A 60,000-nucleotide genomic window follows, 5' to 3' on the forward strand; every position below is an offset into this window, starting at 1 on the left:
TGCGTAGAAACAGGAGCAACTTTCTGGCGGCAGCCGGCTGGGAAGCTATAAATAGACACTGAGGGTTACGCCGGGAGAAGTGTTTGGGGCGAGAGAGGGGCGAGAGACGGGCGAGAGGCGGGCGAGAGAGGTGCGGCTGGCGTTTAATTTGCCGTCTGTCGGAAGGTACAATTCCCCAGCGCTCATGTGGCGTCGCGCTGCTGAACTGGGTAGCGATCATTCAGTCGTGAACATGAAAACATGTTTTAAAACAGACGGATAGGTACGCGCACGCACACACACACACACACACACAGCACGCACGTGTGCGTGCATGCGTGCAGCGAGATTAATTTGCGGCGTTTGTACAGTTTGCAGCAATCATCATCATCATCACGCATCCCCCATAATCCATCGCTCAGGGTTCACCGTGTGACTGCGTCTCATTAGGCTTAGCGTCGCCATGAAAAGGAAACACACGTCCTACCCTGGTTTCTACCCCCAACCCCATCAGGGGATCTGTACCGGACACGTCTGTGAGGGTTCAGTCTGGTGGAGCAGTGACCGTTAAACACAGATCGGGTCCCCTGCTCGGCCCCACCCCCCTGACCTTTGCCCCGGGCTCAGGCGCTCCGCAGCAACAAACAACAACAGCTCATGGGCTCCGTCTTAACTGGAGCGCTAACAAACACTCCCCTCTCCCTCCCCCATCTCCCCCGCTACCTCGCCCCTCCGCTAACCCCGTCAAGCTAACTCGGTCAGGCTAACTACATCAGGCTAACCCTGTCAGGCTAACTCCGTCAAGCTAACTCTGCGGGCAGACAGACAGACGGCCGCGGTGGATGTTTGTGACAGGCCGCCCCGAGACGTTAACTCTGTCATGCGTCACGCGCTGAGAGAGAGAGAGAGAGAGAGAGAGAGAGAGAGAGAGAGAGAGAGAGAGAGAGAGAGAGAGAGAGAGAGACAGACAGACAGACAGGGAGAGAGACAGACAGAAAGGGAGAGAGACAGACAGAGAGGGAGACATGTCTTGGTGGAGCATGCCGTCATACTTGTCACGCGGCCACACCACACCTGGCCTGAGATGACAAACCCACACGCACACACAATTATAATCACATGGTCACATGGGCCGACACAAAGGTCTGTGAATTGTGTTCTGAAGGTTCCTGCTGGCACACGCACACACACACACACACACACACACACACACACACACACACACACACACACATGCACGCACTCACGCGCACACACACACACACACACACACACACACACACACACACACACACACACACACACACACACATGCACGCACGCACCACACAAATATAAACATATAAACACAAACAGTGGTTCACTTACAACCACAAAGGTGTCAACATACACCATCACTCTTAATGGAAGCGCACAGCAAACCTCCTCAACACCACGTCCATCCGAGAAACTCCAACACACACACACACACACACACACACACACACACGAAGGTCACAGTCTCACACACAGTCTCACACACACACGCAGCTGTTTGGATGCAGTGCTTCTATAGCCGTCACCTCGCATAAGGACCGTGCTGACAGATCGCCCCCCTCCCTTCTGTCATACTCTCCCCCCCCCGTGGTCCTGGAGAATGTACGAGCAGCTCAGGCCCTCCACACCTTGATCTATACACAGAGTGGTTCTCTAGGAAAGGTGGACGGGCATGTCCATTGATAAATATTGTTTGGTTAAAAAGTGATGTGCAGGTTCACTAGGAACACGGAAGAACCGTAACACGACTATATAAACGGTCCAACTCCGATCCATTTAATCCACGTTCTTGTCATACGTGCATGTCATGTCCTGGCACTTAAAAATAGTACATAGCATTGTGTAGCATCTTACCCTAGCTATCTTTGTTGTCTACGGGGAATGGGTTAACCTAGTGATTGTTAGTGCTTGGCCTATGAACATCCTTACTGTACCAGCAACAGCGATATATGGTTGTTTCTCTTTCTTCTGACAAATGTACTTATTGTAAGTCGCTTTAAATAAAGCGTCCGATAAATGCCCTTAATGTAAATGTAAATGTTACGTTATTCTGTGTTGTGTTTCTCCACGTTCCTCTCCTGGGACCCCATGTCCTCTCTCTCTCTCTCTCTCTCTCTGGGGTTCATGGTCTTCTTCCCTGGATCCCCGCGGGTCAGACCCAGCCCTGGTCGTCCCTGTGTGACCGTCCCGGAGTCGGGCAGCACAGAGGGGAACGCTGGCCGGAGACCGAGCCAACTGACCGCCGGGGTGGGGGGGCGGGGGGCTGGGGGGCTGGGGGGGGGGGGGGCCAGCGGTCCTCTGACACATGCTTACATAAATCTGGTGGTTGGAGTGTCCTCGCCCGTCTCTCATTAGACTGACTCCTGCTCACTGCGATGCACTCGTGACGGAGAGCTGTGTGTGTGTGTGTGCTGTTGTTGTTTACCGTAGAGCCAGGTGGGATGACGCGCCGCTCTGAACTGGGTCAGCCTGAACCTCTGCTGAGGAAACCCTGCACATCCGTTGTGAAGCGACTCCTAATGAGGAGGAGTTCCATTCTCGCCGTGAAACACCACGGGAATGTAGGGCAGCTTTGTTTCTCAGATCTAACATGGTGCACGTGTCTTTTTTCATCCTAGTCTAGCAGTCTAGCCTGCTGCCTCTAGTTGTGCGGTCCTATAATAAGGCAGAGGGATAATACATCATGCAGCGTGGCTCCACTGCCGTCAGCAGAGCCCGGGGGTAGGGGGCCGTATAGGGGGGTGGGGGGGGGGTTGGGATGGGTTGGGAGGGGTCAAACAGCACCGGCGGCCAGGGTTTCACGGCTGGATGGAGGGACGAGGCAGCGGGGGCAGACGTTAACATGTGTAAGCGGCAGCTACTCCCTGGTCCGCCATTCAGAGACAAACAAAGACCGCGAACGCACAAGACCAACGGCCTGCCCGGCCGCCGCCGCCACCGCCACCGCCATGGCGACGGGACTGTAAACATGTCTGCGTGCCTCTGAGTTGCCACAACGTATCAACCTAATTAACGTGCAGCCCGAGCGGCCCGCGGGTCATCTCTGCATACAGTGGAGGCGGTTACATCACTAACGCAGTGAGAGCAGGGAGAGAGGAGCAGGGTTATCTGGCGAGGGTTCACGTCTCTGCGTCTGCACGCTCCCCCCCTGCCTTGCTCGTCACGGGCGCAGGCTGGAGTCGTACTGCGACAACACGTCGCTTGGATAAAGTCCACTAGTGCGAGCGTCTGGCGTCATGTGATTTGGTTCCGTTCTGTACGAGAGTAGTAAGAGTCGAAAGCCGTCTGCTCGCTGTACTAATGTGGATCCTTTTGTCCTTTTGATTGGTTACTCCCCGGTGATTAGCTCCTCCTTCCTCCATGATGTCATGTTTTGAGTAGACGTCCTACCCTCATGGCGTCTGGCTCCCAGCCTGCTCTATGCCCTGGTATCTGAGGGTCTGGCAGCACCTGACCTCCAACGCCAGGGGCCGCTCATCCCCATTGGCCCTGCTACCAGCCAGGGGCCCCCAACCAACCCGGAGCCACAACCAGGGGCCCGACACCGACCCAGACTTGTAACTGGAAGGTTGCTAGTTCGATCCACGGCTCCTCCTAGAGTTTCGAGGTGACACCTCACCCTGACTGCTCCCGACAAGCTGGCTGTCGCCTTGCGTGGTTGACACTGAATGTGTGCATGAATGGGTGAATGTTAGGCAATATTTAAACGTGCTTTGAGTGGCCACTGGTTCGAAAAGCGCTGTAGAAATGCAGTCCATTTACCATTACAGACATGCAGCGGGAAAAAGCCTTGGTCTGCTTGGGTTCGCTTCCCCGGCCCCACAGCAGTACACAGAGCTACACATTAGTCCCGGCTGACTGGCCTCTCATGTGTCACCACCACTTACAGGCCTCCTGTTGACGCTAGCCAAGCTCCCCAAACGAGCCTCTGATGCACAAACGCTTGTTTTATCGCTGGCTCTTGTTTCCCTGAGAGACGAGCAGGTTTGGCTCATGGATGAAGATAAATGTCTCAAAGGCTTCACTCCTCTCAGTCTGTTTACCGTGGCAGAGATGGATGATGATGCTGCCTGTGAACCTGGAATATCTACTTAGTTTTCCCGTAATATGAAACAAACTGGGTAAAACGATCCGGGGATCTGGTGAAGACGATGCCTTTCTCCGTTTAGGACGCTAAGAAACACATCCCAGTTAATGTCTGGTCAATGCCTTCAGCTCAAGTTGATGAAGACTCTGACAGCCATTGGACCTGTTAGCGTGAGCGATAGCTACCTACCATGTAGGCTCCTAGCCGACGGTTCCTCAGCAGTGAGGTGGCGTGTCTGAGTTTACCCACTCCGTGATAGAGGCTGGCTCGTAATGAAACTCCACTATGGACGACGGTGGTGATCCGAGCGATGGGCATTGGCAACCTCATCCCTGTTCATCCACGGGTCAGCCAACCATTCCTCGGGAATCATTAAACCTTTATTCGTCTAGCCAGCGCGGACATGACAAAGAGGCCAGGTAGGAGGATAAAACAGCCCCCTTAGCGCCACATCCACCGGGGAGGAATCAGGCAGCAGTCAGGAAGGGGAATGTGGGGAATTAGGAGTTGGATCATCGTGGGCTTTATCGACTGTTTATTCCTTTAGCAGAAACATTTCTCTCCATTCTATCTTTAAAGGGTTTACCCATCAGACTTTTTTGCTCAATGTCTCCAGCCAGGCTGCAGTCGTTGGGGATCAAACCTACAACCTCCCAGCCAGCAGTCCATCACCCTTGCCGCTACACCATGCCGGGTTAGGCGGCCCAGGGGCCACAGGGCCCGTCCTGCCAGCCCAACAGATGTGTGTTGGCATGCGGCCCTCCCCCATCAACCTGCGGGCGATGAGAGTAGTGAGAAGGGAGGGGGCAGAGGGGGGGGGGGGGAGGGCGGGGGAGGAGGGGGGAGGATGAAATGTCACCAGGGAAAAACTCCTGCAGACAAGCGGTGCAGAAAACATGTTCTGTCTGACTCGAGGAACCTTGATATTTTACAAAGTCAAATGAACATGGCAGGCGTAGCTACAGGGGATTATCAGGCTATTTAAAGAGCAGGCCTGAAACGACCCATAAATAAACACACACGCACTCACACACACACACACACACACACACACACACACACACACACACACACAAACACACCGAAACCCAGAGAAGGGCACACACACAGCACTGTTGCATCACCCTGGACGTGCAGCCTATCACAGGCAGGCGTTGCCTTGTGGATGACAGTGTGTGTCTCTGAGCTGCCCGGTCTCAGCGTTCTCCAATCTGAAGACCGATAGCCCCTTGTCACACAGGTGTTACCGGGGGACACAGGGAACACCACAACACAAGTGTTGTTCATAAGAACAGTAATTGTGGATCTGCTACTTGTGTGTAGCAGGGAGCAGGTAGGAGAACTAAACTAAACTAGTAAAACAACACAGATTTACCGTGGAGCCTTTCACCAAAGCTGAAACATTGCCATTGGTTAATGTTGGGGTTCAAAGCACCAGCAATGGTCACGGTGTGATTATGACCCCTAGTTTAGTCTACAGCGTCTTGAGCAACACCTGTGTTTAAGCTACGATGACAACTCTGGGAAACGGTCCTGTCACCAAGACATGAATGGAAACAAAATAGAGAAGAAAGGACGATATAAACATATATCGTATATCGATATTATTATTGTTTTACTTTCTACATCATATTCTCCTCAGTACCTGTGCTGTAGCGACCGGTGGAGTCTGGTGTCTTGACTTCATCATCAACAAAGTGAATCCATTTTAACCCGTTTTTACATTTGAGTACCACCGAATGATGGCATAAGGGTACATCATGCACTATAAAGACGTGACACATTCACGTTCTTTCTATTTTTACATTCCACTCGCGCTTGATTCAGAGCGCACATAACAGCCACGTGTGTGAGGCCGTGCCCGAGTTCTGCTCTCGTTTTGCGTGATTCATCGCTTCATACAAGCGACTGCGACATCAGCAGTGGCGGCTAAACTGCGGCGATCCTCCAGGGCTCATCCTGATGACATCACGGCCCCCGCCGCCGCCACGGTGAGACGCCCCGCAATAAAACACAAGGGCCCTTCCTCCTCCTCCTCTCCCCGGCCCCCCCCGTCGATGAGACGGCCCCCCTGCCAACACATCACCCTACAAGGATGGAGAGGAACATTAACATGGTAAATGGACTGCATTAATACAGCGCATTTCTAACCAGTGGCCACTCAAAGCGCTTTACGATATCGCCGAACATTCACCCATTCATACACACATTCACACACCGACGTTGGTGTCAAGCCAAGCAAGGCGACAGCCGGCTCGTCGGGAGCAGTTAGGGTCTTGCACCTGAACCTAGTTTTGATTGAACTAGCAACCTTCTGGTTACCGGCCAACATGAACAACATGCTCTATCTTTACCTGCCGTGTCTGTCATTAGGGGCCGTGTGGAAATAGGGGGCTTCCGGAACATTCTGTCGTGAAGCCTACACATTCAGCCTGACCCACGCATGGCAGGAGAGAAAGAGGTGGCAGCCATCTTTGAATGTTAATTGGTCTGTCTGCACAGTGGCCTGAACGCACACCCACAAATAGAAGCTAATTACAGTGGGAGTCATCAACTGAAGAAGAGAAAACAGAAACACGTATTTTAGGGCTTCTCTGCGGAATGAGTGCATTGGTCACCGATCACTAACAGGAAGGACAACATGGGGGGGGGGGGGGGGGGGGGTGACTGTGATGGAATGTCACCTTGGCGGCCATGTGCATGCTGCCACCCATCACTGTGACAACGTCAATATTACTGCCTTTTTCTTCACCCCTCCTCTGGTCAACACCCCCTCCTGTCGCTGCAGACAGGGCTGGAGATGCCTACAGACCCACGCCCCACTGCTCCGTTGACCTCCTGTAAGGGCACACAGGACAGCAGGGTAAATACAGCACCTAATGGAGGCCTGTCCGGCCTTCTCCAGGAACCGGGGATCCGGTTTTAACCACAACAACAGCCTGGTGACAGATTAGAAACAACATACCATTTCCAGATGTAGGATCGTTACTGGCCGGTTTGCATCATTGACTGGAGAACTTAAAAACCAAAGGGATCGGAGCTTTGTACTCATCAAGGACAATAGAGGCTCCACACTTCCCTTAAAAAACAACATGGTTAAGTGTGTTCATAGCCTCATTCGTAGCTTTTATGAATGGGAGAAAAACAAGAGGTGTAGTAAGGCGACGGCTCAGAGATGGGTTCACTTCCCACCTCTCAGGTCTGCGTGTAGTCTTCATGTCAACCTGTTTTCATCTCATTGAGATCCAATGTGTGAAGGCCGTGTGGAGTGCATGCATGTGTTCAACGTTACGGTGTCTCTGCTGTATCTATAGCAAGGCAGCATTGATAGACTCCACGACCCACAATAAGCAGATCAAGAAAACGGATGATCTTCAATTTGCAAACTGAATGAATCAATGAAAGACCCGTCAACGCGACACAATTTCCAGCCTATTCAAGCTATTCTTTCGTTGTTTCATTTCTCCAGGGGGCAGAATCCACTGACAAGATGTGATCACATCTCGTGATTTCTCGATTGTTCAGCAAAACCTGACTTAAAACCAGCTTTCACGAGGTGGAGAAGATCATCACAGACATTATATCGTACTGCATTCCCTTCAGGATCTGCAGCCACAGCTCCCAGCTACAGCGTGCGGCGCTTGGATTGATACTATTGGAAACGACCTCGTTTACCTCCACGCCATCCGTTCTGCTATGTCTGTCGAGTCCACCCTCACACAGCCCCGAGGCGGGAGCCCACAGCCACATGCCAGCTCCACAAAACATGTGCAGCCATCAGCATCTTAGCAGATTTAACCCAAACCTGTTGGCGTAATCAGATTAATTCACAAGCTAATTTTCTGCTGTCGACCGTCGACGGCCTTCAGCAGACCAGATCCATCGTTTATCTGAAGCAGCTTAACATTTCAGCCCCCCCGAGGCCCCGAAGGCTTGTGGGAGGGGGGGGGGGATGGTGGTGGTGCAGGGGGGAATTAGCCAAGTCTGAATGACAGAACGGTCAGCCTGCCAGGAGATGCCAGCAGCTTATTGCTGTCGTGTTTTGAGCCGTCCAGGTCTGCACGAATCGCCACTATGAACCTGGGTTCGAGTCCCACTAGACTAGAGATTTTCTTTACTAAATTGACGATTCTTTACGTTACGTTTCCCAGCTTTGTGAGAAAGCTGACGGCCGTGAAACGTGACGCTCGACGGCTCCGGTGGAGCTGAGCAGACGCATTGGACTGAGAAGCTTACTCAAGGCCACCTAAAAGGTGCACTCCGGTAAACTGGGGATCGAACATAGAACCATTCGGCTGGAACAACCGAGCCACTGTCCGCTCCGTTAAGAACTCCTTGACCAAAACTATCCTGAGACATTCCCAGTGTGGAGCAAATTACGGGACGAAAGAAAATCGTCAAAAATGGTCTTGAATGATGCTGATGTCATAGCGACAACTTTCAAGGCTTATTTACCACCCCGCCCCCACCCCCACCCCCCCCATCGCACGTGACCTCGCAACGTCGCTGCCCATACCGTCCGTGGCCTCAGAGTCCTGAAGGCTCCAACGGCTCAGGCAGGGACAGGGAGCAGCAGTGACATGTCCTGCTGTACTCCACGGCACACGGGGAACCGAGGTGGCGTATGTTGGAAGCACACGGAGAACGCATCCATCTTCCACCGCGGGAGGATTCGATTTGAGCACAGCCTTGGTCTCCACAGACTAGGCTGCAAAAGAGAGAGGCTACAAATCTCGCAAGGATTTCACAAAGGATAACAGCACCGTCCAGAGGGCATAAACAACATTAATGTTTTTATCTCATATAGGAGGAATAATAACTGCAGGGGCTTTAAAGTGTCCCTCTTGGATCTAAACCCTTGCCGGATGGGGTGTCTGAACGCGGTCTGTGGTTAGAACGAGATGATATAGTCTTGTTCAAGGCATTTACAATGAGATCCTGATCAAATACAATTTTTGAATGTCATAAAAACGTGTCTGTATTACAAATATGCTTATTTCTGTTTATGTTACCGAATTGTCACGATTAAACATCCAAAATGCATTCCGTCCCCGCCAAACTAAAGAGGTTATAAAAGTACATGTTGTGTTATGCATTGGATTAGAGACTAGGTTGGTTTGTTTGTAAAGTCTGAATTACACATGATTTAAACTCCATTGGTGGAAACCGTATATGACGACGATGTTTTCCCAAATAGCCTAATGACTTCCAGATCTCCCAGAGGCAGCAGGGGGCCTCTCCTGTCCGGCTGCGGCAGGACGCACACATGGAGACTTGGAGACTCAGTGATGCGTCACAAGCCACCACCGCCGTGGCCACGAGCACAACCGCCAGGCTTACATCACCAGTCCGGTGTTACCGTTCTGTCACAACCACTGAATCCACGGGGGGGGGGGGGGGGGTTCAGAGTGAACCTGAAGTGATGGCAGAACAACCGTTGGATTCTTATTAGCTGATATTTTCGAGTAGCTATAAGGAAAACTCTGACTTACTAACAAGTAGAACCACTGCACTCAAAATAGAAAATAAGCAACACAAAAAGCAGCAGAACCTGAAGCTGTGTGACCGATTGCACATTGTGAGTCATGTTGGTTAGCACCGCCCTCCCGGGCGGCTGAGGATCTCTTATAACACGAAGCAGACGAGTGGAGGAGGCTCACACAGCTCTGTCATCTCCACGGCACAACACCTCAGCTATAACGGGGCCTTCATAGCACCTATGCCATCATGGGAGTGAAAATTGCCTGTGAAGTGGCCTATGAATATCTCATTCACACCTCATCGTATTGGGGACATAGATTTCGCAATATGTAGCCCACATTAGAACAGGTACAGGTTTGTACCATTAAATAGACGTACATGAGACAACCTAATTATTCAAGCATAGATCAAGAGTTGAAAACCTGCAGACAGTAAAGTCCTTTCGTCAACCACCCAAATAATCTAGAGACAGATGCTACTGGCTATGTGGTAGATATGAGACCCCTGTCACGTTCTGTGTCCTGATGTAGGCCAATTTCAGTTAAAGCTAGGGTAGGACATTTATTTAACATTTTTTACATCATTTTAATATTTGCTTAAATTCTCTACATTCCGACAGCAATCAATAAATCGCATGTACTGACTACAAAAGCTGGTGATAAGACTGTCCAACCATTTCATTCGGCACAAATGAAATGATTAGCTACCCGGCTAACAGACCTAAACACCAGTTTAGTTCAGTCTATTGTACTAAACCTTCAAGTGTGTGTTTGGACGGTAGGCCTGTGTGGAGTGTGTAGGCCTTACCTCATTTAAGACACACACACACACACACACACAGGATAAGACATCCAGGCTGTTCAGATGGAATGATTTATTCATAATCATGGTAGCATAATAAAACAATGAACATTGAAAGCACTGACATTTGAACCCGAGGCATCCCCCACTCAGCATGCACCACCCCGCCCGGGACGGCCCGGACCCCCCTGCCTCCGGGACCCCCCCCCCCCCCCCTCCCAAGTCCTTCCGATGTCCGTTCTCAGTCAGTTGTTTTTGTTTTTTTCCTTGTTCACTTTGAGTAGTTTTTTTTTTTTTTAATCCTTTAAATATATTTTAATATAAAAAGCCCACATTTATCGACTCGACCACGTTAGTGAACCGTTTCTCCCCGTCCCTCACCCCCCAAAGATCCATCATGGTGGCCGCAGGGACGCCTCTCCCCCGTCTCCCTTTGGATGCTCTCTTTAACGGGGGGAGGGGGGGGGGAGGAGAAGGGGAGAGAGAGGGGGAGGGGGGGAGCTCATCGATAAACTTCCCTGATCAGCCATGACACAACAGAAGAACACAACAACACAATGAAAAAAAGATCCATAAAAAATAATGAAATAAAAAAAAAAGGAACGAGCGATCGTCTGATGGTCGAGCGAGGGAAGTCTGATGCTCTGTGGACTGGAGGCACTTTGGCTCAGCGAGAAGGCCCCCCACCTGGACACACACACCTGGTCACACACAACCGGACGGACACACACACACACACACACACTCACACACCTGGACACACACACACACACACACACCTGGTCACACAACCGGACGGACACACACAACCGGACGGACGGACACACACACACACACACACACACACACACACACACACACACACACACACACACACAACTGGACACATACACACACACACACACACACACACACAACGCAGGGGCTGGTGATGGTGTCTGGACTGAGGGACTGCATGGGGGGGGGGGGGGGGGGTGTAGTAGGGTTCAATTGTAAGCATGCAGCGGCATGTCTTGGCACGTGGGGGGTGTGGGGGAGATGGAGGCGGTGCTAGGGGTGCACCGCTCATGTGGCGGAGGAAGAAAAGGCCAGCCTCCCCTCCTCCTCCTCCTCATCCTCATCCTCATCAACGCCGTGTCCACAAGAGGAGGGAGGAGCGCAGACACAACAAAAAAAACAACAACTTGATCCACTTCCAAAAAGAAGATCAACCTGGAGTGAGTGAAGAAGAGTGATGCAGAAAGAGAGAGAGAAAGAGAGAGGGAGAGAGAGAGAGAGGGAGGGAAAGAGAGTGAGAGGGAGTGAGAGAGAGGGGAGGAGGGCACGGCGGTGACCCCCTTTCTGAGCGCGGGGAACCCGCCTGGCTGAAGCTATACGACACCGACAGGAAAAACAGTCTCTTCGTTTTCTAATGGAAGCAGAGGGGGAGCGGCTAACAGGCAGGGCGTGGCCGGGGGGGAGAGAGGGGAGGGAGGGAGGGAGGGAGGGAGGGAGGGAGGGAGAAAGTCCCCACGGGGCAACAGCGTGGCGTGGTTACAGGTAGTGCTGTGCCGGGCTACGTTCGGTCTCCTCCTCCTGCTCCTCTTCCTCCTCCCTGGGTCTCTCCTCCTCCTCCTCCTCCTCCTCCTCCTCCTCCTCACAGGTACAGCTCCTTGGCCCGGATGTGCTTGAGCTTCTCCCCCAGCATGTGGAAGCTGGGCCGCACGGCCGCGTCCAGGGTCCAGCACTGCTTCATCAGGTCGTACACCACCGGCGAGCAGCCCTCGGGGGCGTCCATCTTGTAGCCCTTCTCCACCCGCGGCACCACGTCCTTCAGCGGCTGAGGGGTGGGGGTGGGGGAGGGAGAGGGAGAGGGAGAGGGAGAGGGAGAGGGAGAGGGAGAGAGAGAGAGAGAGAGATCAAAACAGGGAAAGAGAGGTAGTAGTTATTCAACATTTATTATTTCACTAAATGTATAATTGTGTGCGTTGAATTTTGAGCCTTTTAACTATTCAATCTAAATAATAGATATAGAATAATATATATATATATTTTTATATTGCATTTTGATTTGTGAAATTTGGTCAAAAAATCGGAGCCAGCCAGAGAGGGCAACAGAGAGCCAGATCCAGATGGGGGACGGACTTAAGAGACCCTCCTGGGAACAGCGTGTGAGTCCTCGCTAAAGCATGCCCTCTGCTGGTCCTCAGAGGGTTTGACCTGGCCTGGCCTGGTCCGGCCCGGGAACACTTCTGTGCTTACTGCGCTGACGCTCATGACTGCTCCATAGACACTTCCTCTACTGCTACAGAGGAACGCGGTGGATATTCACCTTAAGTTAACCCACGGCCCACTAGGCAGTATCGCCGCAGTACCACAGTATATTGTAAAAAAACTACCATCTATTTTTTTTTATGCGTACATTGCACTACTGCCTTGTACCTTGTGCTCTTTTCTACTATAGACATGTTTTTTCTTTTTTTTCCATGTACTTTTATGTTGAGTGTGTATACTTGGATGCAGCTACAATTTCGTTCGACACTTTACAACGACAAATAAATTTTGTCGTTGTACAGAATTTACAACGATTCTATTCTATTGTATCATAAATAACCCTATCAGAAATATATGGCCTGTTATGAAAGACTGTTTGATTAAGGGCTATACAGACAGTCGTTGTGTGTGAGCGTGGGGCATCCATGCTGTGTTTAACCTCAATGTACGCAGATAGAAAGAGACACCCCAGCCACATTAATAATACAGTGTATTTATTTATGTATAATAAATGGTCAACAGGTTCTTGGCAGCACAGAGAGCTCCTACTTACAATTCTGGGATAAGGCACGCGCCCAAAGGAGTAGATCTCCCACAGCAGGATCCCATAACTCCAGACGTCCGACTTGGTGGAGAAGCGCTAGAGGGCGAGAGAGAAGGGACAAAGGCTGGCTGTGAATAAAGAGTAGGCAAACTCCTGGAGTCATCGTTCTTCAGCCGGCAGGGTCATCACAGTCAACTTTCAACACGCGGTTAAAGCCATCGAGTTTGTAAAGTATAACTATACAAGTGGAAATTTACATGAAAGAACTGACTTGCGGAATGACCTGTCCTCATGAATGAGAATCTACAATCTCTAAAGTAGAACACTTAATGGTAAATGGACTGTATTTATACAATGCTTTTCTCTGGGGAGCTTGAATTGAATTGAAAATGTCATTATAGCCTCATATTGTGGCTCTGACAATGGGGATGCTGCATAAGGAGGGCCTGTCTGAGACTCTGACAGGCCCGCTAAAGGGGGATCACATCACGCAGAGGCTAAGCACAGCAGGGGGGACCTGAGGACCAGAACCGGTCCCGAGGTGGACGGTGAAGGGGGGGGGGGGGGGGGTGGCGTGGGGCCCACCTTCTCTCGGAGGGCCTCGGGGGAGGTCCACTTGACGGGCAGCTTGGCCGTGTCCTGCGTGGAGGACGCCTCCTTGGTCAGGCCGAAGTCGCTGACCTTGGCGATGTGCTCGTCTGACACCAGCACGTTGCGCGCCGCCAGGTCCCGGTGGACGAAGTTGTTGGCCTCCAGGTACTCCATGGCCTCGCACACGTCACTGGGAGAGGGAGAGAGAGAGAGAGACACAGAGACAGAGACAGAGAGAGAGAGAGAGAGAGAGACGGAGACAGAGACAGAGACAGAGACAGAGACGGAGAGAGAGAGAGACGGAGACAGAGACAGAGACAGAGACAGAGACAGAGACAGACGGAGAGAGAGAGAGACAGAAACAGAGAGAGAAATCAAGACATTGACCATCAACAACTATTTGAGACATGTCTTCAACTCTGAACATAGGTGACAGCGTAGTGATTGTGGAGAACTTTAATGACTGCAAAGAACAAACGACCAAATCCTTTCCTAACAGTTCACAACCTTCCCATGCGTGGTGGGGTTTGTGTCGCTGGTTAAACCGGTCACACAGAGCTGTTGCATTCCTCATGCCGGCTGAAGCTGTGAACCTTCAGGCTGATAATTGCAAAGGACTATTAAAGTCTTTCTTATGGACACGTCAGAAGAACAAGAGCCGGTGAGCCCATGGCTCTAAAGAGCGACCGACGGCCGAGTGGCTGATCAGACACACGCTTTCAGACAGCCTAGCGGCGGAGGGAGGAGAGAACTCACATGGAGAACTTGAGTAGGCAGTCCCCGTCCAGGACTGTCCGACCTCGGGACCGCAGGTAGTCCACTAGACTGCCCTGTGGGGCATCACAGGGAGCACAGGCGGGGTGAGCACATCAACGCTGATACCAGCGGACAACACAACACATACATCTACTGTGTACCACTTTCAACGTTTCTTTAGGGAGGAAAAAATACAATGCAATTTACTGTTTATTCCACTTTAAATGGTTCTTTAGAAAATAACAGGGATTTATTTGAAACAAAGACAATAATAAACAGAATCATTATTCCACCGTTTCGACCTCTGAGGGGCCATGGACTAAGCGGCGGAGTGAAAACGTTGAATGTCAGAATGTCCTAATCTGCTGACAAGTAAAATACGTTTTTTTAAATGAGAGCATGGGAAATGTGGGATGTGACTGGACCATTCAGGTTTTGAGAGCCCTGGGTGTGACTTTAGCAGCAGAACCAACGGCCAGGAGTTGACGATGGGTCTGTTGTTCTGCTGGTTCCAAAGCTCTGAGACGCTACGAACAAACGACCAACTCGTGACGTGGACCGTTTCGAAACTAGACTGAGACTGACTGGGGGGGGGGTGTCTGACCTTGGCCATGTACTCTGTGACGATGTAGAGAGTCCCCCGCTCCTCCACGATCACCCCTAGTAACTGCACCAGGTTGTTGTGCCTCAGTTGTCTGTGGAGGAAGGACCCCGAGGTCAAAGGTCAGCGGTGGAACCAACAACAACAACAACAACAACAACAACAACAAACAGACACTTCAGCTGTTTACCACCTATGTTGATGTGATATCTCATCTCTTTGTGACAAGCAAGAGGCCAGCACGCTATTCCTGTACCGAGAAGTCCTTTCACACTTTTGTGTTTTGCTAGACCAGTCTAGTGGCTAGGGTGTTTGACTTCCAGAGGTTCTAGGTTTGAATCCCAGTGCCCACCCCAGGCCTAACTCCTACCCGCGTCTGAAGGACATTATATCTGAACTCCCTCTAAATTGATTTGGATAAAAGCGAACACTAAAAGACTGAATAGTACACATTTTAAGACAAGTTTAATAACTAAACAGTATATGAGTTAAGACAGTTAAATAACTAAACAGTATACGTGTTAAAACAGAAACATGTTCACTGGAACATACTCGTGTGTGTGTTTTGTGTTTACAGGTTTTATTTAAAGCGGCCCCACAGCACAGCGGGGGGGGGGGTCTTACGTCATGACGGAAGCCTCAGCGATGAAGGCCTGCGCCGTGGCGTCGTTCTTGATGCACTTTACGGCCACCTTGGTCCCCCTGTAGTCACCCACCATGACGTCTGACACACACACACACACACACACACACACACACACACACACACACACACACACACACACACACACACACACACACACACACACACACACACACACACACACACACACACACACACACACACACACACACACACACACACACAAAAGCTCAAAAAAAGGTAAAGGTGCCAACTGATGTCGATTCCCAATCAAGCGCTGCCCATAACCTCGCTGAGTGCGTTTAAAGCAGTGTTAGCCACGCAGGGCTGAGTACAGCTGAGCTCTCCCCAACAGGTAGAGCCGTGACGGGGGAGTCTCTGAGCACGACTCAACTGCCTTACTGATTACACACCTTAATGGTGTTGAGTAAATGTGCGTTCATAACACCAACCTCAGCCCACGCACTATTCTACTTAACAGAGCAGAACGTATTTAGCAGAGCAGTAGGTACCGCCGAACAGCGTCGCGGCTGTCTCACGCCTACAGTAAACCTTACCTTTGGTTGGTTGTATAATGTAATATATGATCATTTATGTATAATTATAGTTACTACAGTGTTTCCCACAGCCCAGGTAGCAATGTGTGGTGCCCCCCTGCAGGGCTGGCAACTTTTGGTTTTTGGCCGGAGTGAGACTCTGTAGAATTTTATAATGCTTACATTATAACAGGGTCCGCGGGTGAAATTGTTGACGGGGGCGGGGGGGGAGTTGGATTGCGGGCGGACGGGATTGCTGTGTTGGATTGCGGGCGGACGGGATTGCTGTGTTGGATTGCGGGCGGACGGGATTGCTGTGTTGGATTGCGGGCAGACGGGATTGTTGAGGGGGGGGGGGGGGGGGGTGACAGCCGCGGCAATTTAGCGCTCGTCCGAAGCAACTAGAGATCTAACGGGTTTTTTTCTTTTTTTGGAGTGATATTTGTTGTGAGAGCGTGAGATATTTTTACTTAAAAATCGCGTTAAAATAAAAAAAGCAGAATCAATTTGTGGCGCTTGTTGTTGAATCTGTGGCGCTGCGCCACACATTGGTCTATGTATGGGAAACACTGTACTATTCATATTTATATACATTTTTGATAGAACTGTGTAACTATAGTCATAGCTTTTTTATTATAAATACTGACACGTTAATAATATAATACTAAATATTCAGGCTAAATTGATCTGTCAAGGGGTTACTTCTTCCTACCCCATTTCGAGCATGTGGCAAGTGTGTTTGTGATTTTGTTTTATTTATTCATCTACTACTATTTTAACTTTGTTTTTATTGCTTACATGTTCAAAATAAAGACAATCAATCAATCAATCAATCAATCAATCAATCAATCAATCGTGCCACTGAGCAGAACTCTCCCCTGAAGCTTGCTCCAGCAGACGCCCTTACCTCCGAACTCTCCTTTCCCGATGGTCTGGATCAACTTCAGCTCCTTCCTGTTTAGAGACCAGCCACCTGGGCACAGAGAGAGACAGAAACCATCAGTCCTGACCCACAAGTCTCTAGAGTTACACCCAGCAGCGACCACACAGAAGGCGGTCGCCCTGTCACGCTGGCCTGGATCTTCCAGACACAGTGTGTAATGTGGCTTTTAATGTAAGGATACCCGAGTGGGGGGAGCAAAGTCATCCCCAGTGGCCCAATGCCCTGCGAGTAGCCCCTCAGAGTTAACGTTCACAGGACTCGCAGGCAAAGCAGGAGAATCCAGTGTAACTGATTCAGTGCAACTGCAGCATCAGCTGTGCTATAATGTGCTGCAGCACGGACAGAGGTTTGAACAGATGGGTGTTGTAGTTTCACTTGGCAGTGGCCGTCAACAGTCAGGCCATTACCGGAGGAAACCGAGCTTGTAGTGAAATGACAGAAAGAAAGAAAGAAAGAAAGAGAGCGAGAGAGAGAGAGAGAGAGAGATGACATTGACAGTCATCTAAGACCCTTCCGTGTCCTGAAGAGGGCGATCACACAGAGGTTAATACTATTGATCGATGCTCTTCAGGCTGGGATCAGGGTAATTCTTACGGGTTGCTCAGGCGCGCCCGGCAAACAACAGTGTGTGTGTGTGACGACAGCAGCGTGCGTGAGCCCGGTGTCTGAGAGAGGTGGGTGCTGCTGCCCTCCAGAACCGTGTGTGTGTGACCATCCGATGCTGGCCCCAGATCAGCGTTTGTGTAAGCCTTGATTACCCAGAGGACTAGTGTTAGTGGGAGCTTAGGAAGGGCACCATCACACCGGCAGCTGTGTGTGTGTGTGTGTGCGTGTGTAGAGCAGTATATGGCTGAGATGTGTGTATTTCGGTGTGTGTGTTCTTTTCAGTAATGTCCTTCTATATGCCCTTACATGCCAACCTCTAAGCCTGACAGAGTGTGTGTGTGTGTGTGTGTGTGTCCAAGTGCCTGTGCATTTTTGCATGCACAAAATCAGTGTGCGTCTGAGGTTAGTTAGTGTGTGTGTGCACTTGTATGCATGCATAAGCGTGCGAGAGGATGTAAGTGAATGTGAAAGTGTGGGTGCACGAGAGGAGTGAATCCGAGGTTAGTGTGTGTCTGCACGAGGAGAGTGTGTGTCGTGTGTATGTGTGTGTTCTTACTCCTGGAGAACTCGTCCTGCGCCGCCACCGTTCCCTCCATCAGCTTGGGTTTGATGAGCTTGGTACACAAGCCGTCGGCATCTTTGGTGTAGTGCTGCGGACACACACACACACACACACACAGTTAGTACACCCGTCCCGGTTGGAGACGTGTTTTCCACCGCGCTGGGACGTCTCTACAGGAGGGGGGGGGGGGGGGGGGGGCAAGGTGGAGTTTGGGTGGAGGTGGCGCCGGTGTGAACTCCTTCGGGACGACGGAGGATAGAGCTGAGGTGATGCGTGGTCAAGACCGATCAGTCCTCAGACCCACGAGGAGCTCGGCAGAACCTCAGCTCCTCTCCACAGGTCTCCAGGAGGCGACTGGGTTTTTCGTGGGCGCAATTCGGAAAAAGTCCCGCCTCAAGCGCAAGGATTGGACGGGCAGCCTGTCGGGCAAACTCGCACGATGACCCCTGACCCTAACTGTAATCCTAACCCTTACCCTATCAGAGGAATGCGTTTGACTAACGTTATTTTAATATACATTACAATTTAAGTTATGTACCCTGCGGTCACGTGACGGATTTCCGCCTTTTTGGATTGGATCAGGGATTTGAACCAACGTGATTGGATAATCTCCGGCCAGCCCCTCTCCATTGATATTCATGATTCTTCCGGATTGCGCCTACGAAAAACACATTTGCCTCCAGGAGATGCCCGTTGAGACCCGGGGAGACACGTCCTCAAGTACGAGACAAGGAATGGAGCCAAATACCACACCAGGACTGCTGGGGTCCTGGCACTCAAAACGTGAGGGGCCTAGTGCAGAGTCACACCACAGTACAGGCCTACATCTCCCATGATGCACTTTGACATAACACACAACAGATGAAGCTGTTGACACTGTGTGCACAATTTATGTTCTGTATGCACTGGCAAACGTATTAACCACAGACAGTTCTTTGCTGTCTGTCTGTGTATTTTGTTGCAGGTATATTGTTCTAAAAAGAAACTAGCGGAGCTCAAGGTCGCAGCGTGCCCACGCGGAGGGGATTAATGCAGCACCCAGCAGCAGAGGGTCGAGGGTTATTGACTGGGATCAGTGGGTGAAAGTTAAGCCCTGGTGGTCTCCCGCCCACCCACCCACCCACTGATCCCAGTCAATATCTGCCCACATCCAGTCCTTGGTCTGAAGAGGGCGTGGGGTGGTGTTGTGAGGCTCGTATTGACGTGAGATCAAAATAGAAGCAGCCCTATTGACCCAGTGACAGACCACCTCTCCTATACTAAACCCCTCCCACCACACTAACCCCCGTCACCTGGAGCGAGGGGGTGGGGAAGGACACTGTCGTGACAATTTCCTTTAAGAAATGTTGCGTCTAGGACAGATGAGGTTTAAAAATGCGAAAAGCACACAACACTTGCATGCATACATTAGACTCCTCTCTAGCAGAGGGAGTCCAGAATACAGTTTGATACAGAGCTATTTATACAGTTTCCCATCCTCCCTACATTGCAGATGTCAATAATAATAAAGAACAAAGCCTATGTGACTAAAAGGTAACAACATATGTATTTTTCCATCACAACACCTGGAGATGGGGGGGGGGGGGGGGGAGACAAAGAGACGAGAAGGTGAGAGAAGAGGAAGAGCAGGAGAGTAATTAAGACTTCCAAAGGGACAAGCTGGAGAAGGATCAATAATAACATAACTGATGAAAGATTCAGATGTGGGAGAAAGCAAGAGACAGAGAGAGCGAGACCAAGAGACAGAGAGACAGAGAGAGAGGGAGAGAGACAGAGAAAGAGAGGGAGAGAGACAGGGAGACAGAGAGGTAGACAGCGACAGAGCGAGCGGATGGTGTAATTCAGAGTGAACAGCCCGGAGATTGATCTTGGCTCTTAAGCAGGCGCTCCAACGGTGTAATATGTTTAATTAATGCAGTAGCATACACCTCCCAGAACCATACGTAGCAGAGCAGTGGAGGCGTCCTGGGAGGGGGGGGGGGGGGGGGGGGGATTACGTTATTCATGCTCCAGGACTTCCTGCTGGGTCCGGTTGAAGCAGGCTTGAGAACGATTCCTCGACACGGCGTCTCCCCGCTGTGTGAAACGGAACGATTGAACGTCTTCGCACAGCAGCAGCAGCGCTGGGTGGCTACGTGTGGCTTTGGTCTTCTTCATAGTCATCCAGCCACCCTAATGAGACGCTCCCGCTCATGTGCGGTGAATCCAAATCTAAAAAATGACATCGTCAACCGAGTCAAACACTAGCCCCAATCGTGGGAAATTCCAGGAAATTATGCTCTACTTTGAAGACTTCAAAGCTCACATTCTGTAGCCGTTAGAAATCTTTCATGCGCCATGAAGATGTCGAGGAAATGCAAATGAAGTCTAATATTAATATATTATTACTTGTGGCGGTGTTAGCCTCTTATTCATTCATGAAGACAAACAGTTGTAATTTTTAAAATACACTTTTATTCTTAAATCCAATATGTATTGATTGGGATTTTACGGAAGATATCTAAATAAACTGGAATTCTTAAATGACTGCTTTAAGTATTTAACAGACGCAGCTAATTAATTGTAATCCCATTGCTGCTATGAGTTAATGGTGTAGCTTGTAGCTTTAACCACCAGTGGGCAGCAGAGTGCCGGAACAGAACTTCCTTCTAGAAAAATACACCAATTACACTTCAAGTCATTAAGCCCAGCACTGCCAAGATTCTGATTATGCAAAGTATCAATAATCACCGTCCAGTTCCTCACATACTGCCAAAGATTTAACTAAATGCAGTCAAATAAATCTGTATTTCACACCGGCTGCCAGCAGAACATCCATGTAGTATTATGATTATTCATAGTAGCAGCATCTTGTTCGGCTCACCCCTAGCTACCCACTCAGGCTTCATGTCCAACGCCTACTTAATGTACAGAGCCGGGCTGACATCAGAGTGCATGAATTAGCCTCGCAGCAGGCTTCACACCGCTCAAATCCCTTCAATGTAGAAAACATGAACGCAATGCGTCGCTACACATCAATGTCTGAATCAGAACCAATTAACTAATCCTTGCAAACAAATGTGCAGTACAACTGTACTGATGCTTGTAAATAATAAGTAACTACTTTTTGGTTTGAATCAGTTTCCCATCCGTCACTTTGTGTTTTTGAAGCGGGTTTACGGATCTGCGACTGCGCTCATAACCCCGACCCCAGAGCAGACTTGAACCTCTCCCTGTAAGAGAGAGGTTGTGCCTCAGTGTGTGTGTGCGTGACCCAGCCCAGCCCTGGACTGGTTCCTCTGCATTGTGTGTGTGGGTGGGGGGGCTGAGCGGCCGGTTAGGCAACAGCAGCGTGGCCCGAGTCGACACAAAGAGGAATGCCAGGAATCCACTCAGAGCCTATTATGGAGCGCAGAGACGGAGATGACAAGGGAGGAGAGAGGGAAGAAAAGACGAAGGAGATGAAAAGGAGGCGGGCGAGGGAAGGACGGCGATAGGTCCGGCAGGAGGCGAGAAACAAAAAAGCTAGAAACAAAAGGGGAAATGAGACGGGGACGGACGACAGACGTCTAGTGAGGGCCCGGCCCCGGGGGCCAACTGTGGAGCCAGTGAACGCCGTCTGCTGCGTAAGGCGGGAAGACCCTTTGATAGCCTGCCTCCGTCACAGCTCTCACAGGGAGAACAGCGACGTGAGCCGATCTCAACTGTATTAAAGAGCCAGTGAGCTCACTGGTTCAGCTGGAATCACCTTAAAGAGCCAGATAAGCCACTGGTTCAGCTGGAATCACCTTGAAGAGCCAGATAAGCCACTGGTTCATCTGGTTTTCCAACACTGAGATTTAAAAAAGTGTTTTGGGAGGAGAGTTTTAGGAAAGAGGGGGGGTATGTTATCTCCGTGGTTCCGACCGATGACAATGACAATCAATTTGAACTACCTTCAACAACATCATTAAGTTAACCGGGTTGTTAGCAGGAACCTGGCCCAGCTGAGGAGACGCAACATGATGTGTAGAGGAGGACGCTGGTCTACATATTAATCTAAAGAAACAACTGCTCCATTTTGGTAATTCTGGTTACACAAATACCAAAATAACCCAATCGTTTTGCCATTGATTAACACAAAAATTCAACGGGGAGTCCGAATCACTCATAACACCAGCCATCCAAAGTGCTGTTTGCCTTAAACTAGTTTCAATATCTGAATCCGGGGTTCATGTAAATGTCATTGGAACTTGTTAAATACTGGAATGGGATTTCTGATTTTTCTTTTTCATGGTGAGAAAAAAATCTAGAACAATTGAAGAAACATTAAGAATGTCAGAAAATAATGAGAGCCCCGGGCCAACACCGGCCCTTTAGTTATAAAGAAATACGTCTGACATTATAAACCTGAGGCAATAAAACGTCGCTTTTTTACACACGTGTAGCATGTTAACATGATGAAGGGTCTCTGGAACATTACGCAGGAGAAGTGGAGAGAATGATTATGATGCTACATGTGTAGCAGAGCGAGGTTTAAAAAAAAAAAAAAAAAAAAAGCAGGTCTGACCCCTCAAAGTCGAGACCCAGCCATCGCTGGGTCAATATTTCTTCACAATAAGGCAGATAACAAAACACCTTGCCCTTTACTGCAGCCTGACTAAAGCGCACTTAACCCAGATACGTCTACGTGTTTTCAAAAAAATCACCCCCTGTGGACACAACGTTAAAATCAGTTTAGAAGTGTATTCCGCTAGCTGTAGAACAGTAAAGACCGGGTAGAAATAAAAGCTCTGGTGTGGGTGTAGCGCAAAGTCAGCATAAAAGACTGCATACAAAAAAAAAACACCAAGAATACCGTAAGCCTGAAAATAAAATCAACGATGCAGACGATGAAAAATAACAAATCACAAACGGGTGAATGAATGAACGAGTGATTGAGTGAATGAATGAATGAATGAATGAGTGAATGGACTGTATCAAGCACCGACAAGAACACAACCAAAAATAAAGCTGGCTTTGGGGGGGCCTGCCCGCCGGGACTGGCGCTCTCAGCCTCTCTCACCTCCACGAGCTGCATGAGGTTGCCAAAGAACTCCTCCTCGTCGATGCTGAGCTTGCCGTTGTGGTAGATGATGCGGTAGTGCTCCACCTTGCTGTCGCAGCTGACGCACAGAGTGTAGTCGCCCGGGTAGTTGGTGCTCTCCCGCACCAGGAACAGCCCCGTCTCCGGGGGGTACAGGAGCCGCTCGGCCTGCTCCCTCGTGATCTTACCATGGAACCACCTGGAGCAGGAGCAGGAGGGTAGGTAGAGGGAGGAGGTAGGAGGTAGGTAGAAGGAGGGAGGAGGAGGTAGGAGGTAGAAGGGGGGGAGGAGAGGGAGGTAGAAGGAGATACAAGAGGAGGAGGAAGTCGAAGGAGGTAGGAGGAGGAGGAAGAAGAAGAGGAGGAGGTAGATGGAGGAAAGAGGTCAAATGAGGAGGAGGTAGAAGGAGTTAGAACGAGGAGGGGGGAGGGAGGGCGAAGGAGGAGGAGGAGGAGGTGGTAGAAGGAGGAGTAGGAGGGAAGAAGGAGGAAGAAGGAGGAGGAGGCAGAAGAGGAAGACGAGGAATAAGTACACAAGTTCAATCCCCAGGTCAGCCCTGGCGTGTCCCTGCCCATGCACCGTTGAGCCAAACACTGCTGACCAACACTGCTAACCCACTTCTCGGTTGCCCTGGATCCGAGGTTTGAGTTTCTGCCAGAAAGGCCACTGAGCACGTGACACGTCTCAGAGAGGAGAAGTGAACCCCCCCCCCCCGTAGTAGCTCGGAAATGGCGATTAACCGGGGGGGAGGGGGGGGGCAGAGTCTAGGAGAAAGTACCTGAGCCCAAACAACAGGAAACACCCTGCTCCCGACACACCGCTAAAAGAGCTGTACTGGCATAACAGGAAGCTGAGGCGAGCGTCTGAGCAGGAGCACGGCGGGCCACCTCGGCAGGACGCTGGGAGCTAGGCTAACCCCACGGTAGTGGCTGGGAGCTAGGCTAACCCCACGGTAGTGGCTGGGAGCTAGGCTAGCCCCACGGTAGTGGCTGGGAGCTAGGCTAGCCCCACGGTAGTGGCTGGGAGCTAGGCTAGCCCCACGGTAGTGGCTGGGAGCTAGGCTAACACCACTGTAGCGGCCGGGAGCTAGGCTAGCCCCACGCTAGCGGCCGGGAGCTAGGCTAGCCCCAGGCTAGCGGCCGGGAGCTAGGCTAATAAACTGCAGCAATTGATGCTTCTTTTGGAAACATAAGAAGAAGACGGGAGAAGAACCCTAGCCAGCTAATCTCATCTGTAAAACACCACTTCCTATTGCTATGATCAGACATAAATAAATAGAAATATATCGAAATATAAACCACACAAAAATGAATATTGCATGATCACACATCAAATCATATGTTCAAATGTCAACAGAAACTTGTTTAAGGATTTCATCCCCGTTTACGATGAAGGTTACCGCTGAATATCCTTTTTTCTCGAGGTTGCTTTGAACGCAGTCTAGACCCACGTCCCCTCTGCAGCAGCAGGGAGACGCCCGGCCCCACATGGACCCCCCGAGTCGGGTCGTCTTTACCCCTGGCGGGACCAGCCACACCGAGTGATTTATGTATTGCAATATCGCCCGAGCGAGACGACTGCAACAGTGCAACGCAGTGCAATCAACAGGGAACATCAGAAGTGTGATCTGGCCTAGGGGGCCAGGGTGTTGCAGCGATCGTTACCAGGGTATTAATGGAAGGGTTTCTGGGAACGTTGACATTACACATCGCGTTACACCTCTCTTCCCCCTGAATTAGACGTTGACCTTTCCCATATTTTTAGCTGCCATTTTGTTCCTTCCCTTATGCATAATATATGTATCCCGAAACGTACTAAATATACATTTCAAACGTTGTCAGCGTTGCAGGTTTTGGCTTAACATCCAATTTGAGGGTCCTCCCCACAGGCAGAAGAGATCAAGGGACCACAGAGAGGAGGAGAGAACGTGTGAACCGGCCCCAGCCGGCCCAAGCCCCAGCCCCCCCCCCCCCCCCCCCCCCAGCAGCAGCAGCGTGGGTCAGACGGTGCCAGACATGCCTACAGGGGGCCGTCAGTCACGCCGGCTGACCAGAGGGCGCTAATCAACTCCCATTATTGATTCTTCCTGGCTTCCTCCTCCTCCACCACCACCACCATCACTGCCTTGTAGAGACGAAGCGGCCCCGAGTGGAGCAGAGCGGGGTGGGGGTGGGGGGCCCTAGAGCTGAGGCCTCAGAATGAGGGCCCCAGAGCAGGGAGGGGCCACAGAGAAGGGGCAGGGCAGCGCTGCTACAAGGTAAACCCTATCCCTGGTCTCCCAGTGGCAGTAGCACCACACCCCACACCAAGCCATCGCTTGTAGCTACTGATGTACGCATGTTTGCCAGCCCTCCGAGTCACCGCTCTGATATGAACTTCCTCTTTTCCAGCCAGCTCCATCCCCCCCCCCCCCCCCCAGCTCACCTTTCCGTCAAAAAACACGGTGCATTTAAATACGTCCCGTTTTAAGTTCCCCCACAGCGGAACACAAACCTGCGACGATGACATAATCATACTACCATTCCTACCCTACCCTACCCCCCCCGCCGCCCCGGACATGTTTCTGCTCACCCTTCGCCGGGCCGACACCCAGCTGGCTCGCGTGGGCTCGCTCACTTTCACATGATCCACTCAAATCCCCACGGATCAAATCAGATACACCGTGTTCACAGCTCAGTACACAGCCCAGTGGGCACCGGACGACGAGGAAACCGTCTGTTCCACCAGAGACCAATCCATACGCCATGGGGGCCGCTGTCATTCTACCCGTTATATCCCCCCCCCTCCATCTCCTAACATCCACCCATAAGTCTGATGTCCCCCGCCACAGGGAGGCGATAGAGAACAGATTAATGAAATAAGAGATATCGGGTGCTGTCATTCTGTCCGTTACACCCGGGGGGGGGGGAATGACAGCACCCGATATCTCTTATTTCATTAATGCGTGAAGTCAGGAGGCAAGCTCCTGACTCACCCCTAACATCCGCTCATAAGTCTGATGTCCCCCGCCACAGGGAGGCGATAGAGAGCAGATTAATGAAATAAGAGATATCCAGGAAGCGGCAGAGAGATGATGGGAGTGTGCATCCGTCCAACGCCTGCACACAGAGCCTCTCTGTTGCCATTATGTAAGGCCGTGTAAAGGGAGAGGTCCTGCCCAGACACATCTGCTAGCAATTCATTAGCCAGTCCGCGGGGCCTTCCCCCGGCGACTAGCACTGACTAGCAGGGCCCGCGACCCCCGCTGACCCCGCTAGCTCCGTGAAACCCCCGGCCGGCTATGTGCTGACGTCAGCTGCGGGGAGTTTGGCGATCGAGAGACGACTCACTTCCTACGCTGGTTCCTGTGCAGGGAGTGAGCTGCCCGTGACGACAAGCTGCGTGTGTCTTGAACGGGGAATCGACCGATCGAATGCCAGATATCTTCTAAGTTCTCCCGGTAGAGTCGGTCAAAGTGGGCGAGAGAGACAGAGAGAGAGAGAGAGATCTAGAGCCCATCAGACTACATGACATTAATGTCCATTACCCCGATAGTCACTAGCAGTCGAGTTGCTAAGACATTTTAACATTTGACACCCTCCCCCTCCCCTCATAGGTCACCTCTTAACGCAGAGGAAGGAGGTTTAGGAGAAGCTTCATGGTAACAGGGTTCCTACAGGTTTCTTCAAGTCAAATTCAAGTATTTTTGAGACCTTTTTAAGACCATTTATATAAAAACTTAATACCTATTTCACAGACCTACCGGCAAAGAAAAACTATTTTTTTTTAATTTGTTCATTTATTTCTCAACAAATGTGAAAATGTGGACTGTGTAAAGCAAGTATTGGGAACGTTACTTCTAAAAAGTAATTAGTTATAGTTACTCACTACTTGTTCCAAAAAGTAACAGAGTTAGTAACTGAATTACTCTATAATAAAAGTAACTAGTTACCAGGGAAAGTAATTATTTGCGTTACTGTAAAAAAAAAAAAAAAAAAAAAAAAAAGTAGCTTTATAGATGCGTGTGTCGTTGTGAGATGCTTCATTAGATGCGTCGACAAAGTCTTCGCTCCTGGACATAATGTACACTTTACATGCACGTTCTTGCCTTTGACCTCAATGAATTAGTGCTTATATCTCCACCTTGAAAATGACAACTTTTCATCGGATTGCTCCGGACTTGCCATTTCTACTGCTTCATCGAATCTGTTTGGTGTTTGTGTGTGCGTGTGCGTGTGGAACTCGTATCCTGGCTTGTGTGTAAAAACACTGGCTCCGATTGGCTACCATGAAACATGACTCTGCCTTAGCCAATCATAATCGCTTATCTTGTTGTTAACCCACCCGGTCTCCTCATTAGCAGTTTATGTATGGAGCCAGGGGTGCGTTCGGATTACACAGTTTATTCAATTAATTCATAGTAACGCACCGCATTTAACGTTCAGTAACGATAACGGCGTTGTAACGATGGAAACAGTAATTAGTTAGATTACCCCGTTACTGAAAAAATAACGGCGTTACCCAACAGCGTACTTTTAAACAGCGTTATTCCAAACACTTACTAAAGCATTATGGAAGAATGATGTAACATTGCAGCATAGTAGTGAGTACTTATGCTACATCACCACAGCACAGACACAGACCACAGACCACAGACTTTCTTGTGTTCTGCTTAGATTTTCTTAGATTTTTCGTGCTTCTGCTTGGCTTGTTGCTTGTGGTCTGTGTTGTAGCGCTGTAACAAAGTGACGTGTTTGGACCCGGGACAGCGTTCTCAATTATTGGTTCCGCCACTCTTTATTTAGGCTACGTTATTTAATCAAAATAATAGTGGTTGACAAATGAAACTTTTGAGGAGAATGCGATACGGAGAAGTTACATACTGCACAAATGTTAAGACCCAGATATCAAAATTCAAGACTTTTTCAAGTCTTTTTAAGGTATTATTTCCAAATTCATAAATTCAATGCTTTTAAGACTTTTTAAGACCCCGCGAGAACCCTGGGTAAACATCTCTGGTGGAGACGTGAAACGAGGGCGAGAGTTTCACAGCTGCCCCACTCAGCCCTCCCACTTCCTGTTTGGTTTCCTTTACTGAAGCCCGTGGTTACAGTTCCCCCTTTCAGAGTCAACCTGCTGCCCAATCAGAGCGGGCAGGGCAACCCCCACCCCCCCCCACCCCCAGCCTCCACGTTCGTTAGAGGACAGAGCCCTGAAGACTAGAGGAGATAACATGGTGGGCATGTCTAGTTCTCAGCTGTGATTGGCTTTGAGAGACCGCCCCCCCACCCAGACCAGGAGCGCGGGGGATAGGGTTCAGGGGAACTCACGGCATGAGGCTGAGCTTGCCTCCTGACTTCACGCCTTCTCTCTTCTGGACATAGTTGGCCGGGATGGTGCCCTCTCTGGCCCCTGTGTTCCTCGCTCGGTACCAGTTAGGATCCTGGGGGGGGGGGGGGAAGAAAGAAAGAAAGAAAGAAAGAAAGAAAGAGACACAAACACAGGCAGGCGCACACACACATACACACACACACACACACACAAACATACATTAGCTCAAACATAGGGTTGCAGCCCGACCATCGAGCAAAAGGTATTGCTTCAATCCCCAGTTTTGCCGTAGGCATCCTCGAGTTAATGCCTCACACCTGCTTGCCCATACTAACTAACTAACTAACTAACCAAATAGCTAACTACTGCATCTGAATTCCCTGGAAGTCACTTTGGAGAACAGTTTTTCGCTGACTAGAGTAAATCAGTAAACAGTTTGCTCGCCAGCTGGCTCCCCGGTCTCTCCAGGGCCCGTGGCAGAGGGTCTGACCAGGGGTCTATGCACGAGCGAAATCTGAGTGTGTGAAATCTGCGTGCGTGAATGGGCCCCGCTCACCCTGGTGACTCCGATGATGGTCAGCACATCTCCTTTGGCGAAGGGGAGGTCCTGTTCGTTGGTGGCCTGGAAGTTGTACTTAGCTACACACTCGGTGCCAGTGGACCACGGCACCTGGAGAGAAAACACCAGACAGACGTCAGCAGACAGACGTCAGCAGACAGACGCACGGCGCTCTGAGAAGCGCCGGGCGTGTGTACTTCTCAAAAAAGGATTCAGGTGGGCAATACATGGATGCATATTGTTTAACTTTGTTTAGAAGCATGTTATACAAATTAACAAATCATGCAAGGACGGTCCATAGTGTAAATTATGATCTAGTAGAATAACACTATTTTTCATATTATATATGATTCTGTTTTGTACTAGCATTACTAGCCTTTACCCACATAGATGAAAAATCAACCTCAGTTGGTTCTAAAGTGTAGCGTTTATGAATTCATAAGAAGACGTTCAGCCATATATATATTAACGCTGTGAGAAATTCCTTTTGAGTACCGCGTGAGATGAATCATTTATTTTGGCCCGGGTCTATTTTAACCCTCTTTCAAAGAACAGATGTGTCAATTTAAAGGCGGGCTCCGGTCTGCGTGGAGCGTCTCTGACCTTGGGAGGCGGTTGCCATTGGTTACCCGTACCGTTGGCCTGATCCGACAGCGGGAGCATGCTCTTTTTGTTGCCGCCGAGTCTTTGAGTGGCCCAGGGGAAGAGCATCAGCTAGGATGCTAATGTGTAATTATGTGTGAAGGTGAGGCGGCGGCAAAGGAGGCTTTGGCTCAGAGACGGTTAAAATGAAGGTACCGCAGGGAGGAAATTAAACCTGCGTGCGTGTGTGTGTGTGTGTGTGTGTGTGTGTGTGTGTGTGTGTGTGTGTGTGTGTGTGTGTGTGTGTGTGTGTGTGTGTGTGTGTGTCTGTGTCTGTGTCTGTGTGTGTGTGTGTGTGTGTCATCGGATTCCGGCGTGTGTATGTTTGGTGTGTATGTTAACCTCCTTTGTTCAACAGAGTGAGGCTGGAGCAGCGCTGTGTGTACACCCAGACTGACACAGTACGCTTCATAAAAGGCTGGTTATGTGTCTAAAGGAGATCATGCAAAGGCAGGCGGCGGTGTGGAGACGGAAGCATGTGGGCTGAGCCTGCCCGCACAATGGCTGCATTCAGCAAGCACAACAACAAACACAGGAGTGTGACTCTAGCCCCCCCCCCCACCCCCCTCCTCTTCTCTCCTCTCTCACCTGGACCCCAGACATGACGCAGGGCGGGGGGGGGGGGGATCCAGCGTCCACAACTCGGGCTCACTGGTCAGCAGGTACCATGGGAGCTGGGGGACACAAGAGGAGGCAGGGGTTAGGGATCCAGTCCGCTCAGGGCCGGAGACACCACAAGCACAGCCTGCATTTAAAGATAGAATCGTTTGTTGTTCTTCAGACACGTCGATTAGCGCTGCAGCAGAGACATTTTCTAATGATGCATTAGAAACACAATCGCTGTGCTTCCCTGGAGTAGGACAACATAATAGCCGAGCATACATGGGCCCACATCTTAGTATGTAGAGTCAGGCATCACAGCGATGGAGCTTAACTCTGCTCTCCGCTAGGAGCCACTCACTGGTGCTCAGCAGCACCGCTCCCCCCCTCCTCCTCCTTATCATCATCTCCCCTCCTCCCCCCTGCCTCTCCACTCTCCACCCCCCTGCCTCTCCGCCCCTCCATTCTCACCTCCCCTTCCCAGTCCTCCTCCTCCTCCTCCTCCTCCTCTTCCCTCCGCTCCCTCCCTCTCCTTTCCTTCCTCCTCTCCCCTATACACTCCTCCTCCCTCCCCTCTCTCCCCCTCTCCTTTCCTTCCTCCTCTCCCCTTTACACTGCTCCTCCCTCCCCTCTCCTCCCTCCCCTCCCCTCTCCTCTAAAACAGCAGGGCGTATTTTGGAGAGGTGACCTTGGAGTGTGTATCTGAATGAAGGGGGAGTTAGTGTAGCCAGGATAGAGACAAGCCTCTCCCTCTCTCCATCTGCACCTCCAGGAGTGTGTGCAGCCTGGAGTTGAACCAGTCCGAGGCTGATCTAGGGTCTGCTGTCGTGTGTATAGTGGTGGGAGAGGCCCAGAGCCGAGCCTCACCTGAAGGAGCTTCAAGTGGGACTATGACGCATGAAGGGATGGAGAGGTATGGAGAGGTAACTATTGGAGAAACATTGTGGACAAATGGCTTAACTATACTTCAGATTTGGAAACCAGATCTGGCATGACAATGCTGGCAAATGAACGGGCTAGGGGTCAAACTAGTAGCCCATAACTAGTCAACATTGTTCACAGATCCTTGTTGTGTACCACTCTTGTACAAACACTGCTTAACGTCACATAACGTCAACCCACGATTGGCCGACCCTGTCACATGACTCCTAGTAGTGTGTCCTTGTCCGAGCAGTTTACTCCTGGTTACTTCCTCGTACTTTTGGATTTCACCGTTAGGTCATTTTATCGCTAAACAAACAGACCACTGAGTGAGCCCTTGGTCATATACTGACCGCATTGTGTCGGCCAGCAGTCAGATATCACAACCTGATGCTCTTATTTTGAAGTATATAGCCCACTGCAAAGGTTTTGCAAGGCAGCAGAGCAAGAAGCCTTTGTGTAGGAGAACATGCTTGTGTTTTGTTGTTTCTCTGCTGGCTGCGGACCAATATTCTCCCCCATCTCCCTTCCCACAGGCACAGAGAACACAAGGCAGCGATAGGGGAAGTGGCTCACACACATTTTCCAATTGTGTGTGTGCAGCATTTCCTGTATTACAATACACGGTGATCCAGTGTGCTCCATCAAGGGGGAGGGGTCCTGCTCTTTAACCGGCTGACGTTCTCGCCAAGGTTACGTTTGGAGGCAGAACACTTCTGCTCACATAAGGACATGAAATGCACACACACAGTTTAGATTCCAGCGTTTCCTTTGGGTCAAAGTGTTCCACACTCATCACAGTGTAAACATGCTTTGATCCGCCTCCCCGATCGTATCACGGCTTCCATGTCGACAGAGTGTTCAGAGACGTGCTCTCGTCCCACTCCAAAGCCACTAGTGTTTTGTAGCAACTAATATCTTCCGGTAAGGGATGTTCGTTTCATTTGTAAGTCGTGTGCCGAGAGCAAACGACATCCATGTGGGGATGCTTGGAAACACAACAACCATGGCTGGTGTTCGCTGAGGCACCGCGGCGGGCTCGCTGGCCTTCCCTCAACGCGTCCACGACCCGGCTCACAGCGCTGCCACATCCTGCACAGGAACAGGAAGGAGCCTAATTGCAGAGTCCGCCACAAACCAAATATAGCCCCAGCTAGGAGCTCTCCGGCGGAGACAAAGGACGCCTCTTTACCAGTCAGAAAACACAAATCTTGCACAAGAAACAGAGATGATGATGATGTCATCTGTGAGTATCAAACACATGTGTGCAACAGCACTGACACCAGTTCTGACTGGAAGTCCCCGAACCCTGTTCCAAACGTGATGTCCAGCTCGTCATCATCAGATTGAACGTGTCACGTCCCGAGTCCTTCTCACCGACCCCGTTGTGATCGCCACAGAACGGGTGAGGACTGGATTGGTGCGATGGTTTGGCACATGGCAAACCCCCTCCTCTCTGGAGGCACCGGCATTGTTCGGGGGGGAGGAGGGGAACAGGGAAGGCTATTCTTATCGCGTCCCACGTCGGCAGGAGAAAACCCCCCCGGGGCGCTCGAGAGCCGCTGCATCACAACGCTCACTTCTCCCCCGCACTTTAAGGCAGTCAGTCAAGTGGCGTTTGGCTCGGGCCCTGAGCGTGTGTGTGCGTATGGGATTGTGTACGTGTGAAAGCTGGTGTGAGTGTGTGCGTATGTGAGGGCGTATGTGATTGTGTGTGTGTGTGTGTATTTGTGAGTATATGAGGATGTGCATGTGTGTGATGTGTGTGAGTGTTCGTATGCGAGTGCGTGCGCGTGCGCTTGTGTGTGCGCTGAAACGCACGGCGATGTGCTCAACGGGCCCGACGTGTTACTACTACAGCTGGCAGGACTGCGGCGCCAGCAGCCCGCTCTCTTTGTTATCATCACCGTCCCCACAACACTGGGGAGACTGCGTGGCCACAGCACCATGGCAACCGCTACAACAGCTGTAGAGAGAGGCCGGCAGGGCTGTGATTTCGCAGGGCCCTGCTCTGAGCCGCGGTACAGCCTCCGCCGTGGCTCTAGATAACGCTCACTATCACCAGGGCTAATAGTTCAGCCTCGGCCGATGTTGGTGGCAGCTCCACTCAAAACAGATCCATTTATCTTTTGCACTGCTTTGGTCTATTATGGTTCAGTCAGAGGAACCCCCGATCAGGAATGAAAATGAGGAAGAACTTAAAAGCATTCCGTTTTACCGTTTAGAACATCTGTATTAATGAGAATACTTTGCTGTTAGTTGTGTAGCTTAGTTTTAAAGAGGAATATTTGACCCCCATAGAAGAGCTTCACCTTCATCCTACTGACATATCAACCAAACACAGATACCCTTTCACATGAGGCGCAAGATGAATCACTTCCCTTATTGCCATGAACAATGATGGATGAATCCATCAACGGGAATAAACAGAAGCAGGACGCCAGTGTCAGTCTGAGCACCCCCTCCCCAACGTTAAAGAGCAGAAGGATACGGTGTTGAGTGTGGCGTCCACCATACAGAAAGGATTGGCTCTTCCTTTCCTAGTCTGGGTGCATCAAATACCGAAAGAAACTTTCAGTAAAGAAAAAAAAAAAAGAGTCAAGAGAAATAAATACAGACTGAAGAACGCGGAAAGGTCTTGCTGTGTTCCATCAGTCCTGGGGAATAACAAGAACCCATAAGAGAAGGAAGATAAAACACTAGATTAGAAAGTGTAGACCCTGCTCAGGGCCAGGCGATGCCTGCGTTTGATGCAAGTGTTTAGGTGTGAGCCAGGGGCCCCAGATAAGCCTACAAAGGGCCCCTGCTGGCCCAGCCTACTGCCGGGGGGAGGGGGGGGGGGTATCCTGATCCTCTCTGGGGGCGGCGGGGCCCCTCATCGTTACGTTTCATGTCGAATGGGGCCAAACTCGCGGCAGAGCGGCACTGCACACAAAACGTGGCATCGAGCAGTGCCTCAGTTTTATTCCCCTGATTTATTTAAATTGTGCGTCTGCTCGGCTACACTGACGACGGCAGACGCTCAGATTCCAGGAGGAAATGTAATTTGCAATCCCTAGTGACAACACTGTAGGGCCTGTCACACTCGGCCACAGACAGCCATTCAATATGTGCCAGTTAATGACATTCCCAAAGCTCGGTGCGTCGAGCAAACATATGAAGGCCGGGAAGCAAAGTGCTTACGGTTCGAAATACCAAACAAATCTCACGGGTTTGTCATTTCTCATCAATCTGCTTTTGTCTCAGCTAACGGGGTTAGGCAGAGAGTGGCCCGGTTTGTTTCCCCAGCTGAATTGTATTCTATACTAGCAGGGGGTAGCGCATATGTTGAACCAACAGACTCCTATCGCAAATACAGGAAGTAACTTCAGTTTCATATCTGATATGGAACAATTTGATCGCATGGTTGACAGATGATACACTGGATTGATGGGCGTCACACAATTAATAAACCCCCATTTTGTGATGCGTGTGCACTTTCAGAAGATATGACGGACAATTACATGTGATATATTTCTTATGAAAACATATACACCCCATAAATCATGATAATTCCTGATGAATCACAGGATGCATGACGCCATCAAGGCTCACCGCTGTGGATTTCAAACGTGGGTCCTCTGACTCGACACTGAAATAAAAGAGTAAAAATGATTAAACCTAAAACAGCCAGCAGCCTGGCAGCTGGCGTTCTCGCGCCCGTTTTGGTAAATAGCTGTGGTGTGCGTCCCCACAGGCAGAAAGTGTGAAAAAGTGGGTACATTTGTCTGACACATTGGTGACTGACTTCCTGTGGAGCTTCAGGTGAGACCTGCAACCGGACACAGACACAGACACACACACACACACACACACACACACACACACACACACCCCTTAAGGCATGCAGAATAAAAGTCATATTACAATTACATCATAGTTTGGTAATAGTGTAGAACTGTTTAGTACTTAAAATTTAGTATCCTCCACTACATAATAATGCTAGGGCATTGCTCACAATCCTCTCTTGGTCTACGTAAAAATACAACCGTGGAAACCTTCAGACTCTGGGGGTTTTTGCACACGGTCCTGAGTAGTAACGTTCCGACAGCTTTGAACGCTGTGAACAACAAGCGAGACACGCAGGACAAAAAGTCGATATTCAAACTCAATCACGGCACTGGGAAAATAACACCAGACAACCATCTGACAACCTGACATTTCTGTCTATATTCATGGAGGCGAAAACTACAGAAACGAGGCAAACAGAGAGGAAGAATACACAGTGGACGTAGAATAGGGCTTCAAGCTCCACGCTAACACATTCATTATCAGAGATGATGTTTCAGTCTGATTCAGATTCGGAACTGGTGCAACAATGATAAAATCGGAGGTGCCGACATTTCACTTCACGCCATAATACTTCCTTCCCCTTTGCACACAAAATGATGTAAACAAATACAAATACAAATGCATCTTTTTGAATATCTCTTATCGCCGGTGACAGGACCGCAGAGTCGCTCACCAGCTCCCGCAAAAGACTCAAGACTCACTTGTTCCTTTGGATAAAAGAGTCTGCTAAATGCCCTAAATATAATCCATCATATTTGTCTTACGGTTAGGAGTCCTTATTGATCGTTACGGTTGGTCATTGGACTATTTATGTGCTGCTATTTATGTGATCCCCTCGGGGTCACACCCCCCCCCTCCCCCCCCTCCGAACGCCCGTCTCCGGTGGGCACCGATGATGGCGTCCCGGGCCGTGAGCCCAAACGGACGGGCCGTCACGTAGAAGCGGGGCTTTGATAAAAGGAGGCGTCAGCTGACGGGCGGGTTGGTGTGGACGGCACATTGGCTGTTCTCTTCTCCTTCCGTGAGCGGGCTTCGGGGCCCGAGCACAACGCTGGTATTGTCCTTCACCGGCAGCGAGGGAAAGCAGGCAGCGGAGATATGGAAATGTGACCTACTGGGTATGCAAATAACGAAGCGTCAGCTCCCCCCCCCCGCGCTCGCTCGCTCGCTGGAAACACGGCGTCAACACGTAACTGAGTGGCGCTCGGAGCGGTTCCGCCACGGGAACAAGCGCTCAGAGTGTCAACAAGGCAGGAGTTGGGGGTTTCTCTGCATTTCCTCATGTGTAGAAGGCCAGGACACGTGAGGAAATGCGGAGAAACCCACAACTCCTGCCTTGTTGACACTCTGACACTCTTGTTCTGCACTAGAGTAGAACTCGGGGAGCTCCATAGGAGCTACGGAGGCAGGGGGCCGGGCAGGTCGCCCCCTAGAAGAAGTCAGCTGGCTGGTTGAGTGTTGGAACTCCCGGCCTCCCTGCCCAAGAGCGTGGTGGAGCGTGGATGAAGAACAGCAGCACTGAACTCTGAGAAGACACCGGAACTCAGCGTCTGAAACCCCGGCCCCCCCCCCCATGGTGCTCCAGGGGCCAGCCAATCAGGACACAGCGCTGCCAGGGAGGAGGAACACAGCCTCGACTCCTCACACCTTCCCTTTCATCCTTCCGTCACGTGGGATTGTGGGAAGGGTGAGATGATTAGCAGTGAATCACAGGTTCATGAGCGGTCCATAAATAAAGAAAGCGCGTTTCAGTCTCCATGACTCCATGAAATGATATGCTAATGAAAGGGTACACATGTCGCATTATGCAAATGAGTTAACCGGGTTGAATGGGGGGGGGGGCGCTACAGCTCTGACGTTATCTACCGTCTCCCCATCTCTCCCCCTGAGTGGATGCAGACACCGTGTCAACTCTGACCCCAGGAGAGCAGGAAGTTCAACACCACGACGTCAGCTCACAGATGCCCACTTCCTTCCCTGTGGAAAAAAAAAAGTGCTTTGAAAAGATGTCCCCAAGGACCCCCACGTGATTGACACGCAGTCCTTCTGTCTCTGAACGAGAGCAGGTGGCCTTTTCTCCGCGGAACGGGGTCGCACGCTTTACACCGAGATATGCAAACGGGTATTTAAATGAGCAAACAGGTTTCATTTAGGGCCGCGTTACATTCAGCAGCAGAGACGCCTCTTTGTTTGCGTCTCATTTAAAAGAAGCCAAGCCCAACGAGAGTGCAGTCGTTTCAGAAGCTTGCCTATTTTAAAACCAACACACTGTGGCGTGACCACAACAGAAAGGAGTTTATTCTGTGTTCCTTGCTTCTCCCCAGGTGAGCCATGGGGGGGGGGGGGGGGGTGGTGGGGGGGCATAAGACCCACAATGCCGTTCAGCTGGCTACACGACGCAGGGCAGCGGCACCCAACGCCAGGGAGAGCAACAAACACAATGCATTCATTCTGTTCCCCGCAGAACAACAGAAGGACAAGTTCCCCCTGAGAGGTCTTTGATCCTCCACTCGCCATGAGTCAGGGCGCGGGCGGACGAAAACAGAACTTGTTTCCGTCATGATGTAACGTGGGCGCCTCGGACGCGTGTTTCTGACCACGTATATCCAATAATCAAAGTCATAAATAAATACAATACAGTCAGTGAGAGAGGACAAAGTTACACATTTTTCGTGTATAGATTTTTGTGGAATCAGTGAAACAAGTGCTGCAGTATGGATTTCTTTATCAGGGTATGTGCAGGAGTCCCAGAGAGCTGGACTCTGTCCATCTGTAGGGTAAAAAGGGACCGACACAAGCTTGGGAATCCCTCTCACACTGCAGCTGTAATTACGGGCTTTCCAATTAATTTCAACCCTTCAGCCCTTCAGAAGGAGAGAGTATGATCAGCTCTGATCTCTTAGGTTAGGTGATCCTGCGACATGATGCCAACAGACCCACTGTACTTAACTTAATCCCACCAAAACAATACCAGAAGATATCTCTAGATGTAGGACTCCATATGGAAGGTAAGCCATGTGTAACAGAGACGAACAGTACTCACAGAGTCACACGTCAATGCGATTGAGGCCGAGCTTTTGAAACTGAAACACACCATAAGTATCCCAACCACCTGCACACAGAAATATGTTGTATGGCAGTACTTTTATGATTGTTTTGGTTAGCAGCCAAGAAAACGCAAAGGTGTCCATCTTTGGCATTATCAGTTTTTTTGCCTTTACTTAGCAAAAGCTATAAAAATATAAAAAAGTAACTCAAATCAGTTTAGTGGCATGTATTGAAAACACAGTATTAGAATCTGTATCAGACCTGGAATGGAAATTGGATAACTGTTTAAGGGATGGGTATCATCAAACCAGATAGAAGGGGAGAAGGAGAAATAAGAGGATCTCATGCTATTGAGCCGAAGTATACATCCTGACCAGATCAGCAGACACCACAGACACCTGGGTTATCAACTGCCAGAGCAGCATCCTATTACAGACGAGAACGATGCAGAGTCAGACACTCAGGAAAACGCAAGATAAAAAAGAATAAAGAAACTGAATAAAAACGTTTTGCCTGCAAGCCCTCTGAGGCACAAGAAATGAGCCGGGGGGGGGGGGGGGAGGGGGGGGGCACTTGCTGGGGAAGACATGCTTACATAACAGGGAAGCCTGTTTGTTCAAACTGCAATAACGTAGTGCACTATGTTATATTTCTGAGCGGTTGTGATCATCTCCATGGTTTTTAAATGAGTCTCTAATGTGAGTACATACACCTCATATCTTTGACCTTTTTAGGTATGGCTGTGGACCCGGGGCCAATAGAACAGAGAGAGAGAGACAGAGACAGAGACAGAGAGAGAGAGAGACAGAGAGCAAGCTGGTGATTGTGCATCAGTCTATGTCCATGCACAGACGGATGCAGGCTAGCTTGCTGGTGTGTGTGGACGTGCGCGTGTGCGCTGTTCTGCAGTGCTTCTCCCCCCATTAGCTTTCAGGTGAGAGTTCCTGATAACTCAATTGAGTTGATGTGCGCCGACAAGAGACAGAGCGGTGGAGGAGGAGGCAAAGTTGAGGAAGTGCAGCGGGCAGAATGACTGAGTGGAGGGCGAGAGATGAGGATGAGAGAGAGAGACAGAGACGCAGACGAAGAGTGAGAGTGATGGCGGTTAGGGGGGAGGTAAGGGAGGAGAATGCAGGGCATGCTGGGAGCTTGGCCGTGCATCAGAGGCGGAGAGCGGGGGAAAAGATGGCGTTCTCCTGAGCGCCGCAGGACAGGGTGAACGGCACAGCTGAGGTAAGCAGCCGGCGATGGAATAATGTATGAGCCTCCGAACATGAAGAGGGCCAACATTAACCCTCCTGATGAGGTCCCCAACGCTGGCCTCACGCAGGATCCTCCACACATGAAGACCACAGTCTTCCTTGTGATGCCAACACTAGGGTGGACGAGGACATGGTACCAGGCCACGCTGCCTGCTGCAGCTACAAGCCTAAAATCATGATTCCAGTAACCAAAAGGATATCATAAATAATGTTATAAATTTTAACTAGTTCATCAGAGAGATTGAGACAGTCTCTGACCCTCTGACCCTGGCGGGGGGGGGGAGAACCACAGCTCGCCGCCCCCCTGACTGCTTCTACATTCACATCAGCCACACACGGGGAGGGTGTGTGTGTGGCGGCGTGCGTGTGTGTACACAAAAGCTGCTTATTTGCGGCAACAGCTAAAGGATGGGCAGGGAACCAATATGGCAGAAGTGTGTGCGTGTTGTTGAGCTCCGTTCAACAGATAGAAGCTGCATTCAGAGACGGCTGCACTGATGTTATGGAGGAAGAGGGAGATAAAGAGGGAGACAGAGAGGGAGGGAGAGAGAGACAGAGACAGACAGAGAGATGGAGACAGAGAGAGACAAAGAAAGAGAGACAGAGGGAGAGAGACAGCGACAAAGAGGGAGGGAGAGGGAGACAAAGAGAGACAGAGAGCGACAGAGACAGACAGAGCAACTCTGTAAAGGGGAATGATGAGGGATGTGATCTGGGATCAGCTCAAGGTCAGGAGAGAAGGAGAAAAATGGAGACAAGGAACGAGGGAGTTAAAGAGGGAGACAAGAGGGTGAGAGAGGGAGGGAGTGGAGAGGGAGGGGGAGACGGTTCTTGGGAGGCCGTAATATTCCTGGTGCTGCTTGGAATGGAACGAGACACCCCACATGAATAATGGAGGCTCCGCCCCTCTTGCTGCAGTCTCACCAGCCCCTCCCACTCAATAATTGATAGCCAACCACAGGGCTCCATTTGCACCAGAACCACTGCTGGGACAGGGGGACGGGGACGGGGGGACAGGGTAAGAAGGCAGTACTTTGACACATAAAGTACCCCAAGTTAGTAAAGTTAGAGACCTAAACTGTAATAGTGCAATAAATAATACTAGAGAAATTGACTTACCAAGAAGAATGGTCCTTTAAACAGGGCCCTACTGTTGAATTACACTTGTATTTGCATATCAAATGAAAATAATGATTACGAAAAATTTGTTTTTATTCCACTAAATACATCCCAGGTAGGCTAGCTTTAAAGCTATCTGCGCTGTCCACTTGTGCTATAAAAGATTAAATACTCTGACCTTTGGGCACAATGCACAGTTTAGCGGTACGGCCTGTCACTTCCTGTTTTGAAGTTTGACGGCAACACAATGGTGTCAAAAAGGTAATAGGGTCAACTAACGATTCTCCACTGCTGCTGAAGTTAATTTCCGAAATTATGTAGTAATGTGGTATGATTTAGGTAACACACAGTACATTGTAACATCAACAGTGAGGACGTTTACAGTCTTTTTTTGGGTGCACCAATGTGGATCAGTATTTAAAAGTTTTTCTTAATAACCAACCTTCTTTTGTTGTATATTTATTTTCTCTGGCAGTAACTCTTAACCCGAACCCTAACTCTGCAAGGTGGGCACGTTAGTCACCTCTGAGCGACATCCGGTATTTTTCAATATCTTGATATATAAGTCTTTTTTTTTTCAGTATCGTGCTGCCCTATCACACACACACACACATATCAGTAAAGAGGATGTGGAGCCCTTTAATCTTTAGTTTAAAGTAGGGGTGCACGATAATTATCGGGCTGATAACATAAATTATTACGTCATTCCGATAAGTCCGATATCATGACGAATAGCCCCGATAACATAGCCTATATAATTTCAGTGCCCCGCTCCCACTAACGCTAAATTAAAGGTCTTATCGTAACCCTAAAAGTACACATCATACAAACAATTACAATACATGAGTTCACAGCTGCACGCGTATATAGAAAATGTTTATTTTTATTATTATGTTACACCTTTCCTGCTGTCGGCTGAGGCTCCCAGACCGTAGTCGAGAGCACAGGGGAGACGTCGATGTTCTCTCAGGGGTACCACCCTTCCCTTTGACCGGCAGTGGGTCTGCTTATAGGTCGGAATGAAGCGGCCGCCAATTATTGAAAGGCTGTGTACTTTATTCTTAGTTTCACTAACTTCACAGTACACGTTGGCACAGAGACAACCAGACTCGTTCATTACTTCACTAAACTGACACGCGCTACCTCACACACACACACACACACACACACACACACACACACACACACACACACACACACACACACACACACACACACACACACACACACACACACACACACACACACACACACACACACACACGTAACACTTATTGACAAGTTAGCTGAACATTATAGGGTCCCGTCCTTCCACTCCCTGTTTTCTCAGTTAAACACAGAGATCAACTACATTTGTCCCAGTGTTTGTTAGACGTGAAATGAAGCAAAAAAAAGACGTTCTTCCTCCGGTAACGCAGTCGTTTGCGACGCCTTTCTTATTCGTCGTTTCTTTTTGTCTGTGACTCCAATGCTGCAATCTTTCATCGATCGATACGGATGTTGTGGATGCAACGGTATATATGATGCATTGCTGCAGCAACATTTAAGATGATCATGATTAGTTCTGCCCATTCTGCCTCCGTTGCTGCGGTCAGACCAAAACACACGAGTGACAGGGGCCGTCGTGGACCCTACGTCATATCCCGCCCCTTGCAAGTCCGCCCCTCTAAACCCCCCGTTGATTCTACTGATGTCTGAGCAACAATGTCATGATCATATGTGTGTGTGTGTTATCGGTTATTGATATCGGTATCGGCCTTTAGGAGCTGAAAGTTATCGTGCATCCCTAGTTTAAAGGCCCCATCACGGGGGGGGGGGGGGGGGGGGGGGATGAACACAGCTAACATGTTGAGTTCATCAAGACCGAGCCACCCAGTGCGCCCATCGCTCCTCCTGTTAGATCATCTCTAACATACAACATGTAACATGTGGTCACGAATGTGTTTGACATTATACCAGACATTTATTTGGCTATCAATCAAGCAGATCAGTGTCGCGCCCTTGGGCAGATTAGTCCCTCGTTAACTGGGGCATCGAAATCTTTTCATAGGCTTGGCTAAAAATGAAGTTGAGCGATAGGTGTCACAGCGTGAGTTAACTAGGCTAGGAAAGTTTCACTGCTTTTCAAACGAAAGAGCGAGAATCTCCCGCCCACCGCCAGGAGAGGAATCAAACGGGACTCGAGGAACTACAAAAGACGGGAAAACAGCAAGGGCAACGATGAGATGGGGAGGAGTTTACATTCAGAGAACGACCCCCCCCCCACCCCTTCTGAGAGACCGCAAATGTCGGAGTAACTTGGACCGGACATTGAACCGACTTTTCCCTGACCGTTCCATCCACCGTTCCGTTTCTATGTCAGACTGAGCCAATGTTCACGTTCATGTGACAGAACTGCTTGAGTGAGAATGAAAGTGAAGTTCCAGCCACACCAGTGTGACTGTGTGCATCAGCATGTTCCCCATGACCCCTGCCTATTGGGCTAAACAAACTTTATCAGATTACTGTTGACAATACTACCTCAGTTTCTACTTCAGTTTCTACATCGTTTCCATGCCTGCTTTAGCACAAAGATTGGCGATGGTCATGCAAATATTGCACTTTTATACAAATATAATACGATAAGAGATAAATTTGATTATAGCCACGGGTTCACAGAGTTTATAACCCCAGGAAAAAGAGTTTAAAGTAAAACTGTAATGCCTGTTCATTTAAAATGTAAATGTGGCTGACCTGAGCTATAGTACAGCTGTCAGTTGTAAATAAGTGAGTGATTGTTCACTTGGCCCATGTGTGTCAGAGAAGCACGGGTCAGTGAGGGAGCGTTAAAAGTTTGAGCGGCAACAAGTCCATTATACGGCTCGCACGCCATCGCATGCGACACATCATCCTGATCCTGATCACATACCCGATATTAAACCTGAACCACCGTGTGAATCACCACCGACCTACGCCATGAATCCAAACTGGAGCCCAACGTGACACAAGGAGGTCAAAGAGCGCGACCTGGAGAGGGTCAGGGTGAGGCGCATTCTTCCCCCCCCCCCCCGGGCTGGCCAGTAATATGATAATATGGTGTTGTTCTGTATTCAGTTAAGGTTGTGTTGTACGATGGGACATGGTTACTTTGTAGATTACGTTACAAAGAAACAATTCATCAAAAGTATGAAAGTGTTTCACAATTACACAACCAATACTATTCCCAGCCTCAGACTAAGTACTACTGGTCTGCTTCCAGTCGATGACAGCAAGGAACTGGTTCTAAACCAACCTCACAGTTCCATTGTAGAGCAAAAGCAAAAACAAAATTAAAAATGTTTGACACAATTTATAGATAAGAAAAGTCACGCTGTATTGAATAAGCATGTTGCACAGACGGATATTTAAAAAAATGAAACGTGCATGCAGGTATGTAGGTCATCAGAATGGTTCCGGCAAATTGCAGGCATTTGATAAGGGTTGCCTCATTCTCTGTGGTCACAACATGACCCACAGCCGCCCAGCGCTGGTGGATGAGATGCAGTGTGGGCATAGTGTGGAAACAAAAGCCCTGCGCTCCAGAGCACTGCTCACAATGCCCGGTCACAAGCCTGGGGACAGGAAAGCCTTCAGTGCATCACACGTTCTTCAGCGACACCAACACAAAACTATTCACTATGTGGACTCCATTGTTATTCTGCAACACAACCAAGTGAAGACTTGTTGTCCGATAGTCTCACCGCAGACCATCCAGACTGCAGGCCACACGGCCGGTCCTCTGCTCTGTAATCTCCTTTCCTGTGACAATCACTCGTATTTTTAGAAACCAGGAAGTGAACTTGACAAGACACACACAGGCGCTCCGACCCCAAAGCAGAGGGTGACGTGGTCATTTCCTGCCGTGGGCGGAGGAGCAGAGCAGTGATTTGAGAAAAACAATCCGGCCAGCGTGGAGAACTTGGCCTCACTTTGGTTCCCCTTGAACGAAAGGCAGCCCTCCCCTGCCTGCCCGACAGATGTGGGCAGAGCGCTCAGGAGCAAGGCACTGACTGAACCCGTCACTGTTCCAGCGGAATGAGAGTGGAACGCCACAATAAGCTCAGAGATGTGTAGGACGCTACTAGATTACAATATCAAACTTTTAAGATGGATAAATTGACTTTAGTTTCATCTTCTGTGGCTTCAATTCTCAGAATGCGGAATGCGGTAAAGGAAGTAAGGCCCCACTACTAGAACCTAAGCCCAATGAGTGATGGGACGGGTTATCACACACAGAGCGGTGTGTCAGCATCCCAGGCCATCCTGAACCTGCTCTCACGGCCTCAGTTTATCATACCGCGCCAATGAGCGACAAGGGCCATTCGAGGCCTCACCAGAGGGCGGTGGCCCCTGGGTCACAACCCATGATTTAGTATCCACACCTGTGACAGATCGTGACGGAGCGACGAGACCACCCATCACCAACATGGGGGCACTGGGTCGGCAGTTGTGGGCTGCAGCTTTCTAGCTCTGCTGAGGCTAATGCAACGACGTTGTTCTCCGCTAGAAAGACCCTTGAACTCGGAGCAAATCCCATCTTTGGACTCATGAATACAGACAGACAACACGGCTCATGTTGACCTACAAACCAGGATCCTCTGAGTATTTAGCTCATGGGCATGAGAGGTGCTGAAGAAAGGAGATCAACCGTTTATAATCCAACTCCCCAGTCTTATACGATAGTGATCTATTTGGCCATCTGTCCATTCAGGTGGCCGTAACCATATCTTATGAGGTAGTGAACACCAACAGTAGAGCTCCTACATCACAATGACCGCCTCCATTTTGGAAGCACAGGAGCATTAGGATGTGCTCCAATAAATAACATTATGAAATGGAATTAATTGTGATGGAAGTAATGTGATTACTGTAATTGTGGTCATTGTTTAGTATTTACTCGAGAAGTGATTTGTCATTATGTGAGACGTTGTGTTTGAAATGGCCAGTTTTTCTCGTGCAAGACTTTTCATTAGCCGAGGTTACAGTGTCTTTATGTTGATGTTACCGTACCAAAACTCTCTTGAGCCTGTTCAATATGGTGGAGCATCGGCAACTAAATAAGTCCCATGATGCATTCTGATGTACTACGAGCCCTATACAGGATCTGCCAGTTGCTAGCATGTATTAAGCTAGCCTCACCTCTTCAGTCATAACACACAACAAAGATAACCTGTAGAGCGTCCACACTTCACCAAACAAAGAACCCAAGCAGCACCAGATAAATAGGATTTCTATTGAAAATAGAAAAAAGGCAGTTTTCTTTAGTCAATATCACTTACCTTTCAGACTCGAGGAACATGAAACAAACAAACTACTGCCATTTAAACAGCGGCAGAAAAGATGAGCCTTCAGGCATTAGTCAAATATCCACTACAAACCTTACCTTTGAGAAAAACCTGATTGCACCATGATAACACATCAGGTGTCACTTCCTGTCCCTGTGCTACAGTGTCTATTTAAAGAGCGACAGTAAGGCCTGTAAACGTGACACCTGTTCATCAACACACATTGTTTGTCTGATGTCATTAGCGCTGGCTGTTTAGGGTAGACATGAGGCTTGATTGGAAATCCATTTTCAGTAACCTCCTTGTATTTATGTATCATACGTCATGTAAACAACATGGGTGCATAGGATTTAATTGACTTGAATAAGACACTTATTAAGTAGCTTATTGAAGTCACTATAGTTCTATATATATATATTGTCATTCTCTGTGTAGCAGGCTAGCCTGGCGGTACCCGTGCACTCTGTACGATATAGCCGACACCCCCACAAGTTATGATTGATGTTCTGAGAGCTGGTGTTGTGAACGCAGACGAGAGTGCGGGCCCCTGAGAGTAGGGGCCCCTGAGAGCAGCTCCTCTGAGAACACACGGGTAAACACAAGGGCGCGCTCGGTCACCACAGGAACCACCAACAGCAACACAAGGGAGACGCAACGAGCCGTCTGACAACAGATGGAACAGAACACAATCACATTTACATTGAGCGGACGCTTTTAATCCAAAGCGATTTACAACCATTCATACACCGACGGCAGAGACAACCACGCACCGCGACAGCCAGCTGGGAGTTTAGGGTGAGGCGTCTTGCTCACGGGACACCTCAACACGCTAGGAGGAGCCGGGGATCAAACTAGCAACCCTTCTGCTTACAAGTCAACCCGCTCTACCTCCTGAGCCGGGGATCGAACTAGCAACCCTCTGGTTACAAGTCAACCCGCCCCACCTCCTGAGCCGGGGATCGAACTAGCAACCTTCTGGTTACAAGTCAACCCCCTCTACCTCCTGAGCTACTGCCACCCCAATCCCAATCTCCATCTCCATCTCCATCTCTCACTTGGGCTAGCCATCCAATGTGGTCTGATTGGAAGACGCTTCGACTGAGTCTCTGGGTCACAGACAGAGCTCCGCCCCCAGCGTGTCCACACATTTCTTTGTGGTCGTTAATCTCGCTGGGTCTGCCTGACAAGGCAGGCACATAAATGAAACGCCCCCTGAAACACCTAATCAGGGTGGGCATGTCTACTTAGCAAATGAGCTCCTCCGTCTCCACTCGCTGCGTTTCTTTGTGCGCGCCGACCGGCCGGCCGTCTCCCCAGTGCCTAACAAGCCCGCAGCCGTCTGAATTAAATTAATCACCCGCGCCCCGCCACCGCATCGCAGACCCCAGCAGCGCCAGCCATCTCCGGCTCGGCAGCCTGAGAGCCCCCTGATGTCGGGGGTCCGGTCAGAGGAGGGAGAGTCCTTCACCCGTGTGCCCCCCTGCTCATTAATTCCAATCTGCTACAGAATAACAAACAATCAAAGACCACCTGTGGTGTCAATAAATAACCCAAAGCACCTGCTGGTGGGGGTGTGTGTGTGTGTCTGTGTGTATTTTTTTTTTATTTGAAGGTCTCTAACGATGTTAGGTATCCAATCATTCTACTAACCCAGCACTGCTGGGTTAGTAGAATGATCGGTAGTGAATACTAATCATAGGGCGGTGCATTGCGACGCCACATCGCAGTGACTGCCAACATTTGGGGAGCAAGCATTGGATGCTAGTTATTATGTTATGCTAGTAGTAATGGTGTGTCGTTCACCGTTGAGGTATAATCGTGAAAGAATTTGTCATTATGGGGAGACAGCATCTTTGAAACAGCCACAGCGTTCCTCATGAGAGACAAAACAATGTTTTTATTAGACTACGTTACGCTATATTCACATTGATTTAGGATTTTACAGAACTACAACTATGGCGGAGTATCACCAACAACAACAAATCCCATGATGCATTCTGAATACAAGCCAGAATGCGATGCTGTTGGGATCCAGGTCAGCATTTTCCTCTTGGCACACTTCTCAAGGAGACGTAGTAGAGCCTGACAGATACTGGATTCTAGGGGACGATGTCGTTATAAGGGAGTAAGAAATTTCAGATCAATATATTGGCCGATATGCAGAATATGGATATATGGGCTGATATTCAATATGTATATTGCAGAATTATGGAGCAGGTCCTTGGGATACGCTGATACTGATATATCTGACAGACAAATATCAGCCAACTGAAAGAAGGTACTTCCCAGTACGTAGCCAGACCCTTCCCAGTACATAGCCCAGACCCTTTCTAGTACATAGCCAGACCCTTCCCAGTACTAAGTAGCCAGCGCCCCTCCAAGGCCCCCATGTCTTGGCTCCACCAGTACTCGGTCACAAGGGCCCTCCCTTCCTCCTCCAGGAGCGTGCCGCCTGGCCCCCGCTACCCAGACGGGGCAGTCTGCCCACGTTGGCGCCCAAGACGGACGCCACAATGTGCCTATTCTACTGGGCCGCTTGACCAGGGGGAGAGGAAGCGGGGGCGGGGCACCGCTTCGGAGGCCGGGCTGAAATAACCAGTGCAGCAGCTGGAGGGCCTGAGGTACGGGGGGGGAACGTCCATCTGAGTCATGACAGGAATGGAGCTCGCTATAACAGGCCGAAGGTGTGGCCGTCTGGTCGCAGCACCACCAGTGATGCAACAAATATCCCTCCGCCTTCCAGGACCGATCACAGCCCTTAACAAACACAGAGCCCGGGGGGGGGGGGGGGTCACGTTCCCGGGAAGGCGGGCTATTCCCAGTCAGCATCTGTTTAATACCGGGACTCACTTTCAAAAAGTGTAGGATAGATCTTTTGTGACGGAGTGACGGAGAGCACTGGCGTCCGGCTCGGGGGTGAATTCATCCACTCATTGTGAATAAAGCCTACCTCAGGCTCATTCAGAACAAAGATCAGCATGGATGCTTTCTCTGAATTAAAAGATGAAAGTTAAGATGACCCTCTGGAACGTCGTCCAATGCGTTGGCAGCAGGCCACCGCGAAACATTGATTTTAATTGCATCCATTTAATGGACCAAACCTGGACCAATCAGAGGCCCCAGTGCAGCCTGGGCCTCGCGGCGCCTGGCCTGCTGGGTATCGGGACCAGCCTGAAGCTCGAGTTCCGGGCTTAACGTGAGAGACAGTAACACAGTGCAGCTCCACACCACAAGGGTGATGGGCTTCCCTTTCTAAGCTCTCTGCTTCCGAAAGACAACTGACCGCCCTGCGAGGTTCATCAGCCAATCAATGGACAGCCGAGGGGACCCAGCCAGGGAGCATATATCGACAGAGACAAGACAGGAAGCTAATTCATTTGATGGAGTGGACGGTAGAGTTTGGGGATATTTTCAATATCCGATGTCATCTGACCCCATACCATAGTAGTAATAATAATACATGGGACCTACACTCCATTTCAATTAATCAAAATGTTATTACAGCACCTCGATGTAAAAGAGGAGAGGAACCAGGGACATTATAAAAGAGTTGGTAAGCAATTGGCCAAATACGATCACAAGAACCCTAATCAGACGGAACGTGGTCTGAATAGGATGGATTGGAAGGAAGGGGGAAAAAAAAAAAAAGAGAGAGAGAGAGAGAGAGAGAGAGAGAGAGAGAGAGAGAGAGAGAGAGAGAGAGAGAGAGAGAGAGAGAGAGAGAGAGAGAGAGAGACCTCAGCCAGCAGAGGCATCAGGCAGGCCGTCCCATGAGAAGAGAGAGATGAGGACCCCTCCAGCCTCAGCAGAGCCATCAGGCCGCCCTATTGTATGAGCGGTGGGACGGCCAGTGCACAGGCCACATATCGAACATGTTGTCGTGTGGTTGACCAGATTCCACAGGGGGATAATAGAAGTCCTAATCCGTAGCTCCGAGCATCATGGCAACAGATTCCTCCAATGGCAGCCGCTGAGCTGTCATTCTGCCTCATTACCCTCCCTGCACTCATGCTAATTAGTCAGCCACTTAAGGAAATTGTTTACACGAAGCACAGAATTCAAGCAGGGGAGCAACCATTTGAAATTGCAATCTTCCTTATTAAAATGACACCTACAAGGCAATGGGGAAGTTATGAGTTGTGTTGCTGTAACGATGAAAGCGTAATACTTTAAATTGAGACGTTAAAAGGGGAAATGGTTCCAACATATCCTAACCCTAACCCTATGTGATTCATTCAAGTAACACTAATGTGTGGCAATGAATTGACTTTTTTTTTTTTTACATTGAAATCTGGGTATTTAAATTCCAAAATAAGACCATTAAAAACCACTGATAAACCAACATCAACATGAGTACCAATACCCCTACCATCTATCCCACTGGTGCGTTAGTATCCATTAGATTAACAGTACTGTTATTTATTTAAAGCACCAGCCACCACCACCACCACCACCATCATATATCGACCATCTAGAGACAATGGCATGATCAACTACAACATTCGGAGGGGAACAGTGTTTCTAAACGTCCTGCCACACCACGTAGAGGTATGCACATCTAAACACATGTCCCGGGTTCATGTTGTAGCCCTGACCGAGAACAACGGAGAACAACAGAGAACAACAGAGTCTCCTGGTGAGACGGGCAGGTCAGGCGTCTTCTCGGCCCGTTCCACGAACCCTCCCAACAACAATCCCGGGTGCACCTCCTGCTCATCCTCCGCTGTCTGCAACACAAGCCATCTCTGCAGGTCTACGCGATGCATTGCGTTGCGGAGTGGAGCGTTCATTGCGATAGATCGCATACCAATAAGCCTCATAACAATAAGCACTGAACAGTGATCATGCAGAGTGTTGATATCGCAGTGAGCAGGAGGAGGTCCTGCTGCTCTGGACGCGGAGGAGGCTACCATGTAGCGGCTGAAGCTACCTAATGCCCCCTGTGGAGACACAATGTGATCGGACGACAGGAACACGCATGCGTTCCGGTGGTACACAACAACACAACAACAGACGATACGGGCCAATTAGGGGCCTTTCCTCGGGGCTTCATCCACCAAACGTCCTGGCTGGAGTGTTGCTGCCCTGAGGAACACAAGGAGAGCCCACATCGCGTGTGATCGGTGTGAACTCACCGTAAACGAGACCACTTTGGGGTTGGACCAGATGTTGCTGCAGATCAGGGATGCGCTCCCATGAGGACTCCTCGGTCTGCGGGGCGTCCGGGTTCGGGTCTCGGGGAAATGAGCCAGTCCGGGACAGGGCTGTAACGAAACGCTCCGTGGACTCTCTGCTCGGCGATCTCTCTGAAGGCCTGGAAGAGGAAATGGTCTCCCCCAGTCAGATCGCAGAGCGCATGCGCAGATGCGAGCGGCGAGCGGAGCGGAGTCTGAGCACCGCGCTGTGGCCGAAGGGGTGATGAGAGCATCATGCAACATGGGAATCAGAATCAGTTACTTTTATTACATCTTATTGTACAAGTACAAACAAAAAGTCAAATTATTAAGCTTGGTTCCTCAACAGCCACATAGCAGCAACAACACAAGATAAAGTAAATAAAGATAAGTAAAAAGTAGCAGCATCGATCAAAATAATAAATAATCATAATAAAAGAAAGTAAGTCATAATAAGAGAAACTAAAACAATGGTAATAAGTAATTAGGTGTAGTAAAGTGTAAGTGTACATGAGACAATAACCCTTAACCTAACCCTAACCCTAGCCCTTAACCTAACCCTAAGTGTACACGCTCTTCATGTCATGAAATGGTTTAGAAAACAAATCCAGCATTTCTTAGAAGCAGCGTTTGTGATGCTGAGAATCAAACCAAAAACCCCTCCGCATAACATGAGTGAACTGAGATGGTGAATTATAGAAAGGCCAGAAACTGATCCCGCATGATTCAGATTTAGTTTTTATTCCTTTTCTCGTGTTTTGATGCAGATGGCCAACGTGTGCATCCATCGACTGAGATACCAGTCACCAATCTAAATTTAACAACACTTAACTGCCACCTGGTGGCCAACTTCTAAAAGTACATTCCCCACAAGTAGCAAGGCAGTACTGTGTGGGTATGGTAGGGCATGTACAATCCACAATATCCACAATCTGCAGGCATCCTTGAGAAAGATGCCTTCTACATAATTACCTGAATCTGAATCCACTGTTAGTAGCTTTGGGTAAAAGCATCACCTACTAAATTCATGAATAGGCCTAATATAAATGAATTATTATTTATTTTATGTAAAATAAATCAACACACTATTTTAGCCTAAGAAATTAAATAGAAACACCCGATTATTTGACATTATAGCTGGATAAATAATTACTTAAATGACCTACAGACTCTTATAGTGACTGAATCAGCATCATCCTGCTGCATCACACAGATCAATACAGCAGTGGGTTTAAAACGATATATTTATTATTATTTAGAGAAAAGAATGAAAGACAGTAAGAAAGAAAGAGACAAAGAAAGAAAGAACTAAAAAATAAATAAAGAGTAGGTTAGGTTAGGGTAAGGTTAGGGTTAGGGTTAGAACGAAAGGGCTAGAGCGAAAACAATAAAGAAAGAAAGAAAAAAGGAAAGACAGAAAGAAAGAAGTAGAGAAAAGTGACAGTGGAACTGCAGTAACATGTTAACAAACGATCATAGGATGCGATAATTCACCAAACCATTGTGTTGTTTGTGTCTCAGTCCCTTTCCTCCAGTGGAGAACACAGTCGCAGCTGCTGCCTGAACACACCAGTCTCCAGATGGCTTATGGTCTTCATAACAACGCTAAGAGGGATACGTGGTCTGGATGTGATAAACGTTTCAGATGAAGCATCTTGGGTGGCACGAGGGAGAATCAGAACGGACGGGATCCATTCCTGCTGGCGATGGATGATGATGATGATGATGATGATGATGATGATGGTTTCAAGACATGGGTCCACTTTAAAACTCATCAGGAACTGGGATTATTTTTAAATTGCTGCTGGTTTCCCGAGTTACCAAGCATAATTTGGTTGCATGCCTACAATAACAAATAAAGTGTCTTAATCTTCATCCCTTCATCGTATTAAATCTAATCATAATGAGTTCAAAGTTAGTGTTGTGTGGGCGTATCCCAGCGGACGCTGACCAACAGGCAGACAGACAGTCCACCCTGCGGTGTCTCTCCCAGTCACACCCGTGCTATTCCCCTGGGAACCAGCGTGTGTGTCTGGCGACGTCCGTCCTCATGCAGCTTAGCTCTCTGAAGCAGGCAGGGCCGCCATGCTGTGCACGGCTCAGCCATTTAACACTCAAAGTGCCCCTGTTGTACCACCAGGGGGGAGTGTGATTAACCATTACGAGCCGTGAAAATCAGCCTTTCCCTGTGCCTCAGTGACATCACAAGTGGGCGTGTCCACCTAGAGGTATGCTGCCTAGATCAGTCTACCACTTAACCAATGGACTGTAGCAAATGTTGCTGATCTATCCAGTAAACATTGAGGTGTCACTAACACACAGAAAACGGCAGATTCAAAAGGTTTGTAATGGCTAATCACACTCACACCTGGTGGTATAATATGGGCCTTTAACCTTTATACAAAGACATACGTGTTTTCACAAACATGTAAACAAGGAGCTGCATCTTGTTCAAGACAAGGATGTCTACATCTATTATAGGGTGCAGACATTGGGAATTGAACCAAGTACCTTCTGACTGGGGGTCAGACACCCTGTAGCCAGTATACACTTCCTGACTTGTGCTGCCTGACTTACATCTTATCCTACACAGTAGGGGTCGAGGAAGAATAAACTCTTCTGTGCTTAAAAGCTTCTGTGATTAGGAATCCATTTACTTACACGAACAATTTCCAAAAATACAATTTGTACAGGTTTTTTTCCCCCCTTTTGTCTAACATTAACATTAACATTATTGCAATCTGTGGATATTGCTTTTTCAAATACAAAAATGACATATTCTTATACATACTTTACTCTGCTTTTATAGAGTAAAGTATGCCCCCATGAACTGAATCCAGAATCCATGTTGGATCAGGAATCGTTTTGAACCAAGAGTCGATTTCCAATGGAATCATTAACCATGAGTTGAGATCAAATCGGAGCGTGAGATACAAAGAGATTCACATCACAGTGAAGCCCCATCACTACACAGTGAACCTCCACCACTACACAGTGAACCTCCATCACTACACAGTGAACCTCCATCACTACACAGTGAACCTCCTCCACCACTACACAGTGAACCTCCATCACTACACAGTGAACCTCCACCACTACACAGTGAACCTCCATCACTACACAGTGAACCTCCATCACTACACAGTGAACCTCCTCCACCACTACACAGTGAACCTCCATCACTACACAGTGAACCTCCACCACTACACAGTGAACCTCCATCACTACACAGTGAACCTCCTCCATCACTACACAGTGAACCTCCATCACTACACAGTGAACCTCCATCACTACACAGTGAACCTCCTCCACCACTACACAGTGAACCTCCATCACTACACAGTGAACCTCCACCACTACACAGTGAACCTCCATCACTACACAGTGAACCTCCATCACTACACAGTGAACCTCCATCACTACACAGTGAACCTCCTCCATCACTACACAGTGAACCTCCTCCATCACTACACAGTGAACCTCCACCACTACACAGTGAACCTCCTCCATCACTACACAGTGAACCTCCTCCATCACTACACAGTGAACCTCCATCACCACACAGTGAACCTCCAGCAGTATCCCCCCCCCCCCGCCACCCCCACCACCGGGGCTGGTCAGACCAGCGTGCCAACGTGTGTGAGAACAAAACGCGCCCTGCTGGGCCCGCGGAGAAACGCCCGCCTCACGTCCACCACGGCCGCCCCAGGTCTGGTGTTCCAGACAAAGGAGGAAACAGGAAATGGGGGGGTCAAGAGGTCAGAGGTCACCGATAAGGAGAGTCACAATGGTCAGCAGTCTGTGTATTGACTCGCGGCGGGTCGGCGAGGGCCACACGGAGCCCTTATCACAGCACCCAACGGCACAGGAAGCCTTTCCCCTCGCCAAAACAAGAGACCGCACGCAACCCACGGCTCGCTGCGGAGCTGCTGATTGTGTGTGTGTGTGTGTGAGTGTGTGTGTGTGAGTGTGTGTGTGTGTGTGTGTGTATAGCGTGTGGGTGGTTTCGAGGTGATGTTTGTGTGTGTGTGTGTGTGTGTGTGTGTGTGTGTGTGTGTGTGTGTGTATAGTGTGTGGGTGGTTTCGAGGTGGTTTTTGAACATTACAAACCTACACTGATCAGAACATGTGGTGGTTGGGTCTGAACCCACCAGTCTGCTGTGTACATTCTTGGACTCAGACCGGCCATTGTTTGGTCTCCGCTATCGTTGGGGAACTATGAAGACTTGGCGCCTGATCTCTGTGTCTGTCTCTCTCTCTCTCTCTCTCTCTCTCTCTCTCTCTCTCTCTCTCTCTCTCACTCTCTCGCTCTCTCTCTCCCTATCTCTCTCTCTCTCTGGTGATGCATACCATTCCCACTCCATTGTCTCTCTGTGTATTTGATTTTCAGTGTGATAATACATGAGAATGATCTCCAGGGTTGACCTCACCCATCCACCAATCACCAAGCAGGACGGCCTATAGGAAGGCGGGCCATGTCCCGGTCAGCATAGTTCTGGAGGTTGATTGGAGCAGACCCCTGAGGTCCTCGGTCTGATTGGACAGCAGACTGGTGCTAAATCATATGAACCTTTATTCTTGTAGCGGTAAACACTAAGGTACAGAGTGGTCTTGTACCTTGTGGTCAATAAACACAAAATTAAGCTGAAGTACTTGTTGAATTAAAAAGGACCAGGCAGATAAGGTAGACGTAATTTAGATTGGTTGCTATATCATAGGCAAATTTTTAAATTAAGATCTTTATGCTATCACTCTCTCTCTCACTGTGTAATACTCATGTCATTAACGGTGAATCATTCTTCGGGGCCATGAAGGTATGGTCTGGTCTGGTATAAATCCACCAGAGGGAGACACTGAGTCAGTGAGGAGCTGCTCCAGAACACTTATATATCTGCTGGGAAACGTCATAATTTATTCCAGCACTAACGTTGCATGACACGCTGTTGTCCCCAGCTTCTAACAGATACAGATCCGTCTTCACGGTATGGGAAAAGGTCAGTGATTGCGGAAATACCATATATGTTAAGTTTCAACATTATGAGTGCAAGAGAGTGTTATCACGCTCGCGGTCGTTCAAAGGTAGGCTACAATAGTTCATGATGAAGATCCCCAGAGAAGGCTTGTTGTCCCGTATCTGAGGAGCTGTGACTATTTAATGCTATGACTATATATATGACTATATAAGAAGCACCTTCACAACATTAATTCAAACAAAAGTAGGTGAAATAAAAATATATAAATAAGAAACTCTTTTAAGACCATGTTTTAACACAGGTGAACTAATTAACAGAGGTAAGGCGATGGTGAGGCTGAATTAAACCCAGTGAGACACCTGCAGGACAGAGGTGAAATTACACATGGACAGTTAGAAAGAGAGTCAGTGAATGTGTGGTCTCTGACCTGGACTCCTATAAGCTCCACTAGTTTCCCTCTGTGGCTGAAATGCATTTCCTTTGCCATTATGAATATATACATAAACGTTTATATAATATAAACAAATATAACACGATGATCTGAAATACCACTTAATAACTAACTAACAAACAAGCTAACGACCAACCAATCCTGAGAACATCTCCGGTGTTTCTCAGACCTGTTAAGGTGAGCAGCCACAGGGCAAAGGTCACATCGGTGACTCACGGCCAATCTGCACACCAGTACACGCCGTTTACATGTCAGATAACACGTTTATCTTTATAAGGTCCATAACCGCTCATAGGAATGTTGGATTGAATGTGTGTCGACATCATTTTGACCATGTTGTGCTGAACTGTCCCATAATGCACCTGGCTCCATCTGAAAGCATAGCTAGCAATAAGTAGCCGCGACTGTTCTTTAAACCAACGGTACGTTGTCGCAGCGCTCCGACCTGTTGCTCTGCAGACTCTCCAGCTACTGGCAGGATATCAGGTGACCTGAGGTGACGGCCGTCACCACCAGAGCGGAGACAGTATCCCCATGCGGGGATCACTGTGACCGGACTCAGAGTGGAGGCCTGCGGTTGGGGCTGGGGACAGTGGAGGCCGGGGACAGTGGAGGCTGGCAGTGGGGCCCTGGACAGTGGAGGCTGGCAGTGGGGCCCTGGACAGTGGAGGCTGGCAGTGAGGCTGTGGAGAGCGGAGGTTGGCCGTGGGGCCGGGGACAGTGAAGACCGGGAACAGTGGAGGCCGGGGGACAGCGGAGCAGTGCTAAGCACCGCTGTAGAGAGCAGAGGGCAGACTGCGCCGTCCCGGTTTGGAACAGCGGTGTTACATAACAGGGCTGGCGGATCAGAGTTCAGCGCGGTCGGTTCAGAAGCGTTGAGACACAGAGGTCTTACAGAACTGGTTGAATGAAAGGATCCCTGCAGCTCTCTGAGGACAATTGTTATATGAGACCGGGAACCGAGGCTCTTTGATCCTAAAGGAAAAGTAAAAAAAGAAAAGAAAAGAGAAAACACACTCACAGTTCATAAGAGTGGCGTTAGGCAGTAAACAAAGGAGTCCTGCCGCAGTGAGAGAGGCTCCATAACTTGGTGTAATTAAGGTGAGCTGCTCATCAGTTTGACTTGAAGTTCAGGGGCCCCTGGGCCCCTCCACACAAACACACACACACAAACACACACACTGACACACACACACACACACACACACACACACACTGACACACATGCACACACAAACACCCGCACACACTAACCCTTCTGCAGGGGTCAGGACCAAGTCACGCATATACCAAGAAGAGAAAGCTCATTCAAAGCCGACTGCCTGGGCCCCCGTTTAGAGGACACGCTATAATAAGCTTTGGGGCCCCGGGCTCAGCCGGGGCAGAACACAACATTACCTTCTGATCGTCACCACTGAGACACACACCCCCTGTTAGCGTGAGCCTGCTCCCTTAATTATGTGTTTACTGTTTCAATGACATGCTGGCTCCTGTGGTGTGTGTGTGTGTCTGGTGAAGGGGTGAAGGGTGTCTGGTGAAGGGGTGAAGGGTGTCAGGTAAAGGGGTGAAGTGTGTCTGGTGAAGGGGTGAAGGGTGTCTGGTGAAGGGGTGAAGGGTGTCTGGTGAAGGGTGTCCGATGAAGGGGTGAAGTGTGTCTGGTGAAGGGGTGAAGAGTGTCTGGTGAAGGGGTGAAGGGTGTCTGGTGACGTGTGTCTGGTGAAGGGGTGAAGTGTGTCTGGTGAAGGGGTGAAGGGTGTCTGATGAAGGGGTGAATGGGTGAAGAGTGTCCGGTGAAGGGGTGAAGGGTGTCCGGTGAAGGGGTGAAGTGTGTCCGGTGAAGGGGTGAAGGGTGTCCGGTGAATGGGTGAAGTGTGTCTGGTGAAGGGGTGAATGGGTGAAGGGTGTCCGGTGAAGGGGTGAAGTGTATCTGGTGAATGGGTGAAGGGTATCTGATGAAGGGGTGAATGGGTGAAGAGTGTCCGGTGAAGTGTGTCCGGTGAAGGGGTGAAGTGTGTCTGGTGAAGGGGTGAAGTGTGTCTAGTGAAGGGGTGAAGGGTGTCTGGTGAAGGGGTGAAGGGTGTCTGGTGAAGGGGTGAAGTGTGTCTGGTGAAGTGTGTCTGGTGAAGTGTGTCTGGTGAAGGGGTGAAGGGTGTCTGATGAAGGGGTGAATGGGTGAAGAGTGTCCGGTGAAGTGTGTCCGGTGAAGGGGTGAAGTGTGTCTGGTGAAGGGGTGAAGTGTGTCTGGTGAAGTGTGTCTAGTGAAGGGGTGAAGGATGTCTGGTGAAGGGGTAAAGGGTGTCTGATGAAGGGGTGAAGGTTAGCAGACGAGTGTCATCCATCCATCTCCTCGGTGGAGGCTGGTGGTGTGAGACTGTGCTCAGCAGTGACCTGCGTGACCCAGACTGAACCGAGACTGGAAACGTGAAGCGCTGGCTGGAATAAAGAATAATGTTTAGTTACTTCCTTTGTGTTGCGATCGTGCATGTTTCATTCATGTTTCAGTCACCAGATGTGATTACTGTACTGAACCACACAAACAAAGCGCTATAGAAAGTGGACCTGATTTCATTAACAATATGGTCAGGTTGTTTGTGGCGGCAATCTGTCTGACACTCACAATGCGAATGCACAATGTGAAACACACACACAGACTGAATCCAGCTTTACCTGTCTTCAGATGTGCAGGAGTCATGCCATCAATTCAAACCCTCTGCATGATTTCATTGCAACAGATGCTGATTATTGGCTTAAAGAGAAGAAGACTGAGGATGAGAACGTTTTCAGTTCTTGCTTTAAGTCAACTGAATAAGATATATATTTCATTTTAATGAGTTGTGTTGTGTTGTGTTGAGTAAAACACCTGTTTGTGAACATCAAACCATGTGTTCTCAGCAGCTATTTCGAATTTGCAATTAGCTTGTTTAATCTGAACTGCTCTTATATTTTTCATAGTCATCCTTTTAAACAATGAAGTCAAACACTTTGTATCCTGGAATGTAAGCAAGCGTTGCCGGTTAATCGCAAAATCACTCGGAAAACAATTCAACCTGCGCTGATTTAAGTATTTTTTAGACAGCCACTGTGGATTTCTCTCCATTGTTTATGTAGCGTGATACCGTCCTTTAAACATCTCCAGTGGAGAGCTACGCAGCAATCAGAACAGCTCTTTATACTGCAGTGACAATCACGTCTAACGTTATAGTTGCAAATCAAATCATCCTTGATAGACTGGATACAGATGTGACAGTTTATCATACTGTGGTGGATGTTTACAGATGACAGCTTTGTCACACGTGTTAGATATGTTTTATTGTCAGAATCATGAATGTTTAGGTATTAAGTCA

The 60,000-nt window shown here is 49.3% G+C and overlaps 1 protein-coding gene across 1 annotated transcript; it reads right to left on the reverse strand.

Moving 5' to 3' along the window:
- Positions 1 to 11,315: 11,315 nt before the first annotated feature.
- Positions 11,316 to 51,357, reverse strand: cskl (c-src tyrosine kinase-like). Its single transcript, XM_084475765.1, has 13 exons — positions 51,194 to 51,357; positions 30,563 to 30,648; positions 29,330 to 29,443; positions 28,773 to 28,885; positions 23,443 to 23,662; positions 18,414 to 18,507; positions 17,216 to 17,281; positions 15,754 to 15,853; positions 15,133 to 15,223; positions 14,529 to 14,602; positions 13,767 to 13,962; positions 13,191 to 13,277; positions 11,316 to 12,203 (listed from the first exon to the last, which is right to left on the reverse strand). Exons 2-13 carry the CDS (start codon positions 30,575 to 30,577, stop codon positions 12,021 to 12,023), a joined length of 1,353 nt encoding a protein of 450 aa, XP_084331891.1. The 5' UTR covers positions 30,578 to 30,648; positions 51,194 to 51,357; the 3' UTR covers positions 11,316 to 12,020.
- Positions 51,358 to 60,000: the final 8,643 nt, after the last annotated feature.

This window comes from Micromesistius poutassou, assembly GCF_964030765.1.
Source record: "Micromesistius poutassou genome assembly, chromosome: 12".
NCBI lineage: Eukaryota > Metazoa > Chordata > Actinopteri > Gadiformes > Gadidae > Micromesistius > Micromesistius poutassou.

Bases quoted from the DNA above. Each gene is read 5' to 3' on its own strand.
- cskl (XM_084475765.1), bottom strand. The intron at 28,886-29,329 runs GTGAGCGGGGCC...CCCCCCCCCCAG, and splicing joins CCATCATCGGAGTCACCAGG to GATCCTAACTGGTACCGAGC. The intron at 13,963-14,528 runs GTGAGTTCTCTC...TCCCTCTCCCAG, and splicing joins TGCCTACTCAAGTTCTCCAT to TGACGTGTGCGAGGCCATGG.